Here is a 62,505-nt window from a genome sequence, read left to right on the forward strand (position 1 = left end):
CCCCAGCACGTCCCGTTCCTGTCCCGCCCCATCCCTGGCACCAGCCCCATCAGGATGCTGCGGGTGTCCCGGGGGGTAGGGGTGTCCCATCCTCACGGAGCGGTTCCCCCGCTCAGCTTTGTCCGGGGCATCCTGGCTTACCTGGGTCCCCCCGGCTGGTCCGGGATCCTCATCCGCTGCCAGGGAGCTGCAGCTCTCCCGGCTCATCCAGGGCACCCCAGCTTGTCCTGGGTACCACCATTCTCCTCATCCATTGGGTTTGGAACACGGGTAGCACAAGCTCGTGTCTGGTCCAGTCTGGACACCACGGGAGAGCGATTCATCCACTTTTCTCCCAGGGAGGTGGAAGTCCGGTGGTGCTGGAGGGTTATTTGATGTAAAGACCTCAGGAGGGTTGGATCAGGCCTTGCTCTGCAGAGGAGCGGAGTGGAAGATGAAGGTGATAGTGCGTGCAGAGCATCCCTGTGCTGGAGTACCACCGGGCAGTGATGCATGTTTAGCATTTGGAAGTGCCACGGGAGTTGAATTCTGCTTTGTCATGCAAAAGTTAAAAATAGTTGCACTTAATTCAGCAGTTAAGCTTTTCATCCTGCTTTTGTGCTCACTTCACGCCCAGGAGCAGTCTTATGGGGATACTCCAGACTCTATTCACAACACTCTGTCTTTCTATGGTGCCTCCTACTCTCCTTTGCCTCTCAGCTTCGTTATTCCACAGATCCCAAAGCCTGGATATGCACCAGCAGCCAGGGAAGCCCTGGTTTTGGGTAGGGATGCAGACGTGTTCTAGTAGTTAAGGCTGACACTGTCACTTCTGTCACCTCCAGGCATGGAGCGGTCAAGAACGAGGACACCTTCAAGACCTCCCCGTTTCACTTTGATCTGTGGTTCTACTTCACTCTGCAGAACTGGGTGCTGGACTTCGGGCGTCCCATTGCCATGGTGAGTGCAGCAGAGGCAGCCACTGCTTTGCTTCCAGTCACCTTGTGTAGGGTGGAGGACAGGGGGCAGAGCCGTGATGGGCTCCCTTGGGCAGCTGTCCTTGAGACAAGGACCATTGCCATGTACTGCTGTAACTGGTACCAAACCAGTTGTTGCTCCAGTTGTGGGGAGGGTATCTGGGAAGGTGGGACTCCTGCTCTTACAGAATCAGAGCATAGTTTGGGTTGAAGGGACCTTAAAGCTCCTCCAGCTCCAACCCCTGCCACGGGCAGGGCCACCTTCCACTAGAGCAAGGTGCTCCAAGCCCCTGTGTCCAACCTGCACCTGAACACTGCCAGGGATGGGGCAGCCACAGCTTGGCCAGCCACAGCTTCTCTGGGCACCCTGTGCCAGCGCCTCAGCACCCTCACAAGGAAGAACTTCTGCCCAAGAGCTCATCTCAATCTCCCGTCTGGCAGGTTAAAGCCATTCCCCTTGTCCTGTCCCTACAGCAGGCCCTTGTCCAAAGCCCCTCTCCAGGTTTCCTGTAGCTCCTTTAGGCACTGGCTGAGATGTAAATCACCCACTTCCAGACTGTGCTTTTAGGGATGCTCACTGCAAGAAGAGCTGCCCAGGTCCGTTACTAACAGCTATGTGAAGCCAAGCTGACACTTAGCGAGCAGCAGCAGTCAAAAAGCAAGGATTTTCTCTCTCTTTCAGCCAGCAACGGGGCTGTAACCACGAGCTGGGTGGTGGGGATATACTGATGTGCTGCTTTTCTCCCCCTCCTCAGATAATCCTACCTTTGGAGTGGTTCCCTCTAAACAAACCGAGTGCTGGAGATTATTTCCACATGGCTTACAATGTCATCACACCGTTTCTTCTGCTAAAGGTAAACCTCAAGGTGCAGCTGTTGGGTTTGTTGGGCTTTTTGATACTACTGGTTGTAAAAACAGGGCAAACAACACAGTTTTGTGAAGCCTAAGGGTTTGTTAGCGACTTGGTGCATGAATGTTGGTTATTCCCAAACTCCTGCCAGTGAGCCAGCCCTCAGAGCCAGCTTTGCCACTGCAAAAAGCATTTGTGGTGCCACCTTTTACAGAGCAAGGCAGTGACCATCTTAATACAACTCAATTCCCTGCATATACAATGCAGATTGCTTCCCCCAGGAATTCTGGATTCAAGAGGAGTCGGTGCCCTTCTCCCTGCCTGAGCCAAAGCATATTTTTAAGTCAACATCTATGACTTAAAAGACCTTTTGAGACAGCTGTAACTGTGGTAGATGTTCTGAATTGCTCAGAGCTTAATTACACTTGCTCTTTGACATTAGAATTGTAGCTTTAGCTTGAATTCATCTTGCTTCAGCTGCCAGCCACTGGATCCTATAAACCATTTATGAGGTTAAAGACTGTCCTGTCATTAGAAATCTCCTTACATTAAATACTCGGCAGCCAGGAGACAGAGAAAGCAATTATAAATTAGCTAAAATTGAATTACATCCTAAGATGTAAATGATTTTCTCTCTCCTGAGCCTGTCTGGGAGACTTTAAATGTCGTCGTTGCCAAAAAGGAACATTCAGAATCTGGTCCCTTGGGGGATGTGGGAGCTCTGGAGCTCAGTGTGACCCATCCCAGCCTGATCCAGCCGATTCTGCAGGCTGGGTTCTCATCAGCTTCACATTTGCTGTCCTGGGCTCTCCTGGCAGCACAGCACGAGGGGTTGGTCCATAGGAAAATCCATTTGTTATTCAGGATGCGTTCCTTTGCCCAGTGTCCCCTTGAAGGACACGTCCCACCGTCCTTCTCCAGCAGATGAGAGCTCTCCTGGTCCTCGTCCTCTCGGGCTGCTCTGACATTCATGCAGCAGTTACAGAGAAAGGGGAAGTTAAGCCTCAAAATTAAATACAAATAAGGAGCTTTTCTGTGTTGATGGAGGGCTGCAAAGCTGCTTTGGCAGCAGGGAGATGGGGGGCAAAGGTGGCCCCGGTTGATCCTGGGCTGGTGCTTGTACCCTGACTGTGTTCTTGAGCCCAGCTTGGTGTCTCCCCCAGTGCCTGAACCTCTTGAGCTGGGATTCACATCCTTTGAGGTCTTTACCCAAAAGAAGAGCTCCTTTATAGAGAGAAGCTCCTGCTCCTCATCCCCAGCCAGGCCTGCAGGAGCTCACTCCAGGTAACATGGAGCTCCCTCCAGCCTCCCGTGGAGGTGCCTGCCTCCACCCAGACTAAGCAGACCACAGGACGGTAAAGGCAGAGCTAAAGCTGGTGTTCAAAGGTTGACTCGACTGGTTTTGCTGGCAATTAGGTATTTCTAGACTGAGACGAGCTCTCGGGCAGAAGCTCTTCCCTGTGAGGGTGCTGAGGCGCTGGCACAGGGTGCCTAGAGAAGCTGTGGCTGCCCCCATCCTGGCCTGTGGCTGCCCCATCCCTGGCAGTGTTCAAGAGGTTGGACCCGGGGGCTTGGAGCAACCTGCTCTAGTCCCTGCCTGTGGCAGGGGGTTGGAGCTGGATGGGATTTAAGGTCCCTTCCAACACAAACCATTCCATGATTCTATGGAATACTCAGAGAGGTGAGTGCAATTCCTTCAGGAAGACAGAAAAACCAAATCCCAAGCAGTTCAACAAGAGTTCTTTGAAAACCATCCAGTGGAGAGTTATAAAGGAGCAAGTGTCTCTTAGCCAGGGGAGTCAAGTGTGTGGCTGAGTGCTGCTGGAGGCTCTCCCTGCCACTGGAGGGCACAGCCAGCCTTCCACATCCAGAGGAACCAGCTTTCCACAGCAGAGGAACTGGGGAACCAGGCTGCCTTTTTGTTTCCCATTAATCGGGTTTGATCTCATCTGGTGAAGAAATTGCTCCAAGCACTCCATCAGAAGTACTGGATCACTGATTCAGTCTATGCATTCACTCAGGTTGAGGGTGTTGCTTTCAGAAAGGGCATAAAAACGGGGTTTTATTGTTGCAAACAGGGATAAAGAGTGGACACAAACCTGGAAGCCATGTAGGCTGCTGGAAACCTGTCTGGGATGTGTTTAGGGAATGCTGCCATCAAGGAAGCTCATTCTGGTGCAGTCACACCGCTCTCCCCATGGAAGGACTGTGTTGTCCCTACAAGGTGCTGGCCACCACAGGCAGCAGCTCATGCCTGTTACAGCAGCACAACCTGCAGCTTTCTGCAGGCCCCTTCCCTGTGTTTTGGGGTGATTTTTGCAAAGCACCATGAATTCAGGGTGAGCAGAACCTGCCGCGTGTCTCTGCTGGTCCCACCACGCTCTTCAACACCTCTCTGTGGTTTTAGCTCATCGAGAGATCCCCCAAGACCTTACCAAGATCCATGATCTATGTCAGCATCATCATGTTTGTCATGGGAGCCAGCATCCACTTGGTTGGAGACTCTGTCAACCATCGCTTGATTTTCAGTGGCTACCAGCACCATCTGTCTGTAAGAGAGAATCCCATCATCAAGAACCTGAAGCCAGAGACACTGGTAAAGAGGCTGCTTTATATAAGCACTTTAAAAAACCACATTAATTGCTTGTCCTTATATAAGAGCATCCTGTTCCCTCTGCCCTTCTAAAGCTCTTTGTTGTGTTGCAGATTGATTCCTTTGAGCTGCTGTACTACTACGATGAATATTTAGGTCATTCGATGTGGTAAGCAACTCACAGCCTATGCAGCAGCCTCAGAATGTAATGGGAGGAAGGGCAGATCTGGGCTGATCAGAGCTTAATATGGGAAAAACATAAATCCCAGCTGATGAGAGCTGGCTGGGGATAATGCTCTCAGAGCCAGGGTGATTACAGTGGATCTCCCCCCTTGGAAAATCACCCATTTCCCCCTAGTTTTATCTCTGTCTCGGTGATGTTTCCAGGATGTGGCAGTTGTTCGACAGCCATAGGGATGGTTTGTCAAACCATTGGCTCTCGTCTCCCACGTGAGATGAGACTCAAGCTCTTTACTCACTGTGCATCCATGTAGTGACCCTCCAGCAAGGGGAAGGGTTATTCTCATAGCCAGACCAGTAACAGAGACCACTTGGCCACAGTGATCCAGGGAGCTCAGTTAGGATCCGATTTCAGTGCTATTGCCCCACACTGACCCTAGAAATGCTTATTCCAGCTGGACAACGTGCTTCATCCAGCCTCACACCTCCCCAGAGGCAGGAACACAGGCAGTGCCAGAGGTGTCCATGTCCTGCTGCTCTGCCTGCACCAGAGACCCCAGAAGGGACTGTCTGTCCCTTTATCCGCTGCCAGATAATCCTGAGGCTGCTCAGAGCAGAGGGAAATCTCTCCCCATGAGGCTTTCCTGGTTTATTTGCTGTTCCTGGAGCGCTGAGAAGCAACTAAATCCTGTTCTTTTAAATTAAAAAGGGCTCTGTGAGGTTACTGAAATCCTGGTCCCTGACCTGCAGTTCAGCCTCTACCACCACACAGCCTCTCACAGTGACAGATGTGATTGTTCAACACTTGAGCCCCACATGCAACCTTATCAGCAAACTTGGGCTATTCCTATGAGAGCCCCAGAAGTCAGTACCTGCAGCCAGGTGCAGCCAGGACAGCACAGGAATGGCTCATGTGCATGGTTTGGATTTGGGGAGGGGGTTTAAACACTTCCCAGGTTCACGCCACTGATGGGAGCTGTTTGTATGTGCAGGTATATCCCTTTTTTCCTGATCCTGTTCATATATTTCACCGGCTGCTTCACCCCTGTTGAGGAGGAGAGCAGGATGCCAGTGGCTGCCTTGCTTCTGATGGGGCCCAGCAGCCTTTACTACTGGTAAGTGGCTTCTGTCCACTCTGGATGGGTAAGGGATGAAGAGGGAGTACTTGGGAATACCACAGGCAGGCCCCCAGTGTGCAGGGAGGGCTTCTGCCTTCCCCAGGGCAGAACTTGCTGCAGTTTCTGCTCTGCAGGGCTGGAAAATCAAATTAAATCAAACCACATCAAATCACATTGATATTTGCAGCCACTTCAGCCTTTACAAGCTGAGACAAGTCCGGGGTCACCCATCAGCACTCACATCCCTGCTTAGGGTGCTTCTTTAACCACAGTTGGTCATCCTGTGACTGCTGGAGCTCCAGCTTCCACCCTCCATGGTATTTGCTGTCTCTGCCCTTCAGAGGCTGCCGTTTGCTGCCTGTCACACAGTTCCCTGATGATTTTGGGGCGCTCACCCGGTGCCTGCAGCGCATCCACACGGTCTCAGCTCACTGGTGGCAGTGGGGATGCTCTCACCATGTCGAGAGGTCTCACACAGAGCCCAGGCCATGCGGGTGATGCTCAAGCGCTGCCTCCTCCTCTCGCCCTGCGGGTCCCAAATAGCCTTTTGAGAGAGGTCTTATTTATTTCCCATTCTCATTAGCCTCCTTTTCCCAAACGGGTTCCCTGATGGCAGCCAAACAGCTTCTCATTCGTCTCCAGAGATGAGGCTCTCTCTTGCCCGTGGCTTTGCCCCCTGCCGAGGCTGCTTTTATACAGTAAATTAAGTTTTGATAGTCAAAATCATCAGGATGATTTGGTCAGTTCCCAATTCCCCCAATGTGCTGCCTTTAAATCCATCAGCACAAAGCTCTGCAGCTCTTGTGTGAGCCTTCAAGAACCAGGGAGTGTAATTCCTCCTTCCCCTCCTAACACCTGCTCAGAACTGGCCACTGCCACATACACAGGGAGAGCAGTGGGGTTTTGAACTAAATAAGCACAGCATCCATGGGACAGAGCCAGAGTCTGGCTTTGGTTCTGCCTTTAAGCATCCCATTCACAAACTGAGCCCAAAATCCCATTTCTGTATCCATTCTCTTAATGAAGCCCATAGTTTGGTTGTTAAATTACGGATAAAGTGAAACAAAATCACAGCTTAAAAGCTGGCAGAAGGCAGCACAGCTTTGCCTGATGCAGGGCCGGAGAACGGGAGATGCTCACCCCAGGTAAGGCTGGAAGTGCTGTGTTCTCCATGGGAGCACTAATGGGTGTCTTTGCTTTGTAGGTACCTCGTGACCGAGGGTCAGATTTTCATCCTCTACATTTTCACTTTCTTTGCCATGATGGCTTTGGTGATGCACCAGAAGCGCAAAGGGCTCGTGCTGGACAGCAATGGGCTTTTCCTCTTCTACTCCTTCATCATCACACTGGTCCTCATTGCTCTTTGGGTGGTTTGGCTGTGGAATGACAAAATCCTCAGGAAGAAGTACCCCGGGGTGATCTACATCCCCGAGCCGTGGGCATTTTACACCCTGCACATGAACAACCTCCATCCAGCAAAGGAAAGTTTTTAAGTTTTGATATTTTAGAGTGATTTGAATTAAAAAAGAATAATCTAGTTTTTCTAAGGTAGATGTATTTCAAATAAATTCCTGACCAACACGAGCTGCACGGTGTGTGTGTGTCAACCAGAGCCAGCCAGGGAGGAGGTGTCTGAATAACAAAGGGGAGAATAGTCCTTGTGACTTAAGGCTTTAAAGCCGGGGTGGTGGCAGGGGCGCAGCATTCCAGCCCCACCACCGTTGCCACCCCAGGAGCATCCCAGCCTTTAACAGGAGTCAGGGATGACAGGGAAGTTGGAGCTCGCGCCCTCCCCGCATCTTGGCACTGAGAGATGTATCTGCTGCTCCCACAGTGCTCCAAGATGAGTGAAACATGCCAGGAAGGGGCTGAGCTGCCCTACCTTGGATCTGCACAGTGGTCCCAGGGTCCTGGCTGTCGATGATGGGGTTAAACCCTCGCTGCTGAGTGCAGACATGGTGCAGGAAGGGCCTGGCTGGTGGCAGTTCCCCATGAATGCAGCCAAAATGAGCACCCATCAGGCAGGGGGTGAGCTCCAGTGCCCAGTGGGATCTGTTCCCATTCACCACTTCTCCAGGCTCAGGTGGTGGAGCTGAGCTCCTGCAACCCCAGCTGCATCCCTGCAATGGGTTATGTCTACAAAATTTGTATGAGAGCCCTGTGTGACTGAATTCAAGTAGTAGAATTGAAAAGCCATTAGCAAAGAACAGAGAATAAAAGCACTTGGTAAAAGCCAAGTGACTCCCACTGCTTCCTGAAGCAGCTCTGCCCTTTGAAAGGAGAATCACACAATCCCAGCCTGGTTTGTGTTGGAAGGGACCTTAAAGCTCCGCCAGCTCCAACCCCTGCCAAGGGCAGGGACACCTTCCACTACACAAGGTTGCTCCAAGCCCCTGTGTCCAACCTGGCCTTGAACACTGCCAGGGATGGGGCAGCCACAGCTTCTCTGGGCACCCTGTGCCAGCGCCTCAGCACCCTCACACGGAAGAGCTTCTGCCTGAGGTCTAAGCTGAGCTCCCCCTGTTTAAATTTAAACCCACTGCTCCTTGATTCTTTTGAGGTTTAAGGACCTTGAACACGTCATTGTAACAGAGCAGGGTCTACCCTGGGAAGGGGCTGGTTCATGCTGCAGTGGTCACTATGGACACCAAATACTTTGTTCTTGGGTCTGGATCTCCATTAAAGCCTGGCATCAGGTACTTCATCCCCTCTCATACCTGCTGATGGGTTCCTTCCTGGGGTAGTTCCAGCACCAGCAGACGCAGAGGGGCTGAGCATCACCCTGCACCCACACTGTTGGCTCAGCTCTTCTTGTAGGGGACAGGATGGGACAAAAATGACAGATTCATGCATAACACTTGCTTTTCAATGGCTTGAATGTCAACTGGGTGGCAGCAGCAGCACAGTGCTGGAAGGGACCAGAAGATGTGAGCAAACAGGGCTGTTGGTCTGGGCTGGTCCACAAGCACCCAGCACCCAGGTTAAACCTCAGAACTCTCTGGCCCACTGCAGCTCTCCCTCTTCCTCAGCATCATCCCCCCTTCTACACCTGCAACAAGACCTGTCAGTCCTGGAGGCGTCTGACCCAGGCGGATCAGCTGAATAAATGCTAATGAATAACAACGCAGACAATGAGGAGCTTTAAATCTCTCACAAACCCTTTCTCCTCCCCACCTGCCTGACATGCCCCAGGTCAGGGCATGGCAACATGGCCAGCGATGCCCAACGCCCTGCACCAAGCCCAAACTACCTCCTGTTGCTGCTGCCATCACCAAATCCCTCCAGCAGCAACCTGTGGGGCTGTAAATCCCCTGGCCCGTCCCCAGCAGCCACCAACAGGCTGGATTTGTGTCCCAGCCGCAAAGCTTAGCACAAGGTGTGCAGCTATTGGGGACAATCGAACCCTTCGTGCTGCACCAGCCCATCTCCATCCAGCCTGACCCCAACACCCCTAAACCCTTACCAAGGGAAGCTCTCACCCTGCTCCTCGGTCCCATCTGAGGCTCTGGGAGCGCCGTTATCCCCATGGCATGTGAGCGGGAGCCGCGGGATCCAGCCTGGCAGGGATCAGGTCTCGTAGCCATGGCAGCGGGGTATTTATTACAGCCTCACTCCACCCCGGACTTTAGCCCTTAATCGAGTAGGAAAGCAGCAGCAGACGCCTCCGATCCCCACGGGCAGCGTCGAACACAAGGGAAGCCCCGGGATAATGGTGAGTGAAGCGTTTGGGCTGATACAAACCCCCCTCACACTGCTCCCCGGCCAGATTTTAAAGCTGGTTTTCCTGTTTTCTCTCCTTCTCCTTTCCACGCTCCAGGCAAAATTTCTGTCCCAGGATCAGATTAATGGTACGTACGGTTTTGGTTTGGGTTCGCTTGGTTTTTTCCTGTTAGCAAGATCAGCTTAACAAATGCACATATATATATATGATTTGTTAAGTTTATATCTACATAAGGTGGCATTTCTCTCCAAAGTGCCTCACTCTGTCTTGTGCTCCCCACTTGTCTCCTCCCGGCTCTCCAGGGTCTCTCTTTGCCCCGAAACCAAAGAAATCTTGCCAATTCTAGCACAGTGCTGGGGAGCTGAACCCCCCCATACCCACTCATTGGATTGCATTGAGACCAGCAACCTCCCAACCCCATAAACCCGCCAGCCCCAGCCAAGCAGCAGGGACCAGGAGGAACCTGCAGTACTGAGGTTTCATGTACGATGGGAGCGAAGGTGGAGGAGGAAGAGGAGGAAGGAGGGTGCGGGAAGTCACTGGGCGGCACCGGGGCTCTCGCTGGGAGCGGGGCCCCTACCCCAGGCAGGGATGAGGACGAGTTTGCCAGAGAATGGCAGAAGCAGCTGAAATAAGAGTATTATTGTAAACCCGATAATCTGCAATGGCCTCGGGCTCAGCAGCTCTGAGGGACGGCGGCAGGGAGGAGGTGGACAGGGCAGGGGAGGCCACGGCACCCACACAGCACCCGGCACAGCACCCACAGGGCACCCGGCACTCAGCCTGCAATGAGGTGTCGGGACAGCCTGGAGAAGAGAAGGCTCCTGAAGGGGAGACCTTAGAGCAGCTCCAGTGCCTAAAGGTGGTCCAGGAAACCCAGAGAGGGGTTTTGGAAAAGGGCCTGTAGGGACAGGACAAGGGGAATGGCTTTAACCTGCCAGAGGGGAGACTGAGATGAGCTCTGAGGCAGAAGCTCTTCCCTGTGAGGGTGCTGAGGCGCTGGCACAGGGTGCCCAGAGAAGCTGTGGCTGCCCCATCCCTGGCAGTGTTCAAGGGCAGGTTGGACACAGGGGCTTGGAGCAACCTGCTCTAGTGGAAGGGGTCCCTGCCCGTGGCAGGGGTTGGAGCTGGAGGAGCTTTAAGGTCCCTTCAACCCAAAACAATCTGGGGTTCTGTCCTTAAGGCTCACTCCTTTAGCATCCTCTCCTACCCCCACAAAGGCAAAGTATTAAACAGTATTCTCCACATACAGCAGCCTGGCTCCACTCTCGGACTTCTCCATTAGGCTGAAGGACCCCAGATTAGTCCTAAGCCTGGATTTCAATTGTCCTTGGCACTTACCCAGGGTCCCCCCCACCACTGTCCATCATCCTGAAACGAGACACCCCAAACCAGACACAATATCCCTGCTGGAACCCGACCAACAGCGCCCAGCTGGGCCACACGGGAAGAGCCATCAGCGGTGGATCAATGTCCTCCCACAGGGAATAACAGTTTTGGGTTTTAATTAGAGTTCAAGGAATGTTTTTCCCTCTACGACAAGAAACAAAAAGGGAAGATAAAGGCCTCGGACCTGCTGGCAGTGATGCGGTGCCTGGGAGCCAGCCCCACGCCCGGCGAGGTGCAGAGACACCTCCACTTGCACAGGATCGGTGAGTGCAGCCCATGGATAAAACACGTGGGGTTACAGATGGAGAAATGCAGCTTCTCTGTGGTTCGGGGGCTGCCAGGAGCCCTGCAGGGAACAGTGACCCTGGGTGAGAGGCAATGCAAACCAAGAGCAGCCACCAAAGCCTATAGTCTGATGTGGTGCTGAATGAAGTCGAGCCAGCACATGGGTTAAAACAGTGCCATCGAAAAAGAAAAGCTTCAAGGCATTTGTAGTGATTATGGATTTTGGGGCTGGGAATCTGCCCAGTCCAACCAGCAGAGGTAGAAGAACACTGGAAGATGTTCATGTGCAGATACACAAATGAGTTCAAAGCACAGCACAAAGAGCAAAGAAGAATCATGAGATAAAATGGGCTGGATTAAAATCCTGGATGCTAGGTCTGGCATACAGACCTTGTGCACAAAAACCCTGGATACACAAGTGTAGTGAAGCTATAAAAGGGTTTTAGGCCAGGAGAAAGCCCCCAGATATGGTCCATCCTGGTCCAGACCAGAGCCAGGCAAAAGGTGCCCCAGGAGGGGGAACTGGGGGGAAGACAACGGGGATGCTCAGGACTGGATCTAGACTACGAAACTGAGCCATTCCTAAAGAATCTCCTCTTATTTTTCCAGACAAAAACGCAGAGCTGGATTTCTCCACTTTCCTGAATATCATGTACAGGCAAATGAAGCAAGAGGAACCCGAGAGGGAAATCCTCACCGCCCTGTCCATGATAGACAGGCAGAAGAGAGGCATCATCACCATCTCGGAGCTGAAAGCCAAGCTTACAAGACTAGGAGAGAAGCTCTCCGAGGAAGAAGGTAGTTTGCAATTCAAAGATCTATCAAATGCTCCTCATCTTATTTCCTTCCTGAATTCCCCCTGGGAAAGGACCTGTGCCAGCAGGGAATAGTGCTGGTGCATGCCTGAGGGAGAGAAGGGATGTCCCCCCATCACACACAAGATGTCCAGGGCACCAGGGCATCGCATCTTCCTGTTGTGTCCCCAAGTCCACCCCACCAGCACCAGCCTCCTTCTGGTCACAGCCACACGATGAGCTTGTGCCTTCGTTTAAAAGGCTTTCCCCACATAAACCAGAGCCTCCAGCAGAGCCCAGACACACACGCAGAGCAGGGAGTGCTCCCCAAGCCAAGCAGAACCATTAGCACCATCAACTCTAATTAGACTCACGTGAGGATGAAGTCTCCTTTGCTGTCACCAGCCTTTACCCACACCACGATGGCCAAGCAGAGATTCTGTGCCTTGCAGAAGAGGTAACCTGTTAACCAAGAGACCTCGTCCCTTCCTGGAGTTCTTTCCTGGAACAGTGATTTGTCACACAGAGATGCTGTATTCAGTGTTCAAGTGTTCAAGCCAGGTTGGACACAGGGGCTTGGAGCAACCTGCTCTAGTGGAAGGTGTCCCTGCCCGTGGCCGGTGTTGAACTGGAGGAGCTTTAAGGTCCCTTCAACCCAAACCGTTCTGGGATTCTATGATTCTAATGGCTTAGCCTGTACAGAAGATGATAACATTTTCAGTTAGGCAGCTGCTGTCACTGCCAAGGCATTCCCAAAGCTGGAATGAAAAGCAACACACTGCTCCCAGGTGCCAACTGCACAGTTACCACTTCTTCAGATGTATTTCCAGTGACAGCCTCAGGGCTCCAGCTGGGATATTCTTCCCTTTCAAATAAGGGGAAGAATTTGAAAGACCTGCCAACATTAACAAGTGTCACACAAATCTGCTTCAAGTTGGGCACATCACCTCCATGAGCACTTAGTCTGGTCTAAATTGAATAGGGACAGGTTGCTACCCAGGCTAAATAAGCTACTCCTACCAAGAACAGTTAAAAGCTGATTCGGACTAAATTTGTGAATCTTTTCCATGTGCAAATCAAGGAGATGGGCACCTCTGCTCCAGAAAGTTAGACATGGAAATCTAAATCCAAGTGTGAACTGATGCTAGTTCAAAGCTCATCTGGATGGCACCAGAACTGATCCCAGAAGTTAAAACTGATCTGAAACCCCAAACCCCGCATTGCTGCTCTTGTGAAGATCACAACATGTGTAGTATCTGCCACTCAAACCTGTGCTTTTCTTCCACTCTTTCTTTCAGTTGATGACCTGCTCAAAGCAGCCAAAGTTGGACCAAATGGAACAATCAAATATGAAGAATTTGTCCACAAGATTTGTCTTCCAACAGTCGACTACTAGAATTTAAACCAAGATTTGGTAAGAGCAGAGCCTGAGACTTTTTTGGCTTCAATTTTTCCTACTTACTACTTGGACTCGGGAACCATCATTTGCCTTTAAAACCCCTTACTTTGCCTTCACGACAGTGCTTACACTCACACAGGATCCCACCCCATTCCTGGAGATGAATGTGAGCTGCTTGTAACATTCCCTTGTGAAACGTGTGTCATGCTTCAAAAAATAGCATCTAAAGTAGTAACAAATAAAAATAATTAAAAACATTCATTAAAAGTTATTTTAAAAGTGCATTTAAGTCTACAGATTGTGGTGTAAATGGGAAGTTGTAGTTAAGGTCTCATAGTGACAGCATTCCAAAAAGTCAGCATTACCCACAACCATTTGCTGCTTCCACACACCCATGCCCAGACAGTCTTTTGTGTAGAGATCCCCATGGAAGCTCAGCTATGTCATGACAGGTAAATCCAGTACAGCTACGCACAGCTCCTTGGGTCCAAGGTATGATCTCAAGAAGGTATTTCCCTGTCAACAGCCACATCCCCACTGAGTATCCAGTGCAGCAGACACAGGCAGCAGCAGTTCTCCGCTCCCCCGCCATCAGTGATGCTCAGCAGAGGACAACTCCCACTCTCCAAACACAGCAATGTTCTACAGTCACCACCTCACTCCTCCTCCTCTTCCTCTCCTCCATCACACAGGATCTCTGTCCTGTTGTGCCTCTGTCCTGTTATTAAGGCACACGCTCTCCAGTGCCAAATCTCTGTGTGGTTAAGCTGGTTTTTGAGGTAACCCACTGAAAATGCTGTGCTTGGTAAACGTATCTGTCTCCAAGTTCCGGGCTATCCGCCAACGACATGCTCCCAGAGACAGCATGGCAGGGAAGAACAGGGCCAGGGAAATTCAGCTTCTCTACAACACGAAAACACACTCCTGGCTTTAGACTGATTAAAGCCGCTCTGACCCAGAATGGTTATTATTGAGCTTATTCCACCTGTACCTTGGCAGCCTTAGTTAAGGTCCACAGACCTGTACATGAAATTTAGGACAACACACAGCAGATTCTCTCTGGAATCAGCTGGAAATCTGCACAGGGACCATCAGACACAAGACACGCAGCACAAGCGGCCACACACTAAGAAGAGGCCAAGTTCCTATGGGTCTGCAGTGGCTTCTACCCATGAGAGCCCCTTCTCTCCCCTCCTTCCTTGCTTTAACTCCTAATCTTCAATTTGGGATTCAAATTGAGCCAACTCGCTCTTTGCCCCATGTACGAAATAATCAGCAATTAGATGATGACAGCCACAGCAGATACAATGCATGTATCCCCTACTGAGGCACCCCGCACAGCCTTACCACCACTGACCAAGATGACCACTAAGACCATCATCACACATTGCTACAACACAGAATCAACCAGGACTGTAACTACCACAAACTTGGTTAGAAACTGGACAAATAAAACCAAAACTAAAGTATGAGCCAGGCTGGACGGGGCTTGGAGCAACCTGCTCTAGCGGAAGGTGTCCCTGCCCATGGCAAAGGGTTGGAACTGATGGGCTTTAAGTTCCCTTCCAACACAAAATGACTCTTATGATCTCAAATCTTAACCCTTCCAAACCAAAGATTAAAAGATTATAATCAAAAGACCAAATGACATGCTCGATGCTGTGCAAGAAATGGAAGCGGACCCAGGACATCCCTCCCAGTCCTGTATTTAAGACAAAGGGCAGTTTTGTGCCCAGTCTCCCTTGATTCAGAGCCAAGCTGCAGAGCCTGCAGTTCTCAAGGCAGCAGTCCTGAACTAACCCAGTAAGCTCAAGCTCAGATCCTGACATGCCAAGATGAAAAACCCTCTGAAGAGTAAAGGATTGTGCTTTGAGGGGAAATGAACTTTGCTCGCTGTAGAACTGACGTATCTTGTCATGCCTGTCTAATGCATCCCGCATCTTCCTACTCCAGAGAGAGAAAATAAACCTGGAAAACCCTGTTTCTGAGAATTAGAGTAACAAGCAGCTCAGCACTCGGCCAACACTCCAGGAAAACAGCAGCGAAATAGAGCAAAGACTCACTAACAAAACCAACAGCTCCTACTAACAGCAAAAGATCAGATTTCCCACACACCTCTGTTCCCACCCGTCAGGGTTAATCCCAGTGTTTGGATACAAACCGCACCTACCTCTCCGCTGAGCCTTTCTGCTCCAGGGCCTTTTGGAGCTCTGCCCACAGCACCGAGCCCGGGCTGCCCACCAGAGCCCTTCCAGCCCTCTGCTGCAGAAGCACCGTGATGGAGATGAGCACAAACCTCAGTTCCTGTGAGCATAACCAGCTTATGAAACAGAGTTCATGTAGAAGCATTTGTTTCCAATGTGCATCAATAACCAAATTACAAATGATCCAATACACAGCTTAATACTTCCCTATTGACCAGAACAGTTGATGAATAAATTCTTTCAGCTGCAGACAGTGTGAAAGCTTGTATGTCATGGGGATTGATCAGCTCAACATCACTTTGGATTACTCTAGAGTGGATCTGGATCCTAACAGGGGGTCACAACCCTCTCTGGGTGGGTGCACCCTACCCAAACACAGGCCAGCAAACAGGAACCCCGCTTCAAACCCGCTCCAAACCCAAGTTGTTAGAGCTTGGAGAGACAACAGAGACACTCCATGCCACAAAGCATTTGGTGGCAAAGCATCCCTGTTCAAAAGGGACCTTTTGCAACTGAAAACACCCTCCTCTCCCCCCCCCTTTTTGTTTTTCCCCCAGGAAACACAACGTAACTGAATGCTTTTTTATTACATCTAAAGATTTCTACATAAACAGGTAACATTCAATAGGTAAACCATTTTTTTTTCCAATGCATATAATAAATATTTTCACTTGGTACTTTTATACAAACTGACATTGGTCTACTATACATTTTTAAAAGCCATTTACTGGTTTGGCATGCCGTATGGAAACTAAGAGAAAGTTTTAAGGCAATGAATGACAGATTTCAATTCATGGAATTAATGGTAATTTTAATATTCTGCTTATATACATTTTCCCTTTGTTAATTAAAACAATTAACAGCAGCACTTTCGGGGACCACCAGCAATTTTCCCTTGTTAGAAATCTAAGCTCTGTTTAAAAGAAGAAAACTGGTTACACTGACAAAACAAACCCTTTTCTATTCAAAATGTGCTTAAACTCCTGAAATGTTAAAACTGCAGTGGAGAGTTAATTTGTCAAATGTTCTCCTCACAGTCTTAGTGAGGGTCCAACAGAGTCCAACGACAACCTATCAGTCATCCCACCCTTGAAAGGCTTTCAGTCCTTGCCATGGGGAGGAAGGGGTGAGCCTGCAGTCGCTGTCACATCTATTGCTATGGAAGTGCTACCAAGATCTTAACACACCGTCTAGGTTAGAGCATCTAAAGGATGCATCAGTGATGCCCTAAATGCTTTCGAAGCCACTTCCACCCTGCTGTTAAGCAGCTGTGTGCTCATACCCTGCCAAAACACAGACACAAGTGTGCGCACACCCCACCTCTCTGGTGGAAGAACTTGAGGACAAGAGACCTCCAGGCTAAGGATCCACAGAAACTCTGCCATCGGGAGCTCTGGGTTGCTTTACAGCATCTTTGTTAATACTTGAACTAATGGAGATTGAGTTTTGGAGTGACATCTGCAGGGAACTTTTTGAGAACTCAGACTGAGACTTCTACCAAGCAATGTTAACTGTGGTCAGAGGCACAGAGAATTATCAGCAATAAAGAACACCCTAGCATGAAACAGGAATACTCACAAAGCATATGGGATTAATACCACAAAGGAGGACTTCAGAACATGTCTGTCCCTTCTTTGTAGAGCCATGAGGTTCAGAAACAACAACGGTGAACTGAACAGCCTTCCTTTCCTTCAGGACAACTTGTGAGGAAATGGAAGTCGTCATCAGCTGACCTCGCTTTCCAAAAGCTAAGCCAGGCAGAAAGATGCCAGATCCTGTGTTATCACACACTCACCATGGTTCATTTTAGATGTGGGTTAACAAGACTTTAATACCACTGTCAGAAGTGACACAAGCTGCTCTTCAGGCCATCTTTAACAATACAGTCAATGAAAGGTTGCCACGATCGTCAGCAGAACAGCCACCAGCTCTGCCAGTGTCTCCTGGATGGTTCAGAACTGGGGCCACACATGCTCCCTGTTACACCGACAGCACTTGTACTCCAGGTTTACAAACGGTATTATAGCAAAGCATATGCTCTGAAGTTACCAGGTTAGTATCCATGACTAAAATGTATGAGATATATTCCTAGAGTAGGTTTAATCACTTCAAAATCAGACTGAGTTTAAAAAATAAGTATTTCCCATTTTCTATCCTTTTATTTATTTTTTTTAACTGACATTTAATAAATTATAAAATTGGTGTATGGTGAAATATATATATCAGCCAGATATGTATGAAATACACATGCATGGGAAAAACTATTTAACTCACTTTGAACTCACACACACGGATCTATAAATACATATATACACACACATATACATATAAACACAAACAGTTGTTTTCAAAATTCAAGTCAACTATTTAGTGGCAGAGGGATGCTGTAAAAACACTAAAAACGATTTGGATGCCACATAATGTGAACCTTTCAAATAACCATACGACTGATCATACAGCAATACCTAATGCTACTTGGATTAAAGAGGTTTTTTTTCCTTTTTTTTTCTTTTTTTTCCTTTTTTTTTCTTTTTTTTCTTTTTTTTTTAATCAATGCAAGATTTCTCAGACAACTTCATAGGCAAAAGGTGGCCCTTGTCAATGCTCAAAGCAACTAGCTGCAATCAACAGGTTTGGACATGAAAAAGTCAGACAAGAATCTGCTCATTTTAGTATTCCTTAACTCTCTTTTCCTGATAAACTCGTTACCTGCACTTTCAACCAGTTATAAAAATATTTTTCACACCAGAGGAAATATTTACTCTCTCTGACATGGACTTTGGGACACAAGAGAATCACTTCCTTCCCTCCCCCTTTTCTTAACTTTAAAGAATCTCCTGAAAAAAACTGCATTCCAGCTATTTACATGTTTCACTCTTCAATAAGAACGGATCAGCCCAAATGACCCATCAGTTCTAAAATAAAAAGGTTTTCCTATGTCATGCACAACTTAAAAAGAGAAAAGAACCCGGGAAGTAATTATGGCTCAAAGTTCAACAGAAGTGTTCTGAAAAAACAGGGGAATCAAAACAATTACAAGGCCAAAAAGAGAAAACTGAGTTTTGAAACCCACTACCCTAAGAGACTTCAATAGGCAGCAATCAGTCTGAGTACAAGGGCTACAGGGTGGGGCTTTGTTATAGGGTTGGGGTTTGGTTTAAAAGACTCACATGGAACATTTAGTATTCATTTTGATGGATGTGACCTCAGCAGACAGTGTGTACCAAGACCATTAGTGGCTGCACAAACCATGCAACAGTGTGTTGGTATTTGTATTTTTGTCCTTTTGTTGACAAGTTCACTTTGAAGCAGAAATCTGATCTACTGCAGCTAAAAGTAGGTTTCTCCAGCCAGAACAAGATAGGCCTCAATTCAACAGGCCAGTTATACACGCGTGGCTAACTTTAAAGCACAAGCAGCTCCACAAATTTAAAATTGACACATGCTTAATATTTTGCTGATTAGGATCTTAAGATACTTGAAAACGATTTCATAGTAAGTTCTTAGATGCAAACCCCTACAGTCCAATGTGTCAATGCTTTTATTTGGGGCTAGATTCTATAAAAGTTCTCTGTCTTGTCCCACATAAGCACAGCCAAGTAAATTCCTCAGCCTGAGATTTTATTGAGTCTGGCCCTCAAGAATAATTGGTGCACTAATGAGCTTGCAACATGCTTGACTAAAGCATGGAATTAAAAACAATCTGAAGAGAGGGTCACATAGAACCAGAAATGACCAAAACAAATACTAAAAAGCCAAAGCCACTCCTGAAAGGCTCTGTCCTGCAAACAGAGGGGATGCCATGGAACACTCTGAGTAGGGTTTATTCCACTTTCAGCATAATAAAATCTGCACTAAATGTGGGATGGGGGAATTAAATTCCACCACCAAAGGTAACTGACTCCAAGAGGAGAAAAAAGCCTTTCATAAGTTTGAACTTTAGAAGTTCAGCTCCATTCCTGTTTATGTTACCATGAAGAAAATAATGCTGTTTGTGTCCAAACTATGGGGGGGAGGAAAAATAACTCACATGACAAATGCACAGGTGTAAAATCTTCAGCATCCATACAAATGAACTGAAGCTCCTTGTTTTTGTTAAGTTTTTTTTTTTGTTTTGTGTTTTTTTTTCTTATTTTTACCAGTGAGGCCATCTTAGGTTTATATACAAAAGTAAAACTGAAAATATACTTTTGTTCTCTGTACACATAAATTTTTCTCCCTAAAAAAGGAAAAAAACTTGTCTATGTTTCTAACATAAAGTAAAACCAAGCACAAAGATTTCCTCTGACGAGTTCATATATTCCAAAAATCAGTCCAACGAAATAATGTCTGGTATGATACCAAAGATAGACGCCGTGTCCGTGCTGCTCCTACTTGCAACTGGATGACCATGATTCTCTCGCAGGCTGTTGGAGGAAACAAGACTGCTGTTACTGCCACTATTGCTACCATTTGTGGCTGGCAGAGAACTGCTTCCTCCTGCATTTAGCTGATCGAGAAACATCTGAGATGAAGTGTATGGGAAAAAACGAGAGTGTAAGAGTTCTTGATCATCTGATGCAGAAACTGCCGCAGCTGCAGCGGCAAGAAGGGAGGTGTTGTAATGCTGGGGGGGAAAAACAACATTTTCAAGTTACATTTCAGACACCACAGATTTGATTCAGACCAGCACAAAAGAAGGTATTTGTAAGCTAAAGCTCTGACAGGTTCTGGATGTCACACCAGCTCAGCTACTCAACGTTTCTGTAAGGCAAGCGGACTGATGCAGTGAACTTCTACCTCTGCAGCCCCTAATTTCTGAAGCCAAAAGAAACTGGGAATACTAGTATTAAGTATGAGTTAATGCTAGAGAGGTAACAGTGTTGCAGGACACCCAAACCAGTAAGAAATGGTAAGCAGCAGAACTCTTCTACCTCTTCAGAAAATTCCCTGGTGGAAAAATTCCCCAAAAATTCAAAGCAACGTTTTGCCATCCCTCTCTTCTGCTCAAGAATCACAGACCAACCACAGCTGGTGAAACTATGTGCTAATCACTGTTGGTGGAAGCAAGCATACTTCTGTGGAAAATGCATTTAGCAATAGCATCCTTAGTCCCATCTGATGACAGCAATGGCTGTCCCAATTTATACTCTCTGTTGGGTAGCCCCTGAAAGGCAAGAACCACAGCTATCAAGAATCAGATTTTAAATACAAGGTCTGCAGAGAAATTTTGCTCTGGATGCTTCTTTTCGCTATGATGAAACACATGTGGGCTATTCAGCATTGTTCCCCAACATTTATGCACTGGTATAATTGTGTCATATCAGCACAGCATCAGATTCTGCACTACTTGTTTCAGAATAATCCTCACATCTGCGTTTTACTGAATATCAAGATAGCTTTTCTGAATCCAAATTCCACAGTGCAGGCTCTGGTTGGTCTCAATTATAGGAAAGTATCCCTCTACCTTTAGTGCAATTCTCCCACTTGAGACTGCAGAACAAACATGATGGGACCAAGGGCAGGAGAGCCACCTCAGCCCTTTCTTTTCTTGGAAGCACAGGAGGAAAAGTGATCCAGTGGGATCAAGTTGGCAACCACCACTTGCCAACCCAGGCTCCTTTTGAGAATGACCTCCCCAACTAGAAGAGCCAGCACCAATCTAGCCCATTTCAGTAAGTATTCACAGAAAGGTGGCAACATGGTCTGACATGAACGAAGGAGGTGGCTGGTGGACCTTCGGCCATGGCACAGAGTCATGCCACCATCAACAGTGGCTGGCTGAGCTTAACCCTGGGGAACAGAAATGCTTCTCTTTTGTTAGCCCTTATCCTACACCCCTATTTAGACAATGCTTGTGTTTGGTCACAGCGTCTGTGTGCGTAAAACAAAGCTGCAGCCTGCCTGTATTTACACCTACATCATACATCTGTTCCTTCCTTGCTTATACATCCATGCCAGCAAGTCCTTCTCAGAAAAGAGTATCTCCATATGACTTGATTTTCCTTGACTTACCTGATTGTCTCCTGACAGGAAAGGGAAGAAATCTAAACCTGCAAAGAGCCAAAGGAAAAAAATAAGCTTCTCAAAACAAAAAAAGCACCTCCCCATTTTCCCCCCATTTATTCTGAAATTAAGCCAGCATAATACTGATGACACTTCAGATTCTCTTCATTACTGGAGCTTGCAAAACACCAACCTTTTAAAACCTTACAGTATTAACTTGAATTTTTGGGGGGTTTTAAATATCATCTCATTCTCTGTGGATGCAAAATAGTCTCTTGCACTACTGAATTATGAAACCACTGCATGTTTAAATCCTTTCACAATAGTTATTACTGCACAGAGAGCTGTACTTTCAGCTATCAACAGTCAGAAGCTTACCTTGCAAGTCATAAGGCATAGGTGTCATATGGAATGGATGCCTGTAGTCTTGGATGAGTGATGTATTGATGTAGCTGGTGTCAACAGCAGGAAGGCTTGGTGTTCTTGACACAGGAGATGCTTGAAGGGGTAAATTTAAAATGCTGGAAGAAACAAAAGCTTGTTAGAGGTGTAAAATATACTCTTGGCTTTATTGCTGTCCCAAGCAGGGTATGGCTACTTTCAAATTTAACACAAAGCCAACCTCGCAATATGCAGTATGAGCTTTGTGTCAGCTCCCCTTCTAAATGCCAAAGCTTCACTACAAAGCATCACAATGCTACAGCTCCTCAACAAGTCTGGTGGGGGATGGAAGTGGGGAAGAGACATGAGCATCGGAAGTTCCCCAAGCTTCCTTCTCACAATCGCATTTCGTCAGGAAAGTTAATTCAGCCCAAGACAGTTGAAGCTCAGTAAAAGTAAAAGCTAAGATAGATTCAGTCTCAAACAGCAGAAACTGATGACTCTCACTATAAATGGTATATATCTCTGCTATATATATCTCTGCTATAAGTATGTTGCAAATACTAAGCCAGGACAATCCTAAAGGTATATTGAACCCAAAAATCCCCCCCACAAATCTGTGTAACGACACATTTATACCCTACAAGGTAAATGGCAATGAAAGACAGCCAAAAATGTCTTGAGGAGTTTTAAGTGATCACTGAGTCATTTACACTACTGGAGCAGTCATCACTTCAACAACAGGATCCCTTCAGTGCAGCCTCTTTTCATCCCTCCATGTTTATGTAAACAGGGTGCTATTAAAAGCTTGGCTACTTAGGTGTAATCAGGTTATTCTGGCATCCTTTATTACTATGCTACTGGCAGTAATCACCAGCAAAACCCACACAACTCCCATACCACACCCATGTTTCTTGCTGCTCGCATTCTCCGTATGTGCTGCTTTTATATTTCTCTAGGGAAGAAAAACATTTCCAGATTTGCAAAAACAAAATCCTTCCAAGCCACAATCTTTTGCACCATTTTATATTCATTTTCAGAAACACAACTGAAAACTGTATCATGTTACACACTTGACAACTCAAAGTTGTTATTTCAATCTTCTTAGGCCTTGCGACCCAGATCAAATCCATTTGCTATAAGCTACTAAATCAGGATATAATCCAGATACAGAACTTTCTAGATACAATTTCTTTTGAAATTTGCTACTACGCTCTATCACGAGTACATTCTCTCTGCATTGGCCTGTATATTTTATTCTCACCCCTTATTATTTAATGGTGACGCTGGAGATATGGAAGGACAGCTTCTCTTTGCAGATGGTTCTTCATCCTCTTCATCTGACGAGCTATCAATGGTTAAATCGATCACTTCTACCTTCTTATTTTTATTTGACTGTTGGTGAGAAGACACTTGATGTTCCAAGGAAGAGCTTATGCATCCTATACAAAGTAAATCAACATTATAAGATGTAGATTACACCACCACTACAATCATCATAGCATCACAGCTTATTACATGCCTTCGCAAATAAAGCTTACAACTCAGAATAAAAGACAACAAAATTACACAGCTTTGATAACTTACTTCAGCCCCAAACACATATTACTCAAGTAATCTCTTACAAATGATCATGAAAAGCTATAAACACAAGTGCAAAAATGAGCATTTTGAAAAGTTAAAGGAACATCAATACTTAACAGTTCAGTGACATCCAGTCTGTACATCCCAAAACACAACTTACCATCAACCCCATTGTAAGACGCAGTTACTTCCTGCACTTCCTTCTTCGATCTCATAGGAGCCCAGGATCCATCCTCTTTAAACTGAATTTCATCACAATCTGTACAATACTTCAGGATTTCCATGAATAAACTGTTAACCAAAAACATTTAATATCAGTCCTCAAAAAGAGCTTAACACCTTTCTTCCTGCAATATCTTTATTAGTCAGTGTAAGTACGAATTACTGTTTAAAGAGCTGAAAGCTTCCATTGTTCTACCCTTCTCTCATGTGTTTCCTTGATAAAAAGGAGTCACTGAAAAATGTACAATATTATCTAAAATAAAAATCTACACAATTACTTTCTGCAAGAGAGGAACCCTGCAGAGCTCATGACACAGAACTCTGTTTCCCAAAATGAAGGAAGAATGTGAACTAGGATGAAGAAAATAATCTCCTCCTAACCCATATTTATCTTAAAGGAGTCAGTATAGCTGAGTATGTAACAACTACTATTTCCTGAAATCTCTTTAGAAGCTAAAACTATCCACCAAAAGCTGAGCATGGGAATCTAAACTTGCAGCCTCTTCTCCTAAGCGGCATCTCCCAAAATTGTCAGGATCCTGGCACTACATCACTCCCAGTGGGAATTCCAGCTTTTGACCAAGACTATTCATGTGGTTCTGCAGGAAAGAGCTTTGCTTTAATTAGTGAGAAAGTTCACTATTGACTATTTTCTACAAATAACCATCTCTTTGGGATGTTATAATTGTATCACCTGATCTCCAACGTCTGCACTTGGCAACGCAAGTAAGGAAAATGCGTTGGTTTAATTATTACTACTCGTAGTCTTTACTATTTTCGGCTGAAACACAGAACAAGGAACCCCACAGATCTCTGATCCAAAGCAGAGGGCCTGTAAATGTCGGGGTCCATGAATCCAAAGCAGCCTGTGCCAGCCCTGAGTGCCTTTTTGCAAGGCCTTAGAGTAGATCCCGAGCAATCTTTTCACTGGCAGGTCACCAAAACGAAGCACCTACTCACTAAATAAAGACTCAATCATTTGTGAGGTGTTTTTTCTGGGGTCCTGTTTGTCTCAGAGGTTTTAGTTTCACTTTTGGAAGGGGTTGTTTGTTTGGTTTGGATTTTTTGGGTTTGGTTGGTTGCTTGTTGTCTTTTTTTGTGGTTTTTCTTTGAGCAAAACATTCTGAGAGTTCTCAGAAGACTCCTCCTGTTGTCTTTATCACACTTTGGAAAGAAGATTCCTATCTAAGGAATTAAAATGCAAACCCAGGAAATACATACTTGGCATTTCTTCATGGAGATGAATACCAGACTTCTTAGGGGGGGGGTTATGTTTTGCAGGTAGGCAGGACCAGGGAATCAATCTCTGTGTCACTTTCCGTACATAGCAGCTCCCCAAGTGTGAAATTGTACATAGAATTATACATGCATTTAGAGGGGGTGGCAGTATTTATTTGATCTAACATGAATGTCTGCTCTCAACTAGACCAGATTTGTGCTACTGCTCCATTAAAAGACAAGACGTGCTGTTTTCACCTAGGAATGCAGCACTACGGAACGCTGGGGGGGGGGGGAAATCCAAACCCACAACTACTCTAGGCAGGATAGCTCTAAAATCTACCTAGGATTGGAAGGAATACCTTTCATTATTACTACCTTTAACAGTTTGATGATAACAGTTCTTCCAGACTACTGAATGAAGGGGTACCTGGTTAGTAATTCTTCACCAACAGCAGTGAAATTAAATCACAGCCAGATAACAGGTCACAGCCAGATAACCAGGATTTCAGAGCATGACATTCTGTGCAGCACAGAACAGTAAGCAGAGAGTGTAAGGTACATCCTTTATTTGGACTCAAGCTTTACTTACCCATCAATAATGAGATGTTCATAAGGGGCCTTCTTGTCACAGACAGGGCAAACCCAGGTTGGTTTCTTTTCATTCATTTGAATATACAGAGTGGCATCAAAACACTGCAGGTGGGAACAAGTCAGGGCCCTACATGGTATAGTTAGCCGCATTTTACCGAGCTTTAAGAGAAAGAGAAGAACAAGATTAAATCATTTTGGTATGAAATTAACGAACAGGGCTCTTCTGTCTGAAAAGAAACAGAGACCAATTGAGTTTTACTCCACAAAGCTCTCACAAATCTGAGTTTTGATTAAAATATATGCCACATACACCATTCCCTCCTTCCTATAGGTTTGATTATAGCATGAAAGTTACTAAAAGTCTCATGTTTAACTACGTTTGGTCAAGGAAATTGAAGATTACATCCTTCTATATTCCCTGAACAAAACACTGAGCTCAAGTAACATAGCAGTGTCCTGAATGAACCACAAAAGGAATTCTTCACCAGTATTTTAAAAGCTGACGAACGTGGGTCAGAGCTCTCCTATCCTCACATAGTTGGAGTCTGTATTCAAGCTGCTATCCATACCTCAGCCAGCAGGGCATCACCAGAACCACTTGTTTAACTTGACAGTCACAGAAGCAAGCACATAGAAAATGCATTTATGGATCATTTCCTGACCTGTTTCTCTAACCATCATTTTCACTCCTTTCTCCAAAGAACAGTCAGGAAGTGACTACTCACAAAACAATTCACACCTGCTAACTATTAAACCATTTTATACTCCTCCTGCTGTGATAAACACCACTGCTATGTATCAGTTGTGAGCCAACCTGAAATTTCACTGCCTTTTTCTTGTGTAAATACAAATAACTGACTATCTCCAACAATACCATCATACCTTTTCAACACTGCAAAGGGCCTGCAAATGATAGCGGAAGATAAGACAGGAGAAAATGAGTTCTAAAGTGCACTTTCAGATTGGGACCATCCTTCCTTCAAGTTTGTAGACAGGCTGGACAGTGAGGTTTTGCAAGTCAGCACAAAGCTTCCAGGAGTTTAATACCAAAGGCACAGCTGAGTGCTTAAGCTGAGCAGATAACATAGCAGTGCTTCACAGCGAAGGTGCTTAGGCTAAATTGTCCAACAGGAATATCTTTGGATTGGATAAATCAACGCTAACCTAGACCATAAAACACTATCATATGATTACACTGAATGTAAAATTGATTACAGTGAAAGGCATTTCATATTCATCTGAAATTAAAAAGCCTGCTCTCCTCAAACAAACCCCAAGCTGTTGTTCTTTCTGGCAAAGTGCTTATGCTGCAGTTTAGGAGGGGCTTTAACTGACCACACTAAAGGTAAAAAGTGGGAATGTCTAAACAAGACTTTTCCCACATTAAAACCCAACAAAACAATTACTTCTTAAGAACTATTTATACTGCATATTTAAAAGTTATGTATATTTGTCTAAAATATACTCAATGACTTCATTTGAAAACCTTCAGCCCATTTTAGCCATGGATAGTAGGAGGAACTGGTTTTAGCAGGGCTTAAGCAAGCACAGTGGCCACACATAGTGATTCTGAGCAATACAGGATGGGTGCCACAGGATGGCACTCAATCTCAGAATATCAGAAAACTAAAACCACATCAAGAACAAAGGCTCTACACACAGCCCATTACTTCCTCCATGATGCTTTTTTCTTTGCATCCCCCGTAAACAGAAATCCCTCCACCCCATTCCCAGCAAACTCAGCTACAACTCAGCTACACCAGTGGATCTGCCTTGTTTTGCTTCCCTGTGGCTCACAGTCACTGTCACAAAGCCCACCACCAGATGGGAGAGGAGCAGAGAACTCCCTGGGGAGCCGGCAGCAATGGTGGTGGTGAGCTCAGACTGCAGGAGGTGCTGTATGTGCCATGTGTTTGGCACCCCCTCCCCCAAAATCCATGACCAAGCACATTATTTCTACGCCATCATCAATCCCCAACAAAGCAAGGCCCCCTGATCCATATCTGTTAGGAATTCTTATCTCCCAGATGGTAGGTTAATGGCTCATTTGTCTTTTGGGCACACTAAGAGTCTCCTAGCTCAGCGAGGATCAAGAGTAAGGGTACTGGAGATAGAACCTGGATGCTTCTATGTGATGCAAAAGAAAACTAAGGAAGGTTGAAGACACATGCTGCAGGGAGAACATAATACCTGTCTACTGAGTAAAAAAGCAGCTTTAAACTAGAACATTTTCAAAAGCTTTTGGTATAAAACCTCTTAATTTCTAAGCAGCACTTGTATTTAACCGAAGCCATTCCACACATGGAATCAGCATACTCAGTGTTAACAAGAGGATGCCTTCTTTCCCATTTTTGGCACTGAACCTCTTGGATCAGCTCTGCCATGCTGGCCAAGCTGTGTCAGAACTGACAAAAGAAAAGGTCATAAAAGAAGGGATGCATCCCAACTTGTGAAAAACTGTGTTTCCCAACACCGTTACTGTTTTGATTCCTGCCTGTCGGCAGCCAAAGACACACTGCCTTCATTTCTTTTACAGCCATACAAAACACTGCTATCTGTTCATGCTAAAATATGCACCTAAACCAGGAGTTCAGGAATTGTAAACAAAGCTGCAAACCCTACAGGAACATACTGGATTTGGAATTTTTGTTCAGTTAAATATTTGATCCGGCTGCAAAGCCTGTGGATTTATTTATTTTCCTTTCAAAGGAAAACAAGAACATGAATTCAAGTGTCTTCCTGACATACAGCCTCAGCCCTGCCCATTTGCTGCTGTATCTCGGATGGATGCAGGCAGCAGTTAAGGACAGCTTTTGCAAATGTACTCCTCGGTCTGGGAGGGAGAGCAGGCCTCTGTGCTAAAAAAAGCTCAGCAGCAAAACAAAACACATTCAGAGGAAGCTGCCTCACTCGCGCTTTACTTTGAGGGCAAAAGAAAGGTTCTAAAGTCTAAAGCTTCCACCCCCAGATAGGCAATTTCATTTAGTTCAATGAAGTATACACACGAGAGAATCGCCCCCCTCACAAATGAGATGGGAGAACAGCACCTCCCATTAACAGAGCTGAAGATGCACCGTTCTGTCATTTTTGGTTCTGCTGCTGGAGACCAAATCAGTGTTTTCAGTGTGCACTTGCAAAGCATACACTCCGCATTCAAGCATTAGAAAGGAAGCACAAAAAATTTACCAAAAAATTCTCCCTGAGCCAGACACTTAGAAATGAGCAAGTAAAAATATGGGGGCTATAAGAGAATTACATTCAGACCCGAGGACAGTCTGAATCATCCTAATAACGTTTCTATTCATAGGACAGGCTGAAAGGTACAGGCTCTGACCAACGAGCTCTTGCAAGGATGCATTATTCTAAGAGCTACAGTGAAATCAGAAGCACTGAGTAAGGAACATGCTGGAAAAAATGTCAAGTGTGTAGGTTTTGTAGACAAATACACTCAAAATAATCTGCTATAGACTTTGTTTTGTATGTCTGTCAGAAGAAGTAGATTTCAAAGAGGAAATACTGATGAAGGTAGGACTTTGAAGAGCTACATCCTAACCTCTGATTCCTGTTTTGGTTTTACCCCTGGCAGGACTCTGAGAAAGCAAAATAGAATTTGACATCTTTAGGTATCAGCAAACAAAGTCCTTAAAGCAATGTTGTGGAGCATATTCCTGCTTCAACACTAACTCATCTGCATCACAGTCAGCAAGGGGAAAAAAAAAATGCATCTAAAAGCACTGCAGAAGAACTTTTAACAGTAATGGAGGCAACTGGGACAAACAGAAATGTGTCGGAACATTCCCATGGAATCATCTATAAAGCAAAGTAAGTGCCTCAAGTGGCAGTTCTGACAAATCAGGTGCAACTGAAATAAGAATCTGTAACTCCAGAAAACGCGTGAAGTTTAATTTAAAATAATGAATTAATACATAGGCACATCCAACAAACATTTAATTCCTACTAACAGATTGCTATTTTTGCCTGTATTGGAAACTCATTTTCAGTGGTAAAAACACTGTGCCTAAAGAATGACAAAAAACCCAGCAGGACTCTCTTGTGCTTTCTAGAACAACAAAGTACTTACAGCACAACAAGAATTCAGCTATAACAACTCAGCAAAATCAGCTGCCAGGTGTGGACCTGAAACACTCCAGTGCTCCACATCTGCAGCAGTTTTGATGTGACACATGAGTTTGTGGGTTTACAAGATTACAGGTTATGAGGTTCTAAGCTTACAGATGAAGATTTTATTTTGTAAATGCAATCCCTTTATCTTCCTCACATGAGTTTTATCTTCCTTATAAATGTGTTATTATTTAGTTAGCATCAATGTTGAAATGGAGATGGTTTTATGATTGAAGATTGTGAAAATACCACATTTAAAGATTTACAATAACCTAATGCATATATAAAAAGCAACCACAATGTCAAATATGCTTCTTCCGAAGCAAAGCTGATCTGTCTAAAAGGTTTATCTCTTCACACTGGGAGAGTTTAAAAACATATTAAATTACTTGAGAAATAAGCTTCAATTTTGCAAGAATAAAGTCAGTTTTCTTCTTAGATTTCAAAACTGAAAATTTCATGTCAAGCTTGACCAGATTGAACCAAACCAGGAAACAGATGTATCCTTCAAAAGAGGTTAAAAAGTTATACTGAAATAAAGATACTGTGTCAATCAGTACAGAGAGCAAGCATTCTGAAGGTGCATGGGACTTGAAGCAAGATCAAAAAAGCACACATAGTATTAATATTGTGAAGTTTACCAGTGATAACACAAACTCAGGTATAAACTACCACTTACCTCTGCACCTACTTGGTTAAAAAACTATTAGCAGGTCAAGATAAAGTACACCTCTGCCACTTCCAGATTCATTGGACCACAGAAACCCAGGTTGGAAGGGACTTCAAGGGTCACCTGCTCTAACTTTTAAGGTCCAACCTTCCATTCACTGGAACTGTATTCTCCCAATTCAAATTTGGAAGAAATTTTCTTTGACCAACCTCTAGGACACTGCTTCAGTTTTAATCTAACATTATTAAATACTCAAAGTGTACACATATATGTAATCAACTTCAGTTAAAAGATGCTCAGTTATTTAGATGCAGACACTGGCTGAAGAGCAATTTTCAATACTCAGATAATACTTTACCACTGAGAGTTGTAAGGTATCATAACCAAGGTCCCAAACTGCACACTCATATGATCTAGTGACAGATTTAAATGTATGCTTACATACCATTTTGAACAGCATTTCCAAGTTAATGGAATACTCATTTTCTCAGGGGGATATCACATGCTTAAGCACAGTGGCAGGTACCTTCCACACTGGATCCTCTCCCCACAAAGTTAACACACAGGTAAACACAAGGTAACCTCTCCTGAATACATGTCCCAGAGCAGCCACATTTTGATCAGAATCAGGTTTGAGGGAATACAAACCCAAAACTTACTGGACAAAGAAGAGAAACTCTTAAGCTTGTTGTTGCAATTTCACTGTCTGGATCTGCAGTCAGTTTCTCCTTAACTGTTATTGGAAAGAAGAAAAGGTTTATTCTGCAGTTGATTTGAAACACAAATTGGATGATAGAGAAATAAAACAAGTCTGAAACTTTCAGTTTGCCATATTCACTAAAAGCAAGCAGCGGTGACCATTGCTTCAGGCTCACACAATGAATACATAACCTAAGTAGTCTTTACTCTTCAGAAAAATCATAAATGACAAGATTTAAGAAAGTGAAAAGCAGAAAAGCTCATCTCACACCAAGATCCCTAAAAAATGTATTTATACAGAGATGTCTCTTTTCATATACATGCAACTTTGTGCTTGACAGTTATTTAAAATCTACCAAAAAGATGAGCCACATTGACTTGACTGTTAACTCCAGGCGCATTAAAAATGTGTTAGTAACTCCCACATGGATGAGCACCACTGGAAACCTCTGAAATACTCATCAAGCAACCCTATGATTTAAAATTGAAAAGCAAACTGAGAAATAGGCTATCAGAAGTACCCTGACAAAATTTGAGTTTTAAGTAACTGCAGTGAAATATTAACACTGCAGAAGTCTTTCATCTCAACCCATCCTCTATGTCTACTTAAAGACTGGTTTATGTGCAGTCATTTGCTACATGAACAAATCAGCTCCATGTTCCTCCTGCTCTATGAACTGGTCCTACACCCTCATTCACACCCTGTATACACAGGAAACTCTAGGGTTTTGTGCATATAAATCACCATCCCGCATTAGCACAAGCTAATGCCCCACACTATGTACCACTGGCTTTGTAACATTTACTAGTGGGCTATTCCTTCCCTTTTGGAGCAGGTCCTGTGCTGTGTACAACACACATTATTTGAGTCTTACAGAGCACGACCCTCGGCTGTCAGGTGTTGGTATTTTCACCCTCTCCCTAAAAAGAAACACGCAGCAGTGTTTGCTTGCATTTTTCTTACACAAAAACATGTACTAGTCAGAGACAACAATAAAGAACCAAACCTCACACTCAAATTTGGAGGGGGGATGGGAGGAGTATTGTGCTAGACACTCCCTAGGAGCCCCCTCTACAACATCATGCCAAAGGAACAATAACTGTCGATGGTGACTTTCCTCCAGCATGTCAGCATCAAGGTGCAGTATCAGGCATTTAGTACAGCTTTGCCTGAGGTACTGAATTACCAGTTAACTATATAAATACAGTTGTTCTCTTCTGAAGAAACAAAGCCAGTATGGCTGAACTGAAAGAGATTCTCTTGCATTTTTTCCCTTCACAGTGTCAACAGGGTTCCTGGCCTGGCTCCTAGTACAAACAAAAGCCTCTGAGTCTTTGAATTGGAACTGAATACAAAGAACACCACTATCAGATTCTCAAAACCCAGAGAACTGTAGGAAGTCCAAACCTCAGTTAGCACAGTCCTATTCCAAATCTCCTGTTACAAAAGCTATTTTTCTTTCTGAAACAAGTAGTACATCAGGACATACTTAATGCTCTAGAATGATCAGGGTTCCGTATTCCTTTTGCTCGCAACCTCTGCAGTAACACCGTAGAGGACAGCTGCTTTACCAGATAGACTGCCATGGAATAGTTCTAGAAAACAAAACAAAAGATCAAAGTAAGAATTGTTTTAAGCAAAAGACAGCTTGTAGTTCGTACAATGCTTATGCAATTTGTTATGTGATTACAGGGCACTGTGTTTTTAAAGCAGTTACAAGACTTTAAATGGCAAAGTTTTCAGACTAGAGAAAACCCCATTTTGCTTCAGAAAGTTCACAGGGCTGGAGTCTGAGAGATGCAACAATAGTGACTTCATGCTTCACTGAGATTAGATTGAGCTGCAAACTAAGCTATTAAACCAGCATTTAGGACATTTCTGGAAGTTTTACATTTAACTTGGGACATGCAGTTAATAGCCCATTCAAGAAGGGTATTTTTAAACCAGTAATGTTTGGTACTGCAGTTTTGGCAATACAATTAAGAGAAGCTGTCAAGTCAAATATGATCAAAACTTCTTTTTTATTTTAATAAAAGCTCGGTTTGTTTTCAAAATCAGCAGTGATGCCTCTTCAAAAGCAAAACATAGAAAGATTCATCATCTGCAGTACTCCCTACTCGGTCTGGAAGCATTCTTCAACCTTCTTTTTCTCATCTTCCTGCACTTACTGCCTATGAAATGCTGACCTCATTGACCACTGCCAAAGCTGAATAGAAGTAAGGCAGGTAAAGAGTTTGAGAGTTCAGTAGGCCAAGATGTACTCCAGTGAATCCAGCTTGAGCAGGCAAGAAAACACCACTCCCAGCTGCCTGTCCTTTCCCTCTGGAAAAGGTTTGGCTACTTCCCCCAATGCTCTCAACACAACAGACCATGCAAATGTTCCCTAACAGTGTCAGTAAAAAGCTCACTTGTGCCACTACAGAAGATAATTTGGCACACAAGCAGGTCAGATGCAGCCCCAACATGGACTCTGCCGGCTCCCCTGTATGCGGGTAAGGCTTCCCCCAGGGGATGAGCAGGAGGGCAGAGTCCTCCTCCTGGCATCACTGATGGATTCCAAACCAGAGTCTGAGATTTGTGAAGCTCTCATTTTTCTTGTAAGCTACTAACAACAGCAGGTAATAACTGTCTGTCTGAAAATGCGATCTTGTACTAAGCATTCATCAGCAACACCCCTCTCTGCCCCCACCCCCAAACCAGAAAGGACAAGATTTGTGTTCTCACATTAGGGTACATCAATTACTTTTTGATATAAACAATACTCACTAAACCTGTAGCTGCACTGATACTCTTTAAATTGACAAATGAAAGGCTTCCCCCAGCAACTGCCATGCATGTTCCCACTAACAAAAAAAACAAATCCATACAACTGTGACAACTACCATCCGTTATTTAGGATGCCACCCGAATCCAAAGCTGGGATTTCAGTAATCTATCTTACCATAAAACTATACAAATTGAACTAGCATCAGAAACACCCTATTTTAAATATTTTATTGTGACAATGACTGCTTCTCCCATCGTTAAAAACCACTACTGCTTTAACTTGCTCGCTTAATGCCTCAATTAGTATAGAAGTTAGAAAAATGCTAATTAACATTGTGAAATTATTTACCGACAGCTTGAATCTACAAAGCTAGGAACTCGCCCAAGGCAACTTGTACAGAAGGCTCTTGAAACAGATTGTGTAAAAATCACAATTATGACTTCAGGAAAGGTAGAGTACACCAGTTGAGACATGCAACTGGCTCTTAAGGGAAGGGGAGGAGGGGAATTCAAATGCTGTGCTAGACAGGCACATCCAAATAGAAAGTAATTCCTCACATTCAACTGTCAAGGTCTCAGACAATCGCTTTAGGAAGCGTTGCATCGCCTGAGTGGGGAAGTTCTGACTGGCATCTAATTCTCATCTAATATATCAGGAATTTGCCATTCTCTCCAGTTTTGTTTTGCAAGCTAGAAATTAGCCAATATGGGTTTTATAACTGGAATATCCATGAAGCCTGAAAAACTACCTAGTTCGCAAGAGACTGGCTTAGAGTCCACGCAGGCTTGTGACATGTCTTTTCCCTCTATCCTCACTGGTATTCCTTAAGCAAGAGTGCAGGCCTGTACTCAGAGCAACAGCCAGGATTCATCAACTTGCATGCAGGCACTTCTGCAACATAAACTAGAGCAGGTTCATTTTAAAAGGTTTATTTCTGATACCTGCAGTTCTCATCAGGTAAGAGAAGGCTTTTAAAGGAATCATTCATCCATCATTTATACTGAATCTGAATGGAGACTGTTTTACGCTCCACAAGAAATCCATCATGAAATACCACTGTGATGTTTTATAACTGGCTATTGTGCATGAATGGGCTGTAAGCATTTTTCCACACTGGTTCAGGAATCCTGGGCTTTGCACACTGATAAATTCTTGGGCAAGGTTTCATCTCAGGACAATTCTCAGGCCTTCTAAAACCAGGATGGTTGAAATGGCAAAGCCACTGTTTCAAGTACATGCTAGCTCTATAATGCACATCCAGCAGATTTTTTTGCCATCAGTGAAAGCAGTGCACTAATTCATGGACTAATTTATTGAAGTAACTTTTGCAGCATGTTCCAGATTTAATTAGTCCAGTGGAACATCAGCAATTTTATAATACCACTCCCAACATCCTCCCCACAGACACAATAAAGTTATAAAACCATGACTTTTAAAGTATTAAGTATAAGTTGTGAGAAGTGAAACGTAAAAAGGGCAAATTAAATCTCCTGGGCCCTGCTGACTCGCTGGGCTTTGTGTCCACATTTACAGTTAGAAAAGACCACCCTGTACTGAATGTCATGCACTAGTTACAAGTTGAAGCAAAGGTTTGTCAAGACCCTAAAATCAGGAAAGCCTTGTAGTGTGAAGTTAAACAAATAAGCAAAGAAAAGGTTTATGGGATGTCCTGACCTTACTATCTTCTGGGTGCTCAGAGAGGTGGGTGCAGGGTGAAGAGGGAGAGATCACACCAAAATATTTGAGGGCTACTGATCGAAGGGAGCATGTCATATCTGCCTAGCTTAAAGTAATACCGTCAAAAGGAAGAGTCTACTGCGAAACCATTAAGTATTTTCTGCACGATTAAATTTGCTTATCTTGCAAATCTTTCCAACAGATGCCAAAGCAGAAACTAATAAGCTTTAGGCAGCATGCTGCACCTGAGTTACTTACTCTTCCAATTTCTGCAGTCCATGAAACAACGATTGTGTTTGGTACCGTCGTAGACAACCTGACGAGTGAGGTAATGTTGATTGGTCGGCTGGGTCGCTTTGGTTCAACACCATTTTTGGTTGGTGGAAGATAGCCCTAGAAATCAAAGTATTTATCCCTTCAGTAAGAAACAAATTCAATACTGCTTTTGCCGCCTTCCCCTCTCACCACAACCCTGCGCCATTCAATAAAAGCTGGGTCTCACCTGAACCATGCTCCCTCTTCAATTTAAGAAGGGAGAGATATATCAGACTCTAAAGGGCTGATTTCTGACAGACATATCCTAATAATGCTATCCAAATGTATATATCAAAATAACACTTTACTTACTGGAAGGCTGCATGGTTTCCCATTTACTTTCACACACAGATTGGGTGGGAAGTGATCTTCTTGTGGACAACTGGTTTCTGATAAACAAAACCTAAAAGCAAAGAGGTTCCATCACCTTTCACTTCTAAATTGATTTAAAGATCATCTCTTTCTAAAAGGAATTTCTTTTCCTCTGAGTTATGAAAGCATGACAGATCTTGCTAAACACAGCTGTACAGATCATTAAGCAGGAAAGCCCCCCAAAATTACAGGTTTGGATTAAGATGGTTGTAGGTTCCTCCTCAAATTTCTTGAATTCCTCAGACTGACTCATTCAGATATGCAGGTTCCTGTTACACAAGACATATCATCCCAATTTCTTTCCTACTATTTCTCCAGCCTGACCTCTGGATAAAAGCCCAGTCTCTTCAACTCCCCCTCCTCCAGCTTCAGTAAACCAGGCAGCTGTTCAGCCACAGAATCAAATGTTATCCTCGTGCCTATGTCAAGCCTCTTACAAAAGTTCAGGCAGTTGTATTTATTTACTTAAGTTCAGGCTTATTTGCTGCTGGAACTAAAGTAAGACACACCCTTCCTTGTCCTACCAAATGTGTGTAGGCCAAGCTCACGGACAACAGGCATTTAAAGGACCAAAAAGAGCCTCTCAACTCCACTGGATTTCTTCCAGGGGACCTGCCCCATCCATGCAAATGTACCATCACATCAGGGTACAGCTACTGAAAACAGCTAACAGGCTGCTGCTCTCAAAGAGGGGGAGCTACCTTCTGTCCCTCTTTTCCCTCACGCCCTCCTTGTTGATCTCACCCCCACACCAAGCCAACTCAACCTGCTGATCAGCAGAAGGTATCCCAACAAGCAAGACCCAAAAGCAATCACTTTCTGACTAGCGAGTTACAGCTCACCGTGCAGGCATGACCAGGGGATGAAAGGCAAGACAAACATTTTTGACAGGACCAAGCTCTAAGTCAGCTGTGCTCACAGCCCTCTGTGGAATTACAGGATACATAGGATTTCATCAACTTACATTTGACGAAACCTCTAAAATAACCTACTGGTTAATCCCCAATAATCTAACATGTATGTATCTATAGGGTCATGCAGTGTTCTGACACTCCAGGTATCAGGCCACCAGCAACTTCAGGAAACCTCCATGTAACAGGGATGTGCAGCTAAGTCTTCCCTTTGCAAAGCAGCCAACAGGAAGCTTTTCTCAGGAAAACAACAGGATAAGACTCTTCTCCATAAAGGAAAGCCCGACCTGCTGGGTAGCAGAGATAGCTTATATTTTAAAACCAGCAGCATCAAGGACAGGCGATACAAGCACATACCTTAGCTGGACCTGTACGGTGAAGTCACATTTGGTCCCAGAAATATCCCTAGAAACAGCAGAACACGGGTTAAAACATACTGTTTGTGCAATGGGTTCATCAATATTTTCTCAGAATTGCTCTAAGTTCAATGAATTTAAACTACACTTTCTGGTATGTACAGTGGATACCACACTTCCCTCCTCCTGGTCAGTCAAACCATCACTCTCTAAGCACACTAAAAGAATCATTTTTTATTTTTCAAGGTAAATCAATCAATTACATTCTCATCTGTGCTCTGTAATTCCTTTTTGCTTTGTATGCTATAAGGAAAACTCTGATGGGCCACCAGGAAGTACCATCTTTATAGTGAATAAACATAGAACTTTAGATAGAGGATCTGACAAAGGGCTGCAGGAAGGAGAGTTCTGCATTTGTACAGCACTTAGTGCAAGAGAAACCTGCCCAGTACTCATTGGACAGTGGTGGTGTCTCCTTTCCTCTTCCTCACCATCAGCTTACATACAAAGGAGCAAAGAATGCCCGAGAAGAGCATTTTCTGAGGCCTGACACACACACCTGTGTTAAGATCCCGTTTCAAAATGAAAGACACAATAAACTAGCTCCTGGTTTAATGCATTTCTATTTACATGCCATATTACTGATCAGACTCACATTGAGCTGCTGATTTGCTGCACTTGCTGTGGCGTCAGTGCAAACGCAAAGCAGGTTTCTCGAAAGCGCTGGCTGTTATCTGAGGCTGGAAGAAAACAAGAGATCATCACTTTAAAAACACCAAATGGAGAATAATTAACAGAACATCTCCCTTCATTCAAGTGTCTACATACACACACGTTTTATAGCAAGCCCAGTAGCACCACACACATCTGTTTCTTGTAAGAATTTGAGAGCCAACAAGAAAATTGCCATTTCAACCCTCCTGTAAATAAAAACACAACAAACAAACTTTATATGCATAGAAAGTAGGCATTAAAAAGAGTGATACAGATAACTGCAAAGCTGAGACAAATCAGCTCCAGACTTTCTATCGGTCATGGTAACTTAATGCTAAATGTTCTTTGATACTAGATTAAAATACCCTTAGGAATTCTCATCCATCACTTTTCTTATTTCCTTTATCACACAAGATCATGGATTAGCCTGTGAAAGCAGAGAGTGACCGAGAAGTGCAACACATGGAGTTAAATGCACCAAATATTGAACATGCAAACAGCTCATGAGATACACAAGCATGAAATCTGGTTTTCGAGTCCTTCAGCTCTGTGCCATAGTGCTCTGTAACACACCAAGCACCTGCTGAAAATGAAAGTAATGTCAGATATCCCCCAAATAGAGCTTGAAACTAAATCACACCCCTTCCCCAGGGCTCAAACACCACAGCAGCACAGAACCACACACAGTGGCAATGAAAATGGCTCTTCTGAAAAACAAAATTACATTTAAAGGAAGAAGCATCTCCCCAGAGAACAGTTCACCATGTTCATCAACACATGTAGTAAAGCTGTGAGAAGCTTGCCATTCCATTCCTTTATTCCCAATAATGTGATAAGGTTATGAATAGCTATATTGTGTATTAAACACTGGATAAATTCATCATTTTTTGTTTTACTATAATACACTTCCTGACTCATCCCTGAGTGACAGATGAGTGACTACTTCGGGGTGATACTTCAGAGACTTTGTTAAAAACAGCAGGTGGTAGGTTGGAACCAACAATAGAATAGACACTGACTTCATATAAATATTAACAGCAGCAATCTCACCAAATTACATTTATATCTTTCTCGTATGACAATGCTTCAATATCTGTACATTTTATTACACTATGTGCAACAACCACACGCAGTTCATTATCAGTTGCTCAAAAGCCAGATGAGCAGAGAGATAACAGACCAAACAGCACCCTCAGAAAATACCAAGAACGGTAAATTTCTTTAAAAGCCTTAAGTCATATAAATTCTTATATTTTACATGCATGTATTTCCTTTTTCCCCTATAAGTTGCACTGTAATGTCCAAAGCAGCATCTGGGCTGAGGTGCAGCCTCATGTTAATGTTCAGTCAGATGCTCATGGCTACAGTATCCTGCATCTATTTTTCCTTTAATACATTTTCATTTCTTCAGGTGAGAACCAGGCTGAGCCTCAGACAACAGCCACTCGTGGTACCACAGTGCAGGGATTTGCAGGAAATATAAACACAATGTATACAATTAACAATGAAAATCTATAACAATATTTGCCTTCAATACCATTTTGTACCTATTTTTAGTTATAAATGAAAGGATCAGAACTATATACTGTAGTCAAGAACAGAATTAGCGAAGTCAATGCACTGCAGACCAGAGAACTGAATGAATTCAAGTTATTACTTCATATTTTTACAGGGTTAAATGTGGCCTTAATCTCTTGTGTTTATTCTCCTCCCATGTATTGTTTCTTTACCCTGGAAATTGACACCTTTGGCTTTATTAGAAACGTTCTGGAAGGTCTTTGTGAACTTTTGTTGTGAACTCCAACACCTTTAATTAAAGGACAAAGCTGCTGAACATTTACTTTCATTTAAAACAATTATCTAAAGATGCTAAACAACAGTTACCAAAAAAAAAAGGCCTAAACCCACATTTCCCAAGCAATCTTTTCCCTGCTTTTCCCAAGCAACCTTCCAACTGCTCATCTTTTTGCTTGCCTTGGTTTTGCAGCATCCCCAATTTAAAGAATCAAGCAGGTGATACAGGCAACAAACAGCACGAAAACTGGCACAGTTGCCATCACAGAAACACAGCGGGATGACTGGCACGACTGGAGTTTTCCTCTGTTTGTTACTGGCTGGTATTAATACAAAATGTATTTTTGTTATACAGTGATGTGTGATCTTGAAAAGTGGGGGTCGAACGTCTAGATTCAGTTTCGTCATGCTTTTGCATGATTTATACATTCAAATGGCAGAAAATTCAGAAGCACATTCTTCAGTGCTGACATGGGAGCTTTTTAATTCCTGTTTTCTTCAGGAGCTGTGGCTGTAGCACATTTATAAGGCAGTAAATAGCCTCTGCTTGAATCCAAATTTTTTCAACAGAAATAGCCACTTCGAACTCGTAGCCATTAAAATACCCGAGAAACATAAGCATTACCAGGAACTGCAGTGTGCACATGGCAGTTAACAAAGTCACTCTGAACTAGAATCCACCTAAAATGAAAAAGGAGAGGAGGGAGGTGCTGGAGCTGGGGGAGGCTGGTTGGCTTTAACACTGTCAGTTTAGACTAAGAACAAAAAGGCCTCCAACATTTCCTCTTACCTGGCTACTAATTTCATAGAATCACAGACTGGTTTGGATTGAAGGGACCTTAAAGCTCCTCCAGCTCCAACCCCTGCCACAGGCAGGGACACCTTCCACTAGAGCAGGTTGCTCCAAGCCCCTGTGTCCAACCTGGCCTTGAACACTGCCAGGGATGGGGCAGCCACAGCTTCTCTGGGCACCCTGTGCCAGCGCCTCAGCACCCTCACAGGGAAGAACTTCTTCTTAATATCTAATCCAAATCTACCCTGTTCCAGTTTAAAACTATTCCCCCTTGTCCTATCATTACATGCCCTTGTAAAAAGCCCCTCTCCAATATGCGCTCTCCAGTATCCCTTTCTCTTCGTATGCACTCATCCTAACAACTGTAAGCCAAAGTCTATAAGCTGATAGATCAATGGTCCCCAGTGATGGGAGATGTTCATCACAAGCTGCTTGATGTTTTCTTAGCTGTAAATCAGCATTAATATACACATGCCATGTTTCCAATACATTGCTTTTGTGTACAAGCAATCATTGTGATTACCATGGGAGCATGGCCAAATTGCAAAGAAGGAAGAAACAACTTGTTAATTAGGAGAAGATGATCCAAAAGCCAATCAAAATATTTCAAAACTCTTGACAGATCGAGCAGTACAGACAGATGAAGACAGACAAGAAGTTACCTTACTCTAAACTATGGTCAGACTCTTCAACTAGCTTTAGGATACAGCTATAACCCCTGGACGTGTAGCTACCAACCAGGAAAAGCAAATTTAATCACCAATTGCCCAGTTCAGTGTGCGCTACCACATGTAAGTCTAACCTTTAGGAACAGGCACATTTCAGGCCATTATAAAGATATAATTTTAATCTTTACATTCAGATCGGTATTAAGAACTGGCAAGAACAAACTATGCAAACAACTAACAGAATCAGTTTAAGAGAGACACAAAATGACTTGTAAAAGAGGCCAGGAACGACAGTGAAAATGCTAGGCTATCGCATTGGAAAGCACAGTTAAGTTTTACAAGGGCTGCGGTGGTTAAAAGCATTACTTCCATTTTCCCCGCTCTCAGTTGAATCCCACTGTTGCCACTCTACCACCAACACACCGGGACGTCCTCCCACCACCCGTGGCAGGGAACCCACTCCACAACAGTGTTGAAAGCCAGGTTGCCGAAAGGAAGGGAGGGCAAAATACACTTCCCGTTGCAAAAGCATGGGGAGTTAATTCAGTTAAACATGGCAAGGAAAAGTCAACAGCTTCATAAAGACTCTTTTGCCACACTTGAAAACCAACTGCCTGTTGATTTTGCTGCCTCACATGCTAAAACCAAGGCTGTGAAGGAGTTTGTCATGGGGACCATGGGGGACACAAAAGAGGCAGGTTAGGGAGGAAGACCTTGTTTGTGCCTCTGAGGCTTGCCTAGGAGGAAGGGGAAATGCAGCAAACAAAGCCAAAAGCATCCTCTAGAAGGGAGATGAAATATGTTTTTTCTTTGTGGTTTTCTCTAATCCACTCCCATATGTTTTTGTTCAATCTTTTCATACCCGTATCTATTCTTCTTAGATCTACTTATCCTACAAACAATGCACAGAAATTTCAACAAAACAGGTTATTTAGCAGCTTCATTATTAAATACTAAGCTTATCTAAAACTATACAAACTCCTCTACTAAAGACTTTAGATTTCTTAAGGAAGAGACATTGGAAATCTGGAATTTGAGTGTAGAAAAGCTAACAGATTTCTATTAGTTCATCTGGCGTATCTGCTGTGTTTAACACCACCAAACAGATCCTGGCAAGTCAAGCACATCATCTACTTTCAAAGTTCTGGAGTATGATTAAAACCAGAAATATGCAAATACAGAGTTTTCTACAAGAAAATCATTCTGATGGCAACCAACGCCCTGCAAACAACTATTATTTAACAAAAGGAAGGCAAAAATAGATCTCCAGTTGAAAACTGCACAGATTAAAATAGATTTTCTAATCTAATAAAGCTGGAATCTAGCCAAGAGAACAAGAGTTAATATGAACCTTCTTAAAGTTGCCAGGAATGGGTTTGGGGTTTTTTTTTTCTATCTATGAATTATTAAGTTTTATAACCTCTTCTTTAGCACTCTGTGAATGGTACAGAGCTTGGAGGGTTAGTCAGGAGTGGTTCACAGGCCACGTCTCCTTTGCAACCTCAAAAAGGAGGTACAGTGAACAAATGTCTAATGGACTTTTTTAATTTACATATAAAGAACCAGGACAGAGTAATTGAAGAATAAATGCCACAAATCACAAGCATCACTTTACCTGGCTGCTAAAAACCTACCTGAATAATTCAGAAATCTGAAAGGGCAGGTTTTGAAAGTATAATAAAAAGCTTTTCAAGCAGACCTGGGTAATTAAATGCATGTCAACAAGGAGAGTTTCAGATAAAGCCTATAAAATCCACTACTCATCTTACCAGAATCACACTGGTTTTGAGGGGGTGCTGGAGGGGGGTGGACAAATGGGAGCATTTGCTGCTTCTTCATTCATCCAGTTTAAAGCCAGGAAAGGCAATGAACAAAATCCACATTTCCTTGTAAACACGTACATACACTCATTAAGGACCAGCACAAGCTCGGGTCTGTTGTCTTGCAGGGCCCCGACATTAGGACAACACACTCTAAAAAGCCTAAACCATTGCAGAAACATTACACAGCAGTTTCTTCTTCACAGCTATTTTTTTTACCAATTCACTATCACCACGGTTTCCTGAATTATTCCATGCTTACCTCACTCAAGCAATGATCCAAACAGCATATGGGATTGGTATACATTAAGTGAGAGTGGCCCAATTATGCTGTGCTGGTTGTATATTCTGTTAAGACATTGCACATGAGTAATGAATTTTCCAAATTTCAGCAAAACCTATTTTAATACATGACCGTAGCATTCACTGGACCTAAGCACTTAAAATTCTATATGAATGTGTATATGAATTCTACACATATGTGCGTATATAGACAATGAATTTAAGTAATAATGATGCAGGGAAAAAACCCACCATTTCCTACCAATTTTCTTCTTTATTTTGGAAAACCCTACAGAGCTGGAGTGAAAAAAGAGCCCAGCTTGAGTGGCTGCATTTTCTACAGCTCTAAAAATATTCTGTTCCACCTCACCAGTACCCAGGGCTAAAAATAGCCACACAATCTTTCTGCGGTAAAATACCTCTTGCTGCCTTGAGAAAAAGCCACTCTCTAAAGTTTCCATTCAACAACAGATACCTTCAAATCTTTAATGAATCTCATGTTATCACGTCATCGAGGTGGTGATGCTTCCAAATGCAACTGCAGCTGACCACCATCCTGCCAATATACAAGATAATCTTTTCCATCGATCATCACCAAGTGCAGCTTATTAAATAGCGAAGGGAATAAATTACCTTCTAATACAGAAAGATCCTTGGACTAAAATTAAACTTGCACTTTACATGGCAGTAATTACCTAAGTTCAGGCCATGAGAAAAGCTATCATTGAACTGGCCTATTACCAATGATTTCCAATAATAGCATGTTTATTTCCGAAGGCAAAAATAGTTATGTTAAGTAAGAGTATCAGGGCTATAGCAGATTTTTGCTCCATGCTGTAAGATAAACAGGAGATGTCTAACCAGTTATTCACTAACCTAACACAGAACGTAATTTGATAAGTTAAATTTGTCCAAAATTAGCCAGCAAAAACTAAGCATTGTAGAAGTTGTCAGCCCAAAGCATCAATAACTCTGCTTATCTTCCCCAGATAGGTAAGATGCCTCACACTGCTGCAGCACAGACGTTCTGCTTTTTCTCTTAAACAACAGAAGGCATTGTATCAATTTATGTTCAGTCCTCTTTCAAATAGCACTGCTGAAAATTTAACACATTGCCTCCAAGCTAGACCAAAATTACTGCATGTAGATTAAGGCACAGAAAATGTTTACCTTTTGAAAAGGTAAAATTCAGACAGGCTTTGAATTATGTCCAATTGCAGCAGAAGCCAGGAAATCCGTAACACAATAACACACATACCTAGCTCCTCATAATGTAGTTTGTTCAAAACCTCTAGCATCAATCCTGGACAAGGCTCATTTATACAACTGCTTTTGGAGATGAGATCAACTGTCTGTGTCCACTATGGTGTAATAACGGTACAGAAGCAGAAACCAAGCAGCGAGATGGAGGGGAAATGAGAGGATACACCTTAATGGGGGGATCTAAACATTTCAGGATGCATCATCAGCCCTGTTAAAGGCACCACAACTTATGAAGTTCCTGGGTAACGCAGGTGTTTATACATAAACACTTCCTATTAACCACAACCTCTGAGCACCAAGCCCCTGTCATCCTCTGCAATCAAGCAGCGGTACCTTTGAAACTACTACCCACCATATCCCCAGTGGCCTGCTACCCATTAGATGCACTTGTAGTGGGCAGTATCAGGTCAGTCCCTCCTCAGAGCCCCCCTGGAAGACAGGAAAAGCCTCTTGGTAATGGCTAAAGCCCCATCAGACAAGGCCAAAGCTGGACTCTACACTTTGAGCATCTCAGAGGAAGGCCTGCAGAAGCGGTCGGTGGGCTTTGGGAAGCTCACTAGCACCGAGCTCAGGTCCAGCACCAAGAGATCCCAAATCCCCATTTCTGTTTCATCACTTGCCTGCTATGACACCTTGGCCATTTCAGTTCATTTCAATCGTTTATCACAATGGATATTGCATGACTTTTAACATTTCAAAGCACTTCAAAACTACTTGAAGGAAGCATTGTAGTAAACATACAAATCATTCTTTTCCTTGACAGCAGCAACTAGCTCTTAACACACTTCCCTGGGTTACACTGCACTACACTCCCGCTGCATCGCTGTGAAGTGATCGTGCCACATTCTTCACCTTAAAAGAGATGAAAAATGGAACTCAGGTTCTGGTCAGTCTGCTGCATTTATCACTTGAGATCTTTTTTAGGTTCTGTTCAACTTCAGCATTACAGTTAATACTCAGAAGGAACAGGCAGAGCTAAACTGGGGGTGGGAAAAGCTGGAAGAAAAGAGACGTGAAGGAGCTTATTTGAAAGAGTGCCTAAATATATACATGAAAATAGCCTGGAAATACTCCAAGGGCTACAATTAATTCATAAATATTACATATTTTATAACTCTCTATGATCCACTGTATAAACAGAATAGATCAGATGGAAACTCTGTGCAATTGGACAGACATTTAGGTTTGGATTATTTTTTTTGATCAGTCATGTATAACAGCGTTTCTGAGCAATGAGGATTTCTGAAGACCTTCAGTAAGCATTAAGGGACAATTTCATGTTGACCTTCCATGCAAGAACACTCTGTCCTCCCAACCTACCTCTGAGTATATATCCACCTACTCCAGCACATCTCTTCCACCATTTTGCCAGAGGGAAGGAACATCACTGGATTCTCCGTACTCAAGTCACTTCATCTCTTTAGGCACCTAAATGTATGTCTCAGAACATAACTGCTGCCATTCAGGCTTGAAAATTTTAGCTTCTTTTCCTAAGAGCACTGGCAGCAGTTAAACACTTCACATGAGTGGTACTAAGAGCTGGCACTGCCACATCCTTGCACAGGGTCTCTGCTTCTAGCATGTTTTTACCCTCAACAAGAAAGTAGCAAGTTCCACAAGGCTAACAGGAAGGGTAAAAAAATAAGTTTAAAGTTCATGGTTAGGTAACAGAGGCCCTAGTAAGCTCTCTGCCGGGCTTAGCGCACCCCGTATCAATCTTTATCTAAAAGCCATCATAAAGGGAGATAAAAGCATCTCTAAAAGACTCCGAGCTACTGAAGATTTCCAAGTCCCAGCAGCATTTCCAACAGCTACTAAATGATCTCAACATCTTGGGTTGTAAAAATACATATTGCCATAGCAGAGCTTCCTCTCTCACAGTATGTGGGCACCACTGCTAGGCCTCAAGCTCTCCAAGCACTCCACAGGGGACACCATGCCAAGCTTAGGTTGGTTCACTGATTATTACGGATTACTCACATGCTTTGAGACAACCACGTGGTTTGCTGTAATTCCTTCTACTAAAAGCTTTAATTAGAATCATAGAATACCCTGAGTTGGAAGGGACCCACGAGGATCACTGAGCCCAACTGCTTATCAAAGTATCAGTTATCAAAAAAGATACCCTAATTTGATCATGGAAAGCAAAGTGGCTTCCTGGATCCATTCACATCAGAGCAGCGGTGTCTGAAAACATCCATATCCTGTAAGGTCCTGGAATTTGGGTGATCTCAGTTCTACGCATGAGGAGATTGAGCAATCAGCTAAAGAAAGCAATAATAAATTATACTCCTCTCCTTGCAGCACAAAAGCTACCCAGTTGGTTAAAGCTCTCTCAAAAGAAACAAGACTTTAGACTATGGAAAGATTCCCTATACATGAACTTGAGGCACACCACATGCAAATACAAGCTGAAGCCAAAATAAAGAAACTTAAGTGCACTGTAATTCTAGTTGAGCTGCAGCACATGAACAAGACAGAGCTAATATTTCAGCTGCTTCTTGCACAATTAGAAGCTGTAGAGCCGGAAGTCAGAAAGCTCAAGCCCACATTGAGAATATAGTGTTTTGTTGAACTTCCTCCCACAAAGTACATTTAGAAAAATAATAAACACAGAAGACAGTAAAAGCGTGACTTTCATCTAAACCGTGATACTGATTGCACAGAGCAGCAGATCAGCCTGCTGATATATGGAAGGGAGAAGCACTTGCCAAACAAAACCTTTCTAGTTTCCAACCTCGATTTCTAAGTGAATTGTTTAATTGTTCAACAGCTGCACCTTGAACTACAGTCACCCTAAAGATTTTAGGCAGATCACTTGCAAGCACTGTCTTCAAGAAGGCAGCATGTCCAAGTAGCCATGATCAATCACAGACAAAAAGACTCTCAAGGTAAATGCAAGTCAGAAGCACAAACACTGGTTTTAAGCACTTAATTCTTGAGGGCGGGCATCGGGTGAAATTCTGCTTCTTGAAATCCTGCTAAGATTAAGAAATTAAAGTAAGACCTAACCAAATCAATACAAGCCTCAGAAGAGCCATCAGAAGCTCCTTTCACTTGATGGAGCCTGTCTGGCAGCACACTTTCTATAAAAGTAATACTCTTGCCTCCCCAAAACACCTGATGTTTGAGGCTGAGGCTTTCTCCTGGTTCCGGCTGGGATAGAGTTAAAAAAACATCCCGATTTCCATGGCTCAGACATGAGTTTTAATGTTGTTTTCCATATCACTTAAGCCTGAAGCACAGCAAATAAATTCTATGATGATCATGTGTATGCCATTTGGACAGCTTTTAGAAGAGCAGCATAGCCCACAGCCTCTTTAATCCTTTAAACTGAAAAGGTTAATTTCCCCTTACAGGTAAGTAAAGACCCATAACCTAGTTAAAATGGTTTTTGGAACAACTACACAGCTAAAGCAATTAGGAATGACATGTGCTGTAACAAGAAGTATTTTTACCATGTTGTTTAACTAATGTCCCTTCTATATTCATTTGGCAAAATTTTGGTACTTGTTACTCATCTCACAGCAAACACATTTCACCACACACAAGATCTTATCTGTGTGGTACAAGTCACTCTTAGAAAATCGGCCCTATGCTTAAAAAGCAACCAAACAGCAGTGTTTGTTTGTGCATGGAGGGCTGAAAATAGGGGAAAATTAAGTGAAACTGCAGCTTTGCTGAAGAAACTAACCACCAAAATACTCCTTAATTATTTAAAGGAGGTCCTAGTCAAAAAACAACAGAGGAGTCAGTAATAAGGCAACTTTCATATATTCCATCAAGGCCAATTGGATAGCTTTTCCTCCAAAATAGAGAGTCGTCATAGAATCATGGAATGGTTGGGGTTGGAAGGGACCTTAAAGCTCCTCCAGTTCCAACCCCTGCCCCAGGCAGGGACACCTTCCACTAGAGCAGGTTGCTCCAAGCCCCTGTGTCCAACCTGGCCTTGAACACTGCCAGGGATGGGGCAGCCACAGCTTCTCTGGGCACCCTGTGCCAGCGCCTCAGCACCCTCACAGGGAAGAGCTTCTGCCCAAGAGCTCATCTCAATCTCCCCTCTGGCAGGTTAAAGCCATTCCCCTGTCCTGTCACTTCAAATCGTGGTTAACCATGGGGCAGAGAGCTCAGACTTCTCAGTAACACTGCAAAAGCTCAGTGCAGACTCATCCACCAACATACATTTCAGGAGACAGAGCTTTCCCAGCTGGCTTCTACACAAAAACATCCAATAGAGATGCTTTCTCAATTTTGCAATGAGGATGACTAATAAAATATGGATCAAATTCACAGCTCTACTGAACATGGACAGATATCTCCTGTCTTAGATAAACAAACCCACTGACAGAGTCCTTGGGAGTAAGGAAAACTCTGTCACTCCCCAGCAGCACAGCCGGCAGAACCACAATTGTCAGTATTAGCCACACAACTCTGCAAGAGCTACGCAGGACTCCTGCACTTGAAACACTCGGAAGGAAGCAAGAGACTCTGCAATGTGAGCAGAGTAACAGCAGGAGAAGAGTCCCACAGCCAGCAGGACCCAGCTGCTATTTTCAGTTCTTCAAACAAGAGCAGGTTGAGGTAGCACAGGCTGCGTTTACGAGTTCAACTAGCTGGGCAAGTCTGCTCTTCTGAAAGCTTCCTACTCACTGCTGCAAGTTGTACGGGCTGCTGTAAGACAGAGAAAGTTATACAGGTTAGCCAAGGGCCTTCTAACATTTGCTTGTCACTCGTGCTTTAGCCAGCCACGTTCAAGTCGAGCTCCTCAGAGGCTGGTGGTGAGGAAGGCACAGATGGACACAGCACTGCACTTCCCCCTTGCCATGAATCCAGCGCGTCGATTTTAATCACAGTTCAGAGCTACATTCTGAGGAAGCAAGTGTAAGAAGGTAACATCCATTTCCTCCTTTTGTTCTTGACATTAAAAATAATAGTTAGCTGGTTTAATTTCCTTATCTGTTATTCACATTAGCTTGTGTACTACCCATCTACGGGAACTATGTGGGTACAAAATGCATGTTCAAGTGCCCTGCTGTGCAACTCCCTTCCCCAAGGCTTTGTCAAATCATTGCTTTTCAAATTAATAACCTCTTCTCAATGGGATAGAAGACTACTGTAGCAAACCTCCCAAGCAATTCCACCTTGACCTGAGAAAGACCAGGGAGAATCACATCCAAAGATGTGCCACTCAATGACTATCAGGTCATCAGATTGCTCCTGCGGTGGAGGGAAACAGTAAATTCAGAAGTTTCTTATCCCTACTGTCTGAGGAATCTGATGGGAAAATGCAAGCAGGAGATGCTGAAATGCTGGCCAAGGAGAAGCTCAGAGTGTTTGTAATATGTATCTGCCATTCAAAAACAAAGCCAGGGAGCACAGAAATCTGACATTTGAGGAAACAAACCCATACTGTTTGCAGCAGTGAGAAGGATGCCCAAACCATTGGGGTGGGTATTCAACAATTCATTTAAAGCCTTGTTACTTAGACTATGAATAACCATTTCAATGGAGAAAATGAACACAACACTGCTCCATACTTGCATTTAAACTGCTAAGCTGTATGCACCATTGCCCCAAGTTGTTTTGAAAGCGTACAAAGCTGCATATCATTGCTTATGAATCCAACAGGTTTTTTCATTTCCATACATGTATTTATTACTCTGAAATGCCTTCATGACATTTACAGTTAGCAATTTTACGATCTGTAGCAACATTACTTTCCAAAACAAAAGGAAAACCAATCATTCCACAAGGCCAAGTACAAGGTCCTGCATCTGGGTCAGGACAACCCCCAGCAAACACAGCTGAGCAGACAATGGATTAAGAGCAGCCCTGAGAAGAACGACTTGGGGGTGTTGGTAGATGAGAAGTTCACCGTGACCTGGCTTCAGTGTGTGCTTGAGCCCAGAACCCCTCCATGTGCTGGGCTGCACCCCCAGAGCATGAGCAGCAGGTCAGGGAGGGGACTGTCCCCCTCTGCTGTGCTCTGGGGAGACCCCCCCTGCAGTCCTGATCCAGCTATGGGGCAACAGCACAAGAGGGATGTGGAGCTGCTGGAGCGAGGCCAGAGGAGGCCCCGGAGCTGCTGCGAGGGCTGGAGCAGCTCTGCTCTGGAGCCAGGCTGAGAGAGCTGGGCTGGGGCAGCTGGAGAAGAGAAGGCTCCTGAAGGGCACACCTTAGAGCAGCTCCAGTGCCTAAAGGGGCTCCAGGAAACCTGGAAAGGGGCTTTGGACAAGGGCCTGTAGGGACAGAACAAGGGGAATGGCTTTAATCTGCCACAGGGGAGATTGAGATGAGCTCTTGGGCAGAAGCTCTTCCCTGTGAGGGTGCTGAGGCACTGGCACAGGGTGCCCAGAGAAGCTGTGGCTGCCCCATCCCTGGCAGTGTTCAAGGCCAGGTTGGACACAGGGGCTTGGAGCAACCTGCTCTACTGGAAGTTGTCCCTGTCCATGGCAGGGGTTGGAGCTGGATGAGCTCTAAGGTCGCTTCAACCCAAACCATTCTAGGATTCTACATCTACAAACAGATTCACAAGTAAAACAAAACTTCCAACACACCCTTCAGTTAAATGAAATCACAGAGCTTGCACAAAAAGGTATCTGGTTGGAGTTTTAACCACTTCCACTTTCTTACTCTGACACTCTGCGTCCACAAAGGGGAAAAAATATCCTATTGTATATAAACTCCTCAAGCAATAACACATGACAGAGAGTGAATCATGATCTCTTCAATTTGGGGCCAGCTTGTTAGACATGGAGCTGACAGCAAAGTGTTCTCACTACATCTAGGAATAAATACATACCATAATTCCTGCATTGGAATGTCTTAGTGAAATTATAGCTTTATTTTTAAGGATTTATAACCTAAAAGTGATGAAACACATACTGAGTTCCTCATTATCCTTACAAACCAGCATTGCCTGGAATGCTTACTGATCAATTAAGCTTTAGATTAATGCTAACCAGACCCAGTATAGCTCTTAAAAGAATACCTGCATCAGAAGATGAGATTATCAAAAACTATCTGGTTTTCCCCCTCACTGTTTCAGTTGTAGCAGCTAAAACACAAAAAAATACATAAACAACTGTGCATATCAGAAATCTGGAGACCACCATCACCACACACATATCAGGCCTCCTACACTCGAGAGCTGTTCAGACTGTGAGTGTGAAGTACCTGCTCATTTTTGTTTACAAGGGATTTCTTCTGCAAAGGACATTTTTTTCCACTCACCCACCATCTCCCTGGATCTACTCTCACAAAGCTCTTCCTCCCACCAGCTATTCTCACTGTGAATCTCTTCCAGGGTTTCAAGACAGCAGAAGGTTCCAACATGCAAGCAGCCCCTCCACAAACCCACAGGACTATTGTACTGAAGCCATTTTTAAGGGTATTAAAAGTTAACCACGTTGTTAAGTGCTGTGTGAAGTCAGTGCCAGAAAGAAATCACACATAGTTATATAATGCTCTATAAGCATCAGATTATTCTCAGCAGCCACACGAGTGATTTAGACCTTAATACAAAAGACAGCTTAAAGAAAAGTAGCCACAATGGCAAAAGAACCACAAGTCTTCCTGAACTCAGGTGTTTGGGCTGCAATGGATCACAGTGAACATCCAGCCTCGCAGACTCTTCCCCAGCAGAAATGAGAAGATTCTGTGGGCTTGATGAATTTGGGAATATTTTTGTTTGTTTTTTCAATAATTAAAGTGTATGGTTTATAAGAACTCCTGAAAGCAGACAGGGTTTTTCTGTTTTGTAGGGGTTAGTTTGTTTCTTGTCAAACTCACCCCTTACCCATAACGGATCTTTGAACCATATTTAGTGGCTCAGCTAAAGCAACTAATGAGTGTTACGTAAGATGTCTCTCCATGTAGAACAATCTGTTCCAAAAGTTACCAAAAATAGCAATTCTCTAAACACTGGTGTGATGCAATATTTAACCAGTTACTGCATTAGCAGCTGAATCCATCCCTGACTAGTTAAAAAAAATGAAGACTTGAGATCTTATTTTAACATTTGCAACCTTACCTAGGCTGGTAGGCTTTATCAGCTCATCCAACAAGTCATAAAAAGGTAGTTTTTGAAGTTTGATGTCGGGGTGGACAGGGTGGAGCGCAGATGTGAGATGAGGGAGTTCCAGTTCATGTTTAGGTCCCAGAAGCGACACGGGAAGCAATGGTGAGGTGGCAGGGTGGCCGTCGTAACCGAGCTGTGGAATGGTAGACGGAGACAAAGCTGCTGGCATGGAGCTCGAGTGGACGCTGGGGATGGATAAGTCTGCAGGAGTCATGATTTTCTGAGGGAACCTTCGCCTATAGAGTTCTTTGATTTTCATTTGTACAGCAGGACTGCAGCCAGCCTTTAACAAATGCAGTGCTTTTGTGAGGAGTTCGTGTTTCCGTCCGTGCTTGTTCCTCCCCGCGTAACCCAGAAGTACTTGCAGCTCAGACACTCTAAGGCTCATAACCATTTGCTTAAAAGAAACAAAACAGGAAAAAATTAGTATTCAAGTTACAGCATCTTAAACACTGACATTAGAATGTGGCTTAATCCCATCAAGCATACAGGTTTTAAATGCATGCTGCTCTTCCCCCACTGATAATGTGAAATATAATGCAAACCATACTTGTTCACAGATGTATCTACTCAGAAAGTCTGTAATGAGCAACTTTTAAAGGGGTTTCCATTTGCCATACACAATTCAGGACAGCAGAAGAGAAAAGTACAAGTTGCCAGTACACAATAAAGCTTGTAAATGTAATTATTTTCTAATCCCTGTTCTGATGGCATCTATAATGTTAACAGGTTTTTTACATTGACAATATCCAAGTCTCCAGTACTTGCAGCTAAAGTTGTGCCAGTCCTTAACTCTGGAACATTATTTCACTTAAAAGTCCTTCCTTCACTTTTAGCCATGCAGCATAACTAATCCACACAGGTTCAAAGGAAAGGAGATAAATGACTGATGATAGAGTGAGAGAAACTGCAATACATTTTGTGTGCAACCCCATATAATCGTTACTGAGTTAAAGGAAACTTCTTCCAATTCCATTTTCTCCTCACATCAGAGCTGCATGTTTTGGATGGGGGAGTTGGGTTTTGCCCTCTATTAATTAGCATCTTCATTTACACTGCCTTTTACTGTCTACCAGTACGGTCTAATGAACCAAACTGGTCAGACTTGTCAACTGTTTCACTTCTTCAGGAACCAAGCAAAGCACTCCACATAGTAATGAAACCAGCAGTCGCCTGTGCACAGCGAGTGCTTCCTCACTGGTCCAGCTGGAGCCAAAAGGCAATTTATACACTTGATTTCTATCTTAAAACTTCTTTCAGTGCTTGACAGTGGCTCTTTCACCATCACGTGTCCTGTGACACCAGCTCAAGTGGTATTTCTGCAGAATTCTGGATTCCCAAGAAATCACAAGGAAGTGAAACGCCCGGAACTCATTGCCACGACTGGCTGTCTGCATCTCCCGTATGACACCATTAAATACCCTGAATATAATGTAGTCTAGCCCAAAAGATCGAATTCAAAATAAATCCCAATGCACATATTTGGGACCAAACCAGCTAATTCAGCATAGCAGGGTTCTGCCACCACTGAAGGCTGAATAACCAAACTAGCACTTGCCTTTGCAAATAACCTTTGAAACAGAGCAAAAATGCTCCCATCCTCTCTAGTTCTCCAAACTGAGCAAAGTATTCACACACACACATTACTCAAGTTATTTTCACACTCATTTTTAAACCTGAAGTGCTAATCTTAGACAGTAAACTATGCTTAGCTTAGCAAAACCAGCCCCAAAGCCCTATTGATTCCTCCAGCCTCCAGCACCTGCAAGAGATCTTCCAGGCACAGGTGTCCACAGGAGGTATTTTCCTATCCTGAAATAGGTTGTGTTATTTAAAAGCCCTAAATCAGATGAATCGTGTATTTAATGAGGTGTGCACCAGGCAGATTTAACTACATTTGCCACAAGATTTCTGCTCTGCTGAGCCACACCAACAGAACTGAATGATCTTGCTGCCAATCTCAGCTAAACCTTGCTGCAGACTAAAACAAACACTTCGGATACAAGCAGGACTTTGCTGGCATCTTATCCTCTGAATACCCTGAGAATATACTTCACACTTTTAACTGTGGGACTGTCATGGAGCTACTAATAAGAACAGACAAGGTACTTTTGTCAGAAACAGAGATGTCTTAAAAGAACAAGGTATTTCAAGTACTATCTGAAGTGTTGACAGCTCAAAGTGAAACAAACAGATTTGCAACATGGAAAAACATTATTTATATATTTATAACACTTTACAAACATTTCCTCAACAGAATGAGTAGTTACAGCTGAAGGGCTTAATGCCTGCTACCATCGCCCAGAGAAGTCACTTCCTGAGCAGCCAGAACCTCTGAGAGCTTCACCCTGTTCATGTTTTGTAATAAACTCTCAGGCCCAGCTTGCAAAACCCACAGAGGATGAAGAAATCACCGAGCTAACAGAGCAGCTCCTGCTACGTGTTGCATTTTTTTCTGGTTTTTAAGGTATAGGTGAGTTAGAAATAAGTATAGAGAAAGCAGGGGCCACCCTGCAGCCAGACCGATGAACCAAACCAAATACATTCCCTAGATCCTCCCCACCCTGGTGCCTTCCCTACAAAGGAGGACAGGAACTATTCTATTTGCCATGTTAAGGGCACTAACAGATACATCGATTAAGCACAGAGAAAAAAAAACAGCACTAAAGGCTTGTGGTTTTATTACAGTTTCATACTTCATTGAGAAACCTTTCTTCTGCAAATATAAAGAGACAATGACTTAAACTACCCCCCCTGCCAGATGCATCCATAGGGCTTTGCCAGTGGATCGTGTCAATCAGTGGCTGGGGAAGCAGAGCCCAACAGGCAGCCGTGCTGGGAAAGTCTCTCCTGTCACTGCAACATGAACGTGAGAATTCCTCTCCCCTCCTCCACCGCAGTTGTGTTTTATTAGAGGACACTGCCCAGCTCCACCAGTAGCAGTGCCACTGCCTGGACGAGCACTGCCCAGGCTACAAGCCCTTGGTCTGGGTCACTCTGGTACCCTAATCTTAGAACAGGCAGGGTAATTATAGCAGGAAACAAATCAAGTGCTGTCAAACCCACAAAGTAAAGACAGTAAAAAGCTGCAGTTTGTAATTTTTTTGCCCTGTCATATCTCACCTCATCACAATTCACCCCCCTTTGCTGGCTTAGTTACAGCAGCAAAGCTGAAGGGCAAAGACACAAAGCGTTTTGCTTCAGGAAATCTTGGGGTTTTTTTCCCTGTTGCCTGAAGTAGAATAGTAAAAAGATCACTCACAGCAGTACAGCTGCATCTGCAACAAGCTACACAACCCACCACAAAGAGCCTGTTTCCCAACAACGGCAAATATCCACAATGCAAGTAACTGCCCCTATCTCTGGCTGTTTATCAGAATTGACAAAATGTGTGGGTTTTGCTTTCCTAACACAAAAGTAAGTAACAAAAACACAACCAAAAAAGCCCAACCAAACAAAAATACCAAAGTATACACAGCTACCAAGGACAGACTGAAGAATAGCTTGCAAACTGCAGTTACAGACAACTAAGTGCACAAGAAATGGATGCTATTTGGCTAGGAAAATGTTGAACTACTGGCCATTTGATTAACTTTGGTGTGAGAAATGCAGCAAGCCAGTTCCAAACACAGCAAATCCCAGTATCAAACACTGAGTGTTCTGTTGATGATGTGCATTTTGGTACCTGTCATATCTAGGCAATATCTGAATTCAAAGAGGCTAAGGACAGTAGAAAACCTGCTCAAAGTCTAAGACTATGAACAAGCTTTACAGAAACTCGACTTATCTCAGTGTAGCAGAAAGTATCTCTATTTTGACTCACGGTAAAGACCTTCCCAGAGCAGGTAACTCATCTATAAACATCCACCTGACATTTCCTGCTCGACAGCACAACACCAACACACGTTCCTCCGCAGAACCGGCATTAGTCACTGGGATTACCAGACTCATTATATACCCTCCCCCTGCAGCCCATGTCCCCTCACCCAAGGCTTGTGACTACAGTCCATGCTCCCCAAAATGAGGAAGTCACCCCACTGTGTGTGTGTCAGGTCCACAGAAGCAGAGGCCAGCTTATTTTCCCTCCTCCCAGTTGCCTGTTTCCAAATGTGTGCGTGTTCTCTCCTGCCAGATTGTGTGAACCTACCCATGTGATGCAGCTCATGCTGCAGCCACAGGAGCAGGAGAATCCCCCCATTTCTGTGTGTTGGGGAAACAGTCTCAAGCAATTCATCCGGAAACGAGGATTATTTCCTGCTCCGCTCCTCCTTCAGATAACCCGTAAGGTTTGGAAGAAAATAGCTTAAGGATGCAAAAGCAATCCAGGGGCAGCATCCTACATTATTCACCTACTTCACTCCATGGCTATTCATAGGAAAGGATGTTCTACATACAGCACGATCTCTCTCAAAAAAGTTGGTACGCTGTTTTTAAAGCTAACAGACATGAAAATTGAAGTCCCTCAAATCAAAAACTGCATGTAGACACTTAGGAGGTAAGGAGGAACAAGGGAGTTCTCCAGCACATCCACTAAAGGACTATTAAATAAAAAGCATCAGGCTGTAACGTCAGTGAACATTTTGCAGCTCCCAACTCTCAGAGTCCTCTCAATAACCAAGGACGTTGAGCTGGAGAAAAGTGTCTGTGCCACACAACAGGACTATTCTGCTTTGGGAATGCTGCTTCAGCATTCAGAGGAAATACTTTATCAGGGACCTTAACTTCTAACAGAGCAGCCAACATGAGGAGTCATTTACTTCCATTTCTCTCTGCAAAGAAAATAGCCAAGATAAAACTTTATTTAAAAAGAACGGTTTTCCACACAAGCCCAGCTATTCCTCCCAGCAAGGAAAGATGCTAAGGCCAGGCAGCTTCCTGGCTAGAGAAGTCCAGCTCTTAGAACAGGTTAACAGGTCAGATCAAAGAAAATTGCTTTCAAGAACCAGACTTTGTCTCACTGATCTGTGAAGGTTGGGAATTAAGTTAAAAATATATAAAATCAAAGTGTTAGTTCCTCTGGATAAGAAATCCTATCGATAACCCTGTGTGGCCTCACTGGCGCGTGATTCAGAGAAGTGGGACTGAAGAGACAAGCAAATTCAGGCAGGAAACATTATTTCTAGACTGGAAAAATACACTGGGCTAAAACACTGGTTTGAAATGCAGGAAAACGAGCTGCCAGTTCCACTGCTCAAAAAAGGCTCAGATACAGGTTAGCTGCTGAGATCCAGCATCACAGATGGTGAGGTTCCCCCCTTTTTTCCCAGTTTTTGAAAGTAGGGACTCGCCTGAGAGGTAAAACCCAGGCAGCAGTCAGTAATGGACTGCAGGGTCCACAGGAAGCATGATGGACAATGGAAATTTATCCCTAATACCAGCACCACAAGGTACTGTCTTCAAAGCAGCATTCTCATCCAGCAGCAGCAGCACTAACAGCCCCAACAATGTGATGAACGCTTTCTAGAAAAAGTATTTCTACATGCCAGTAATCAACCCCAGGATCTATGTGGAGAATCCAAGTTCTTTCCAGGTGTTTATCATAACTAGAAACTGTGAATAAGCTCCAAAACACATCCAAGAGATTTGCTAGTGGAACATGAAGTTATTTGGCTAGGGACCACACCACATCTTTGTGCCTAAAGCTATACAACAGGTCCTCCACAATTTTCTAACCATTAACATGGAAGTTAAAGGAGAAAAGGGTAAAAAGCACCTCAAATACTAGTCAAAAGATGGAAAGAAAGAGTAAAGAAGAAGAAAAGGAACTAAAAGAGATTCCAAATGGGAGGTCACCCATTTCTAGCCAGTGACTGGGACAGTGACAGTAAATTTCTTGTGTGCTAATCACTTACATAGTGATTAGCAACAGTTTACTTCCAATTACAAATCATTATTACAGAAGAGGGCAAGCACTGCAACAAGTCACTTCAAAGGAGAAGTGTAGGATAGAAAACCCTCTAACTGCACCCTGTACTCCTTGGAAAGCTTCACCACAGGGGCCTCCACACCAGCACCCTGCTCAGCACCTTGGCCCCAGCGCCTGATGGTCAGCTCCGGCTGCAGTTTGCATTCACAGCGTGGGCACATTCAAAGCTCTAAGGCTGTTTTCAAAGACACCGCAAATGGAGATTTCCCCCTTATGGAACAAGCAAACTACTATTCAAGGAATTCCATAATGCACTTCCAAAAGGCACTTTAAAACAACAACGAAAAAATCAAATCAAAATTCTTCTTTTCTCTAACAAAAGCAACTAGGAAGCATTAGATTAGTATGGAAATGGGTTTGAATTAACCTCAGTAGAGCTCCAACACCCAGCTGTAAAAATAGAGAATTCTTGCATGCTATGAACAGCCTCTTTAACCCCTGATATAAATCTTCTGGAAAGGAAAGCTATACCTGAGCTACACGAGCTCTCTACAGTTACACAGACTAAACTCTGGGGTTCTTCAGACATGTAAGATTTGTGAAAATGGGAAATCGTAACGGTAAAAACATTCCCATCTTTCACGAAGGCACATTCCTTAGTCCTAAATTCTATCTGCAAGACTTACACAAGGAAGCTCTCAAGGCTAAGCTATAAAAATTGAAATCAGTCTCCCGAAAACCTGCAAGAGGGAGTGAAAGGCCCAATTCATGGAAGCTCCAGCGCCCCGATGACAGGCTGTAACTTCCTGCATTTGTCTCCTGCAACCAAAACACTCAAGGGTTGAAGTCACCGTAATTCAAACTGGGGGAGGCAAAAGCACAGAACAACAGTCATAAATATGCAACACACTACAACCTTTAAGGGGGTTATTGGTTCTCATAATGAAAAACTCATCTGTCTCCTAGAGCGGTACGTACCGTGTTTCGGCAAGCAGGGCGGCACGAAAAGAATAGGTAAAAGCAATGGCAGGTACAGGTGTTATTTGCCTTGTTACGCACACAAGCCAGTATTTCTTAACCAAAGAAACCCTCTATTTACACAGTATATCAGTGCTCATAAAGAACATACTGCAGTTGTAAGACCAAATCTATGCATTCATCCAGCTGGCAATAAAAATGTGTCACCAAAATGATGTCCATAAATTGTAAATGCCAAAAATAGCCTGGCCTGCTCTTGGTATCTCCATGGATATGAGCTTCTCTAAGGTCAAACACTGTAGTCATGATTTTCAGCAATGAATGTATTTCTCCATGCTAGGAGAGATATTACACTATAAAGCTGAAGTAATCATGTGTCATTTACTTTAGCATGCTCACAAACAATGTATTTCCTTGCAAATGATGTGGTTGTGTATCTGTTAATAGAAATATTACGATCCTTGAACCAACCTACCTGAATGATGGAGCTCAGATTCAAGCACCTGCTAACACCAGGAATCTCTGGTAATGAAGAGATCACCTAAGAAGTGAAGTGTTCAGTCTACAGGGCTTCTGGACAGGAGGGTCCTGCAGTTTCTTAGCACCATCCTTTCGTATGTGGCTCATGTAACAACTCACCAAGTATACCATAACCACTTAACTTAATTCCACACATTAACTAGAACAAGGAGCATTCTTCTTAAGTGCTCTTGGCTTACTTGTACCTGTTGTGCTGGGAAAACTTGACTACCCTTAAATTTACTAAGTTTTAGTAAGGTCAGAGCAATGCTGCTTCATACATGAACACTAATTAAGCTCTCCCTCCAGCCCACAGTTCAGAGGGGTCCATCTAATCCTGCACCAGTGACACTATCAAGTTCTTAGATATGCCTGTTGCTTACTGGAGACAAGAAAACCACAGTGATAAAAGTAACACACTTCACTGAAGAGTGAGAGGATATTGCAAAAGAAAACAGTGAGACAGCTCTAGCCCAGAACAACAGGCAGAGGTTGGAATGTTTAATATAATCCCCATGTGTTAAAAATTGTCTTATGCTTTTTGCAGATGCCTGTGGTATTTTCCTATGCTATCATATATGTGAAATATCTTTGAGCTAAAAGCTCTGACACATACGACCTGGCAAGTTAGCATAGGCAACTGCCCTCCTAGACCCCCTTTTCCTAGAGGTTATTTCCTCTGGAAGAGAGATTGAGCAGAACAGACTGTGTGCCCACGTACCCAAATGCCACTGCAGTGCCTGAACACTGAAATCACTGTGGGATCTGTTGGGTTTTCAGATGATGGCTTGCCAACCACACTGCGTCCTGCCCTGCCTCCCGCTGCACAGTACCGCTGCCGCAGCCGGGGAGGGGGGGCGCTGGGGCAGGGACTTGCTTAAACTGCACAAGCTACATTTGTTGGGAGAGAAGTCTGCCAAGCCTTTAGTTATGTCTAAATTGTGTTTGATTTAAAGTAAGTCACATTTTATCGTAATCCGTAACGAAAGTTTTACCATTCTCAGGAGATTTTATTCACTAGGTGAACTATGTTATTACTTTTGCTATTAAATAAGGTTGCTGACACAGTAGTAATCTTCATTTTGGTTCTTGGAGACTCAAGGTTCTTTTTCAACCACACTCAAACTTAATTGTCCCTGGTGTATTTATCTGTGCAGATGGGAATTATTTTTACAGAGCTATACGCTAGCATGATTTTCACGACAAGTAATTGCAGAAATACCAGTTTAGACATCTCTGGATAGAAAACAATGTGCCTCTCTGAAGGCAAACAGCTTACATCTAAGGCCAATAACGAAGACAATTCTTCTCAGCTATTTGGGAGAGGGTCATTGCCAGACAAATTTACTTTTTATTAAGAATGTTCTTATCCTTAACTAAGCCTTTCAACTGGCTGACAGAAGAGCTAATTCCTATGCAATAAGCTTCGGCAGAGCCCAAGCCAGCCGCACACACAGCTGTCCAAGGAGCCTGCTAAACACAGTGTGTCCTGTTACAATCTCTCTGACAAATAACACTAAAGGTCTGCATCGGTGTAATCAAAATAGAACAACTTATACAGCATTCCATAACAACCTGAAAGGTTGTCTCTCTGCATAAAAAGAAGAAAAACCAGGACCAAAAAGTCTCAGTTTCTAAAAGCCTCACAGGAGCTCACAAACACATTTACTTCCCCTTCCGCAGTGATTTTAAGAAGAAAGCATTTTAAAATACACAATTAAACTAAAGCAATGGTTGCATACACAGATTACAGATGGGGAATCTACTCCACGAGAATCCTTTCAGCCATTCTTTCTCAGCACAACATTAGAGAATGAAGCTCCAGTTACTTTCTAAATATCTAAAATACCTGCATGAGGCACATGTAGCTTTTGGAAGTCAATTTTGAAAGAAAGCTGGAGAAGAATGTACCTGGAATTCAATGAATGTAATCGCATAGCAACATGGATAAAGAGGCAGCTTCCACAACCTCTTACCAGCAAGACATACAATTTCAAGACCCGCATTCTTACATCCAGGGTTTGATGTTGGCTTGCAAGCTGTTTAAATCTCTACTGCATCAGCAGCCATTATTTCTTTGCATGTGCTCACCAACTTAAGCATCACCTCATTAAAACAAATTATTGTCATAATAGATGCATATTTGCCTCCAAGATTTAAGTATCTTTTTATTTCTGTACCTTACAGAACTGCAAAGTGATGTATTGTCCACATACCACAAGTTATCACTCAGTGCTGAAGAGCCAGTTGTCCTCTATACACAAACTTTGGCCACTGAATTGACTTAAACGAGGTAACACTTCAGGATACAAGATCATACAGTGAAATGTACCCAAGACACAACTAGATCAACTATTCACTCTTT

At 43.8% G+C, this 62,505-nt stretch overlaps 3 protein-coding genes across 4 annotated transcripts; 2 read left to right on the top strand and 1 right to left on the bottom strand.

The window, feature by feature from the left end:
* Nucleotides 1-824: 824 nt before the first annotated feature.
* CLN6 (ceroid-lipofuscinosis, neuronal 6, late infantile, variant) lies at nt 825-7,274 on the top strand (the record flags this gene model as incomplete). Its single annotated transcript, XM_010009634.1, has 6 exons — nt 825-939; nt 1,712-1,810; nt 4,214-4,402; nt 4,513-4,568; nt 5,572-5,694; nt 6,902-7,274. Coding segments are annotated over 6 exons (871 nt in total), but the record flags the coding sequence as incomplete, so codon positions are not given.
* A 2,132-nt stretch (nt 7,275-9,406) lies between these two features.
* Nucleotides 9,407-13,282, top strand: CALML4 (calmodulin-like 4). Its single transcript, XM_010009635.1, has 4 exons — nt 9,407-9,545; nt 10,930-11,070; nt 11,702-11,890; nt 13,185-13,282. Exons 1-4 carry the CDS (start codon nt 9,407-9,409, stop codon nt 13,280-13,282), a joined length of 567 nt encoding a protein of 188 aa, XP_010007937.1.
* A 6,346-nt stretch (nt 13,283-19,628) lies between these two features.
* Nucleotides 19,629-53,173, bottom strand: PIAS1 (protein inhibitor of activated STAT, 1). 2 transcript variants are annotated; one of them, XM_010009632.1, is made up of 13 exons: nt 52,730-53,173; nt 38,019-38,103; nt 37,365-37,412; nt 36,037-36,127; nt 35,668-35,802; nt 32,455-32,560; nt 30,925-30,998; nt 25,472-25,632; nt 23,600-23,730; nt 23,120-23,297; nt 21,853-21,995; nt 21,484-21,521; nt 19,629-20,095 (listed from the first exon to the last, which is right to left on the bottom strand). In XM_010009632.1, exons 1-13 carry the CDS (start codon nt 53,169-53,171, stop codon nt 19,799-19,801), a joined length of 1,929 nt encoding a protein of 642 aa, XP_010007934.1. In that variant the 5' UTR covers nt 53,172-53,173; the 3' UTR covers nt 19,629-19,798. The 2 variants fall into 2 exon arrangements, with proteins under 2 accessions (XP_010007934.1, XP_010007935.1); XM_010009633.1 differs by having other exon boundaries at nt 19,860-19,895.
* Nucleotides 53,174-62,505: the final 9,332 nt, after the last annotated feature.

This window comes from Nestor notabilis, unplaced genomic scaffold, assembly GCF_000696875.1.
Source record: "Nestor notabilis isolate BGI_N333 unplaced genomic scaffold, ASM69687v1 scaffold20262, whole genome shotgun sequence".
NCBI lineage: Eukaryota > Metazoa > Chordata > Aves > Psittaciformes > Psittacidae > Nestor > Nestor notabilis.

Excerpts from the sequence above, each read along its gene's own strand:
- CALML4 (XM_010009635.1), top strand. The coding sequence starts at position 9,407 with ATGGTGAGTGAAGCGTTTGGGCTGATACAAACCCCCCTCACACTGCTC. Across the intron at positions 9,546-10,929 it reads GTCCCAGGATCAGATTAATG|AGTTCAAGGAATGTTTTTCC; the intron begins GTACGTACGGTT and ends GGTTTTAATTAG. Across the intron at positions 11,891-13,184 it reads GAAGCTCTCCGAGGAAGAAG|TTGATGACCTGCTCAAAGCA; the intron begins GTAGTTTGCAAT and ends TCTTTCTTTCAG.
- PIAS1 (XM_010009632.1), bottom strand. The coding sequence starts at position 53,171 with ATGGTTATGAGCCTTAGAGTGTCTGAGCTGCAAGTACTTCTGGGTTAC. Across the intron at positions 32,561-35,667 it reads GGACTGCAGAAATTGGAAGA|AACTATTCCATGGCAGTCTA; the intron begins GTAAGTAACTCA and ends TTTGTTTTCTAG. Across the intron at positions 20,096-21,483 it reads TCCTGTCAGGAGACAATCAG|CATTACAACACCTCCCTTCT; the intron begins GTAAGTCAAGGA and ends TTTCCCCCCCAG.